Here is a 72089-nt window from a genome sequence, read left to right as displayed (position 1 = left end):
CGGTATATTGCCTGGGCTTATGCCCCGAGTGTTCGTCGATGCATTTGTGCGAAGTTCACGTGTTTTTGTATTCCCCGTGTGGCGATATATCGCCCCTAGAGCTGTGATATATCGGCATACGCTAAAATATTATACACGTAATTGCACTTTTTCAGCTTAATTTGAATTGGGTAAATTGCTTTGACTGGGTCATAATACGATTTTAAAGCAGCTGGCAGGTTCTGGGGTTTTCAAATATTTCTTTTATTAAACTATTCATAAAAAATGCTTAATTTCTCAATAAACATGCACACGACAAGTGTCATGATCTTATTAGTTCTATCTAAACCTTATAGTATAATAAATAACATCTTTATAATCAGCTATATTAATCAAACCTTATGTTATAATTAATATTCTTAAACTATAGGTTAAACTTATAAAATCTATAAGTGTTGCTATGGGTGTTCAACTAAGTCCCGACTTGAACCAAAATCCACAGTATTAAACATACTATAACTACTACCATCTATTACTACCACTACTACTATCTAACTAGCTAAGTAAAATTCTGGGACTCTACAATGTGCAAGTCTAACATATCATAATAGTAATAGAATTTGAGTCAAGCATATAACAAGAAGAAATAGAAACTTTATTATTCAAATCATCAATTGAGGTACAAAGTTTAAACATTTCATCACAAGCATATTCCTTCCCCACAAAAACATTCCCCTTTGAAAAAGTAAGCTTGTCAGAATCTATCACTACCTTGATTCCAGATTTTCCAAGAAAATTGCCACTGACAAGGATTCTACTCATATCCATTACGTACAAAATTTTAGTGTGTAGAGCCCTCTTATAGAAAGTAAGGAAAAGATCAATAGTTTCCTTTCCTTCAGCCTTGGACATTTTCTCGTTCCCCATTTGGATTTCATGCCCTTCAACCAAAGAAGGTTGGAGGGAATCATGTTATTTTTGGGTGTACCAGAAGTGATACTTTCAAGTTCGTACGCAACTTAGCACGTATAGGCGCTACCTCTCGAGTAAGTCTTCTTATCATTTATCTATTGTTTCTCTTACGACTCTTTGGGAATTTCTGAGTTTCTGTTCAGGCTAGTAAAATGGTTAGGACTTAGAGGTCGTTTAACCTCTTTTAACCTTATTTTGGGCCCTTGTTGGTGTCAAAAGTAGCTGTAAGTGACATTTTTTGTATTATTTTCACTTTTTTAACATTATTTGATAATCAACTAGCTTCTGGCAAACTTTTCAGATTCCAGCGATGTTCTTGAGCTTCCGATGGTGTCCCCAGGGGGCCATTTAAGGGGCTCCGGGCATACTCCTTGTTTAGAAAATTGTCACATTCCTTGTCTCCGAGCAGTGTTCTAAGGGTACTCTCCTATTTTGTTGGTAACTGGTTTACCATATGCACAACGTAAAGCATGAGGTGGTGGGCCCAGAGATTTCAAAAAAATTATTTAAACAATCTTTCAATAACGTGATCCATTAATATGTAAAACATTAATCAAAGAGATAGAAAAAGATGAGGATTTACCAGTTGTAGAACAATCAAGAATTCTCGCTATCTTTTAGTAACTCCAACATACATCCAATCCAAAACATCATTTTGAATACTTTAACCAAGATCTTCCAAGATCTATCTCTACACCTGAAGACGTGTGTGGGCACGTAGAGTAATGGCGGGAAGTTTTCTGACTCACAAGAAGTTATCAACTCATGAGATCTTAAAATATAAGGTCTAAGACAGTTTTCAAGGATAGAAAAATATTACAATATATTTTTCTCAATCTGTGAAAAGCTTAGAATTTTCTCTCTAGAATATTCTCTCACTTAAGTGTATCTTGAAACTATTTTTATCTGATATATTTATAAAATAATTAAATAAATTCAAAATTCAAATTATAAACTAATTATTAAATAAATAAAAGAAATATCAAGATTCATTATTGGATCTCTATTACACATGCACTGTAGTTGGCGGGTAACACATCACTGATTTCAAGGATTTGTTCCAACCACTTTTATTTAATTATTATTTATTAAAAAATATCTAAACTAGATAACTTATCTTATCACATTAATTAAAGAATAAATATTGTTGTCTGTGTTTTCACCATAGGACACGTGGCAATCAGAAACCAATGTGGGTAGGGCACGTGGCAAAGACGTGTGTCTTTTCAAGTGAGGCCCCGCTCTGGGGGTCAGTCCTCAAAGGGTGGATATCTCGAATAAAGGCTACATCCCTCAGATAAAGGTAGGGCAAGGAACTCTCTCTCTGAGGCCCTGTCCTGAGGACTAGTTAGTAGTCCTCGAATTCTTTACAAGTACTTGTCTTCCAGGTCAAGGACCTTGTCCTCAGAACCTAGAAGGATAGCTAGGTGTAGAGTCCAAGAATTTTACTTAGCTAGTTAGATAGTAGTAGTAGTAGTAGTAGTAGTAGTAGTAGTATGTTTATTATTGTGGATTTTGGTTCAAGCCGGGACTCAGTTGAACACTCGTAGCAACACTTATAGATTTTATGAGTTTAACCTATAGTTTAAGAATATTAATTATAACATAAGGTTTGATTAATCTAGCTGAATATAAAGATCTTATTTATTATACTATAAGATTTAGATAGAACTAATAAGATCATGACACTTGTCATATGCATGTATGTTGGGAAATTAAGTATTTTTTATGAATAGTTTTATAAAAGAAATATTGGAAAACCCCAGAACCTGCCAGCAAATTTAAAAATGTTTTATGACTTAGTCAAAGTTGTTTACCCAATTCAAAGTAAGCTGAAAAAGTGCAATTACGTGTATAATATTTCAGCGTATGTCGATATATCGCAACTTTAGGGGCGATAAATCGCCACACGGGGAATACAAAAACACGTGAACTTTGCACAAACGCATTGACTAACACTCGGGGCATAAGCCCAAGCTATATATCACCTACAATGGGCGATATATCGGCCCCTTGGAAAAGTTTTCAAACATCTTTGAAACCGAGCTCAATTCAACACTTAACCTCTTAGCAAGCCTCTGAACGTTTTGACCGAGTCTTAAGCCTCTGCTAAATGAATATTCAAGTGTTTTTCAATTAAATATTCATTATTTTATTGAAGCTAAAAGAAGATCTTTTCACTCCTTTAACTCTATAAATAGGACCTAGTACCCAGCCATTTCTCTCATTCTTCAAGCTGTGTTCAGAGCGTTCAAGCTGCTAGGTTTACTATAGAGTGATAAAAACTTGGGTTGGGTTATAAGCTTTATCATCTTAAGCTTATTAAACACTTGGGAAGTAAGATAAATAGTGTGTTTTTCTATATCGAGATGTAGTTCGGTTCTAATACATTCAAAGGTATTCCTAATCTTGAGATTATTTCAGTTTAATTCTTTAAGTTTTCTTTAGTTTTCATTCAGATCCTAACTCATTGTTTTTCTATTCTTGGTTAGGTATTTAAGTTCTCTGAACTTAAGGTTTCCTTTCGGTAAGCTCTTATTCTCGGTGGTTTAGTTCATTTCTTTATCATCTCTTTCTTTTAGAAATACTCACCTTCTCATTGTTGGTTTTTAGGAGTGTTCCAAATCTCATCCTTGTTCTCATATCCCGATTTTGGTAAGGAAAATAGGATAGAAATATATATGTTTTTTATATGTTATATTATCTTATGTTATGTTATCTTATGATATGTAATCTTATGTTTACGTTATGCATAGTATGTTTGTAGACCTTGGGCATATGACTTGTATAGCTAACAAGCCCCAGTAAATTATGGGTATATGACTTGCTTGACTAGCAAGCCCCCCCCCCCCCCAATCGATTGGGCATATGACTTGTTTAGTTTACAAGCCCCAAGTAGTATAATAGCCATAGTAGTAGTATATGACATACGTTATAGTATATGTTTATGTTTTATGTTATTAGCAGATTTTCCTTGCTGGGCATTAGGCTCATTCATTTTTTTTATGTATGTAGGAAAATAGTTATGGCGGCGGAAGGATTCATGGCAGCTTGGGGTTGTGTATTGAGGAAGAATGGATTCGGTGGAGTGCGTGAACGATTCGAGGATGATGTTATTTTTAGTTTTTTTTATGTTTCTATGTATTTTCTGCACTTGGTTTTGTAAACAATAATAATTAAGTTAAAGTTATGTTTTATTTTTCAAACAATGGGATCCCATACCCTGAATTTATGTATTTCAACATTTACTTAGAGTTTTTAATAAAGTTTGTAAATGTTTCTTATGTATGTTTTCGTGAAAGTAGTGTCTATGTAGAGTAGTTTTAATGGTCCAAAGTCTTAGAATTAATTGGGTCATTACAGTTGGTATCAATGCAACGGTTCATTCGCATAAAGATCTCCTTGATACACACGCTCAAGCTCTGAATCTAATCGCCAAGTAAGTGTTTATGTTATAGTTATTATTTTTATATGTATAGCTAACGATTTTAGCCTTTATGTTTTTAGTTATGAATAAATGGAGCATTAACTTATGAGGATATCCGAGCCATTAAGGCCTTAAAAAGAATTAGAGAACCAAGAAACACCGTTGGAGTGCTAGAAAGAATCACTCGGAGACTACTTTTGTTCCACAGGGAGATAGGTCACCTCCAAGAAACTAAGCAGATCATGATGAGATCCACGGAGCAATATGTTTTAGTAATTTGACTTTTTAAAGATTATCCAACTGTGATTGCAGCCTTAGAAGATATTTGGGAGACGATAGATGATGAAGATGAACTACTCGTAGCTATGAGATATTATTTTCTCATACTTAGGTTCACTTCTAAAATGGAATTCCAATTTACAAATGAGCAAAAACATAGAATTTTTACGAATCTTCCTTAAGGGCATTTTGAGGCACAAGACAATGATGACTATGAAGAGATAGATTATGATATGTTAGATGAAGGATCAGATGTAGAAGATCTCGATTTTTAGAATAGATTAGTTTTCTTGTTTATTTTATTTATTTGCATTTATGATTATAAATAGTGAAAACCTTTTTCCAAATTAATATCATTGTTATTTTGTTAACATGTATGAGTTTGATTTTCTTTTGCAATCATAATAAATAATAAATCTAATAAATAATGACTAAGTTCAGTAAGGGTGGATACAAATCAATGCACCGGGATCTCAATATTGAGAGTTAGGGGGCCATAGTAGTGGGAACGATTTTACTGATCCCAACCCTCCCTCAATATGGTTAACTTTGGAACAACGATGAGTTTCGAGCCTGAGAATTTTGTCATATAGGATGATTAGAAATAGGCTTATAAAATATTAAAGATGGCTTATTTTTCTAAGTATAGCAACCCACTCTAATGATAAAGAAGGCTTATATAATTTTCATAAGAAATCATAATTAATAGGTCAGAGTTATGTTTGTTTAGATTAAGTTTTTTAGAGCCAATTAGGGTAAAGTTCTAACATATTTTCTCAATTGTTAGAACTCTGCTGAAGATGTCACTTCGAAGGTCCACTCGAAACAATGCTAATGTCTCCAACGCTGCTCTAGAGAGTTATGAAGCCCCTCCAGTTCGTAGAAGGGGAGTGCGTTCTACTGCCAACGGAAATGCATCGCCGTCGCTGGTTGACAACACTGCAAAAATTTCCATACTACGACAGCAAGTTGAGGAGTTACTACAGAAACAGCGGCAATAGGCTCAGCCTCAGACTCAGCCTCCGCCGCGGTCTCAGCAAATGGCCCCAGCACCCCAACAAGTTGGTTCTTATGAGAGATGGTCAATGGTGAACTATGCGCCATACCTAGCTCAAAACATGGAGCCAGTTTATGAGTAGTTTCGTAAGCAACACACTCTGAACTTTGAAGGGACAATAGACCCCTTCTAGGCTGAAGAATGGCTCAGAAATGTGGAGCCAATCCTGAAACACATGAACCTCGGCAACGCGAACTGCATATCCTGCATTTCGTCTCTACTCAAGAAAGATGCCAGAATATGGTGGGACATAGTTCAGAATACTCATGATGTCGCCACAATGACTTGGACTAGATTTGTGGAGTTGTTCCACAAAAAGTACTATAAATCGACAGTCATCGCTTCAAGAGTTGATGAGTTCACTGGTCTAAAGCAAGGGAGTTTATCAGTAGCAGAATAAGCCCGACAGTTTGACCGATTAGCCATGTTTGCACCGAAAATGGTTCCAACTGACTTTCTGAGGGTGACCAAGTTCGTTAGAGGACTACGACCAATGATCGAGCTAGGGGTTAAGCTAGCAAACCCGGGAAATACTACCTATGCCGATGTTCTAGAAACAGCAATAAAAGTAGAAAGGCTTCAGGCAAATGTTAGTAAAGAAGAAGCCAGTAAGCTTGAGCCTAAACAGTAGAGTCAACCTCAGACTAGTCGGAACAACAACCACAACAACAACAACAATCAGTCCAGCAACAACAATAACGGTCAGAAAAGAAGGCATCCTGACAATAAGCAGTCCGATAGCGATAAAAGGGCACGGACGAATAATGGAAGTAATAGGCCTGGTTATGTAGAATACCCGCAATGTGCTAAGTGCCAGAAGAAACATCCTTGTGAATGTTGGGAAAACACCAAGGGATGCTACAACTGTTGTCAAGAAGGACACCGAAAGAGAGACTATCCTCAGCTCAAGCCAGAGGGGAAAAAGGAAGACAAGATGGTTCCTGCCAGGGTATTTGCCTTAACCCAAGGAGAAGTTGATGCTAGCAATAAAGTGGTCACAGGTCAGGTTTCTATCTTCAATAATATCTGTATTATTTGATTCGGGAGACACTCATTCGTATATCTCGTTAGGAATGATAAAATAACTAGACAAACCTTGTGAAAGATTTAGAACAAGTTTTGTAACTGAGTTGCCCTCGGGCAAAGTAGTTCTATCATCACGGATAGTACGAAGCGTATCGATCAAGATTGAGGACGTAGAACTAGAAGGAGACCTAATAGAACTGGAGATCAAAGACTTCGATGTGATACAAGGCATGGACTGGTTAGCAAGGCATGGTGCAACCATCAATTGCAAACACAAGAAAGTGACGTTTGAAACTGCTGACGGCCAGAGACTGTGCTTCATGGGACAAGTTTCAGGACTACGCACCCCACTAATATCATCTCTCAAAGCTCAAAGGATGATAGAAAATGGATGTCAAGCATTCTTAGCCAGCATCACAGATGGGGTAAAGGAAACACCACTTAAAGTTGAAGACATCCACAATTCCCAGAAGTATTTCCCGATGACTTACCAGGGTTGCCACCGACTCGGGAAATTGACTTCACAATCGAATTATTACCGGGCACCGAGCCTATCTCCAAGGAACCATACCGAATGGCACCTACCGAACTCAAGGAATTAAATATGCAACTGCAAGAACTCCTAGACTTGGGTTTCATCAGACCAAGCCATTCGCCATGGGGAGCATCGGTCCTATTTGTGAAGAAAAAGGACAGAAGCATGCAGATGTGCATAGATTACCGTGAGCTGAATAAGGTAACGATTAATAATAAGTACCTGCTACCCCGGATTGACAACTTGTTTGATCAACTTCGAGGTGCGACCATGTTTTCAAAGATTGATTTACGGTTCGGGTACCATCAGCTCAAGGTACGGGAAGAAGATATTCCTAAGACTGCTTTTAGAACTCATTTTGGGCATTACGATTTCTTAGTTATATCTTTTTGTCTTACCAAAGCTCCAGCTGCGTTTATGGATTTAATGAATAAGGTCTTTAAGGACTACTTGGATAAATTTGTCGTAGTGTTCATCGACGACATCTTAGTATACTCAAAGGACGAAGTCGAGCACAAGGAAGGTTGAACTTATTACGACTAAAGGAGTATTAACTTTACGCCAAGTTCAAGAAGTGAGAGTTTTGGCTTTCGCAAGTAGCATTCCTCGGGCACATTATATCCAAGGACCAAGTTGCAGTAGACCCATCTAAGGTAGAGGTTGTGAAGGATTGGCCAAGACCAAAGAACGCATCAGAGGTAAGAAGCTTTATGGGATTAGTAGGTTATTATCGGAAGTTTGTAGAGGGATTTTCTAAGATAGACACTCCGCTCACCAACCTGACCCGGAAACAGCAGAGGTTCAACTGGATTGATAACTGTGAAGAGAGCTTCCAGTTGCTGAAGGACAAGTTGTGCTCAGCACCAGTACTCTGTGTACCGACACCCAACGACAAGTTTATAGTCTATTGTGATGTGTCGAAGTAAGGGTTGGGTTGTGTGCTGATGCAAAATGACAAGGTGATAGCCTACACATCGAGGCAGCTGAAGGAGTACGAGCAACGATATCCAACACACGATATGGAGTTGGCAGCAGTGGTCTTTGCGTTAAAAATCTGGCGCCATTATCTTTACAGAGAACGGTGTGAGATTTATACGGACCACAAAAGTTTAAAGTACTTATTCACTCAAAAGGATCTCAACATGAGGCAGAGCAGGTGGTTAGAGCTAGTGAAGGATTACAACTGCGAAATCCTATACCACCCCCAAAAGGAAAACGTAGTTGCTGATGCGCTAAGTAGGAAAAGTTATGGATGTCTAGCAGCACTAGCCGAAATAGAAAAGTCGCTACAGTAGGAGCTGATCAGTGCCGGAATAGAAGTAGTCATCGGTAAGCTGGCTAACTTGTCTACCGAGTCAAATCTGTTAGAAGAAATACAGATCGGGCAAGGGCATGATGACACATTAGTGGCACATATGGATGTAATTAGAGAAGGCAAGACCACAAATTTCTAAATATCAGGTCAAGGATTATTGAGATAAAAGGATCGGGTATGCGTGCCAAATGATCAAATAATTAAGATGACAATTTTAGAAGAAGCACTCAGTACCCCATACTCAGTTCACCCAGGGTCGACCAAGATGACTCACAATATCGAGGCAATATATTGGTGGCCAGGAATGAAGAAGGATATAGTAGAATTTGTATCTAAATGTTTAGTATGCCAGCAAGTGAAAGCAGAACATCAATGGCCTGCAGGTTTGTTGCAACCACTTAGCATACCAGAATGGAAATGGGATGATATAGCCATGGATTTCGTGACGGGTTTCCCACGAGCAAGTAAGCAGCATGATTCAGCTTGGATAGTAATAGATAGACTAATCAAGTCAGCTCATTTCCTGCCTGTTAAGACTTCATACAAAGCAGATCAATACGCAGACATCTATGTCCAAGAAATATTACGGTTGCATGGAATCCCTAAGACAATAGTATCTGATAGAGGATCGGTGTTTACATCGAGATTTTGGGGAAGTTTACAGCAAGCCATGGGTACTAAGTTAAGTCTTACTACAACATTTCATCCTCAGACAGACAGTCAGTCCGAGTGCACCATACAGATTTTAGAAGATATGTTGCGCGCTTGTGTACTTGATTTCAGAGGATCGTGGAATAAGTACTTACCACTGATCTAATTCTCCTACAACAATAGATACCAGTCAATGATCGGGATGGGACCTTATGAGTTACTTTATGGAAGAAGATGGAAATCGCCGTTACATTGGGACCAGGTAGGAGAAAGGCAGCTTCTTGGTCCCGAAGCTGTTAGAAAAGCCCAGGAAGTAGTAGCGCTGATTAGAAAACGTAAGCTCGCTGCTCAAAGTCATCAGAAAAGTTATGGGGATGCCAAGCGGCGTGATGTGGAATTCAAATTCAGAGATCAAGTCTTCCTAAAGATATCTCCTATGAAAGGCGTGAAGCGGTTTGGGAAGAAAGGCAAGCTTTGTCCCCAGTTTATAGGTCATTTTTAGATATTGGACAAAGTGGGAGCAGTTGCATATAGATTAGCCCTACTGCCAGCTTTAGTAGACAGCCCTATTGTGTTCCACATCTCGATGCTGCATAAATATGTGTCAGATCCATCTCACGTCCTCAAGTACGATACAATAGCACTCCAGAAAGACTTGAGTTATGAGGAACGACCGGTTAGCATCCAAGATAGAGGGATGAAGCAGATACGATCCAAGAGTATTCTGATAGTCAAAGACCTATGGAGTAATAGTTCTGAACGGGAGGCAACGTGGGAGTTGGAGGAAGACATGATAGCTCGGTATCCAGAATTTTTTGTTAAGTAAATTTCGAGGATGAAATTCTTTTTAGTAGGGGAGAATTGTAGAGTCGAAGAATTTTACTTAACTAGTTAGATAGTAGTAGTAGTAATAGCTAGTAGTAAGTTATAGTATGTTTATTAGTGTGGATTTTGGTTCAAGCTGAGACTTAGTTGAACACTCGTAGCAACACTTATAGATTTTATAAGTTTAACCTATAGTTTAAGAATATTAATTATAACATAAGGTTGATTAATGTAGCTGATTATAAAGATGTTATTTATTATACTATAAGTTTTAGATAGAACTAATAAGATCATGACACTTTTCATATGCATGTTTGTTGGGAAATTAAGTATTTTTGATGAATAGTTTTATAAAAGAAATATTTGAAAACCCCAGAACCTGCCAGCAACTTTAAAAATGTTTTATGACTCAGTCAAAGGTGTTTACCTAATTCAAATTAAGCTGAAAAAATGCAATTACGTGTATAATATTTCAGCGTATGCCGATATATCGCAACTTTAGGGGTGATATATCGCCACACGGGGAATACGAAAACACTTGAACTTCGCACAAATGCATTGACGAACACTCGTGGCATAAGCCCAGGCGATATATCGCCTACAATGGGTGATATATTGACCCTTTGGCAAAGTTTTCAAACATCTTTGAAACCAAGCTCAACTCAACTCTCAGCCTCTTAGCAAGCCTTTACTGAACGAATATTCAAGTGTTTTTCAATTAAATATTCATTATTTTATTCAAGCTAAAAGAAGATCTTTTCACTCCTTTAACTCTATAAATAGGACCTAATATCCAGCCATTTCTTTCATTCTTCAAGATGTGTTCAGAGCCTTCAAGCTGCTAGGTTTACTATAGAGTGATAAACACTTGGGTTGGGTTATAAGCTTTATCATCTTAAGCTTATTAAACACTTGGGAAGTAAGATAAATAGTCTGTTTTCTATATCGAGCTATAGTTCGGTTCTAATACATTCAAAGGTATTCCTAATCTTGTTTTCATTCAGATCCTAACTCATTATTTTTCATTCTTGGTTAGGTATTTAAGTTCTTTGAACTTAAGGTTTCCTTTCGGTAAGCTCTTCTTCTCGGTGGTTTAGTTAATTTCTTTATCATCTCTTTCTTTTAGAAATATTCACCTTCTCATTGTTGGTTTTTAGGAGTGTTCCAAAACCCGTCCTTGTTCTCATATGCTGGTTTTGGTAAGGAAAATAGGATAGAAATATATATGTTTTTTTTATAAGTTATATTATCTTATGTTATGATTTGTTATGATATATGATCTTATGCTTACATTATGTATAGTATGTTTGTAGACCTTGGGCATATGACTTGTATAACTAACAAGCCCCAGTAAATTATGGGCATATGACTTGCTTGACTAGCAAGCCCAACTAATCTATTGGGCATATGACTTATTTGGTTCATAAGCCCCAAGTAGTATAATGGCCATTGTAGTAGTATATGACATATGTTTAGTTCAGATCCTAACTCATTTTTTTCAATTCTTGGTTAGGTATTTAAGTTCTTTGAACTTAAGGTTTCTTTTTAGTAAGTTTCATCTTGGTGGTTTAGTTCTCTTCTTTATCATCTCTTTTCTTTAGAAATACTCACATTCTTATTGTCGGTTTTAGGAGTGTTCCAAATCTCGTCTTTGTTCTCAAATATCCCGGTGTTGGTAAGGAAAATAGGATAGATTTTATATGTTTATATGATATGTTATGCTTATGTTATGTTTACATTATGTATAGTATGTTTATAGTCCTTCGGCATATGACTTGTCTAGCTAGCAAGCCCCAATAATTTATGGGCATATGACTTGCTTAGCTAGCAAGCCCCACAAATCTATTGAGCATATGACTTGTTTAGTTAACGAGCCCCAAGAAGTATGATGGCCATTGTAGTATTATATGACATATGTTTATAGTATATGTTTATGATATAGTTTATGTATATGTTTTATGTTATTAGTAGATTTTCCTTGCTGGGCATTAGGCTCATTCTTTTATTTTTATATGATGCAGGAAAATAGTTTTGGCGGCGGAAGGATTCGTGGTAACTTGGCTTGTGTATTGAGGAAGAAGGGATTCGATGGATTGCTTGACAATTCGAGGACGACGTTATTTTTAGTATTTTTATTATGTCTTTATGTATTTTTCGCATTTAGCTTTGTAAACAATTTTATCTAGTTTAAAGTTATGTTTTATTTTAAAACAATGGGATCCCATGCCGCTCATTTATATATTTCAATATTTACTTTAGCGTTTTTGATAAAGTTGTGAATGTTTCTTATGTATGTTTTCTCAAAAATAGTGTCTATGTATAGTAGTTTTAATGGTCTAAGGTCTTATAAATAGTTGGGTTATTACAATTGGTATCAGAGCATGGTTCATTCGCATGAAGTTCTCCTTGATACACATGCTCAAACTCCGGATCTAACCGCCAATGTAAGTATTTATGCTATAGCTATTATGTTTATATGTATAGCTAATGTTTAAGCCTTATGTTTTCAGTTAAGAATGAGTGGAGCATTAACTTATGAGGATATCTGAGCCATTAAGGCCGTGAAAAGAATTAGAGAGCCAAGAAATATCGTAGGAGTGCTAGAAAGAATCACTCGAAGACTACTCTTATTCCACAGGGAGATAGGTCACCTCCAAGCTACCAAGCATATCATGATGAGAGCTACGGAGCAATATGTTTTAGTGATTAGACTTTTTGGGGATTATCCTACTGTAATTGCAGCCTTAGAAGATATATGGGAGACTATAGATGACGAAGATGAATTATCGGTAGCTATGAGATATTATTTTCTCATACTTAGGTTCACTTCTAAAATGGAATTCCAATTTACAAATGAGAAAAAACATAGAATAATTACGAATCTTCCTCGAGGGAATTTTGAAGCTCAGGATAATGATGACTATGAGGAGATAGATGATGATATGTTAGATGAAGGTTCAGATGTAGAAGATCCCTTTTTTGTTAAGAATAGATTAGTTTCTTTATTTATTTTTATTTATGATTGTAATTAGTGAAAAACCTTTTTCCAAAAAAATATCATTGTTATTTTGTTGACATGTATGAGTTTGATTTTCTTTTGCAATCATAATAAATAATAAATTTAATAAATAATGACCAAGTTCGGTGAGGGTGGATACAAATCAATGAATCGGGTTCTCTATATTGAGAGTTAGGGGCCATAGTAGTGGGAACGATTTTACTGATCCCAACCCTCCCTCAATATGGTTATCTTTGGAACACTGACAAGTTTCGAGCCTGAGAATTTAGTCATATAGGATGATTAGAAACAAACTTGGAAAAATAATAAAGATGGCCTATTTTTCTAAGTATAGAAACACACCCTAATTAAAAGACGGCTTATATAATTATTTTCATAAAAAGTCATAATTAATAGGTCTGAGTTATGTTTGCTTAGATTAAGTTTTTTGCTTTAGAAGCCTATTAGAGTAAGTTCTAACCAGTTTTTCTCAACTGTTAGAACTCCGCCGAAGATGTCGCTTAGAAGGTCTGCTTGCACCAATTCCAATGCCTCCAACGTCGCTCCTGTCGCTCAGGAGTGCATGCTACTGCCAACCGAAATGCACTGACAGCAAGTTGAGGAATTACTACAGCAACAACGACAACAGGCTCAGCCTCAGACTTAGCCTCCGCCTCTGCCGCAACCACAGCCTCAACAAATTTCTCAAGCACCCCATCAAGTAGGTTCTTATGGGGGATGGCCAATGGTGAACTATACGCCATACCCAGCTCAACACATGGAGTCAATTTATGAGCAGTTTCGTAAGCAATACGCTCCAAACTTTGAAGGGACAATAGACCCCTTCGAGGCGGAAGAATGTCTCAGAAATGTGGAGCCAATTCTAACGCACATGAATCTCGGCAACGCAGACCGCATATCTTGCATTTTGTCTCTACTCAAGAAAGATGCTAGAATATGGTGGGACTTAATTCAGCAGACTCATGATGTCTCCACCATGACTTTCACCAGATTTGTGGAGCTATTCCACAAAACGTACTACAATTCGGTAGTTATCGCTACAAGGGTTGAGGAGTTTGCTGGTTTGAAGGAATGGATCTTATCAGTAGCAGAATATGCTTGGCAGTTCGACCAATTAGCCAAGTTTGCACCAGAAGTTGTTCCAACTGACTTTCTAAGGGTGACCAAGTTCGTTAGAGTACTTCGACCAAAGATTGATTTAGGGGTTAAGCTAGCAAACCCGGGAAATACTACCTATGTCGATGTTCTAGAAACGGCAATAGAAGTAGAAAGACTACATGCGAATGTTAGCAAAGAGGAGGCCAGTAAGCTTGAGCCTAAACAGCAGAGTCAACCTCAGAATGGTCACAACAAAAATCACAACAACAACAGTAATCAGTCCAGCAACAATAGTAATGCTCAGAAGAGACGGCATCCTGACAACAAGCAGTCTGATAACGATAAAAGGGCACGGACGAATAATGGAAGTAATAGGTCGGTTTTTGTAGAATACCCGCAATGTGCTAAGTGCCAAAAGAAACATCATGGTGAATGTCGTGCAAACACCAAGGGATGCTACAACTGTGGTGTAATGACCCAACTATTCTAAGGTCTTGGACCATTAGAACTACTAAACATAACTATTACTTTGAAGAACATATACATAAGAAATAATAATAACTTTATTAAAACTTCAACATAATATTGTGAAAATACGAAGTAAAATAGAATTTTGGTATGGGTACCCATTGTTTAAAACATAAAACATAATTTTAAACTAAATAAAATTGTTTACAAAACTAAATGTGGAAAACACATAGAAACATAATTTTAAAAACTAAAAATAACGTCATCCTAGATCGACTTGCAGCCCATTCATTCCATTCATCCTCAATACACAAGTCAATCCACCAAGAATCCTCCCGCCTCCGTATCTAGTTTCCTGCATCACACTAAAAGAAAAAGGAATGAGCCTAATGCCAAACAAGGAAAATGTACAAACATATATATAACATAAAACATAAACATAAGATCATAACAAAACATACACTATAAAACATATATCTCAACTATAACCCATGTACATGGTAAACATTGGGGTTTGTTAGCTAAGCTACTATAAGCCCCAAGAACATAAAAGTGTTGGGGTTTGCTATTTAAGCAACTATAAGCCCCAAAAACATATATATCATAACACATAATAACATAACATATTAGAGCATAATCATAACATATAAGCATATAATAAGTATCCTATTTTCCTTACCAAAACCGGGATATTTGAAAACAAATGCGGGATTTGGAACACTCCTAAAACCAACAATAAGAATGGTGAGTATTCTAAAGAGTAAAGAATAAATGTGGAAACTAAACATTCAACAAGAAACTTACCAAGAAAGATCTTTAAGTTTCAAGAACCTAATCAAGAACCAATATCAAAAGTTAGGATCTGAATAAAAAGGAATTAAGGAAAAGAATTTTAAAGAACTGGACTTAGAGAATAGGAATACCTTAGTTGACCTTATGGTTTGGTCTAACATCAATACCGAAGTACACTAAACCTCACTTCCCAAGTATTCTATAAAGCTTAAGAATGGCAAAGCTTTTTCCCAACCCAAGTGATTATCACTCTATGGTAGCACTAGCACATTGGAGTCTCTGATCATAGCTTGAAGAGTGAGAGGAAGGGCTTGGTACTAGGTCCTATTTATAGAGGTAAGGAGTGAAACTAACCCAATTTTGATTTGAATAAAAATAATGAATAATAATTGAAAATATTTGAATATTCATCAATCAGAGGCTGAACACTCGGTCAAAACGTTCAGAGGTAGGACTAAGTGGTTAAGGTTTAATTTTAAAATTAAAAACAAAAATAAAAATAAAAATATGTTACTAAGGGTGATATATCGCCCCGTTCGTATGTTACTAAGGGTGATATATCTGGCCTAATCCCGAGCCTCCGCTCGTATGTTCGTGTAATGCCAACGTGTTTTCCGTATCCTTCGTCAGGCGATATATCAGCTCCATGTTGCGATATATCGACATACGTGAATATTTTAAACACGTAATTGCACTTTTTCAGCATAATTTGAATGGGATAACTACTTTGACTAAGTCATACTACGACCCTAACAGTTTCTGGTGAATACTAAAGCTTATATTTCTTTATTTTATCATCAAAATACTTAAGTCCTTAATAATCATGCTTATGACAAGTGTCACATTCCTATTGGTTTTATCTAAACCTTAGGCTATAATAAATATAATATTTAGGACCACCAATATTAATCAAACCTTATGTTATAATTAATATTCTTAAACTATAGGTTAAACTTATACAATTCATAATTGTTGCTATGAGTTTCCAACTAAGTCTCGATTTGAACCAAAATCCACAAAATCTAAAATACTACAACTACTACTAGCTAGCTAACTAAGTAAACATTTTGGGACTCTACAATTCTCCCCTACTACAATGAATTATGTCCTCGAAATTTACTTACCAAACAATTCCGAATACCGAGCTTGCATGCCCTCCTCCAACTCCCATGTTGCCTCTCCTTCAGAACTATTTCTCCATAGGACTTTGACTATCGGAATACTCTCACACCGTAATTCCTTCATCCCTCTATCTAGGATGCTAACCGGCTGTTCCTCATTACTCAAGTCTTTCTGGAGTGCTATCGTATCATACTTGAGGACGTGAGATGGGTCTGACACATATCTATGCAGAATCGAGATGTGGAACACATTGTGTCTATCTGCTAAAGTTGTCAGTAGGGATAATCTATATCCAACTACTCCCACTTTGTCCAATATCTTAAAAGGACCTATAAACCTGGGACTAAGCTTTCCTTTCTTCTCGAATTGCTTTACACCTTTCATAGGAGATATCCTTAAGAAGACTTGATCTCCAACTTTGAATTCCACATCACGCCGCTTGGCATCCGCATAACTTTTCTGACGACTCTGAGCAGCGAGCATATGCTTTCTTATCAGGGCTATTGTATCTTGAGCTTCTCTAACAGCTTCGGGTCCTAGTATTTTCCTTTCTCCTACTTCGTTCCAATGTAGCGGCGATCGACACCTTCTTTCATAAAGCAACTCATAGGGTGCCATCATGATCGTTGACTGGTAGCTATTGTTGTAGGAAAATTCTATCAGCGGCAAATACTTACTCCATGATCCTCCGAAATCAAGTACACAAGCGCGCAACATATCTTCTAAAATCTGTATGGTACACTCGGATTGACCGTCTATTTGAGGATGAAATGTTGTACTAAGACTTAACTTGGTACCCATGGCTTGCTGGAAGCTTCCCCAAAATCTCGATGTAAACATCGATCCACTATCGGACACTATTGTCTTAGGGATTCCATGCAGTCTTACTATTTCTTGAACATAAATGCCTGCGTATTGTTCTGTTTCATATGAAGTCTTGATAGGCAGAAAATGAGCTAACTTGGTTAATCTATCTATTACTACCCTAGCCGAGTCATGCTGCCTATTCGTTCGAGGCAAACCTGTCACGAAATCCATGGCTATGTTGTCCCATTTCCATTCTGGAATGCTAAGTGGTTGTAATAAGCTTGTAGGTCGCTGATGTTCTGCTCTCACTTGCTGGCATACCAAACATTTAGACACGTACTCCGCTATATCCTTCTTCATTTCTGGCAACCAACACATTGCCTTAAGATCTTGAGTCATCTTGGTTGACCTTGGGTGAACTGAGTATGGGGTATTGTGTGCTTCTTTAAAATCTTCACCTTAATCCTTTGATCATTTGGCACGCATACCTGATCCTTATATCTCAATAAACCTTGACCTGATATTGAGAAATATGTGGCCTTCCCTTCTCTAACTGTATCGATATGTGCTACTAACGTGTCATCATGCCCTTTCCCAATCCGTATATCTTCTAACAGACTTAACTGGATGGACAAGTTAGCCAATTTACCAATGACTACTTTTATTCCAGCATTGATCAGCTCCTGCTGTAGTAGCTTTTCTATTCTTGCTAATGCTGCTAGACTTCCATAATTCTTCCTACTTAGCGCATCAACAACTACCTTTTCCTTTCTCAGGTGGTATAAAATTTCGCAGTCATAATCCTTTACTAGTTCTAACCACATGCGCTGCCTCATGTTGAGCTCCTCTTGCATGAAGAAATACTTTAGGCTTTTATGGTCCGTATAAATCTCACACCGCTCTCCATAAAGATAATGGCGCCAGATTTTTAATGCAAAGTCCACTGCTGCCAACTCCATATCGTGTGTTGGATAGTGTTGCTCGTATTCCTTCAATTGCCTTGAGGCGTAGGCTATCACCTTGTCATTCTGCATCAGCACACAACCCAATCCTTGCTTCGACGCATCATAGTAGACTACAAGCTTGTCATTGGGTGCCGGTACACAAAGTACTGGTACTGAGCATAACTTATCCTTAAGCAACTGGAAGCTCTCTTCACACTTATCTGTCCAGTTGAACCTTTGCTTCTTCCAGGTCAGGTTGGTAAGTGGAGTGGCTATGTTAGAAAACCCTCTTCAAACCTTCGATAATAACCTGCAAGTCCCATAAAACTTCTTACTTTTGATGCATTCTTTGGTCTTGGCCAATCCTTCACAACCTCTACTTTAGATGGGTCTACAGCAATTTCATCCTTGGATACTATGTGGCCGAGAAATTCTACCTGTGAAAACCAAAATTTGCACTTCTTGAATTTGGTGTATAGTCGATGCTCCTTTAGTCGCAACAAGATTAACCTTAAATGTTTCTCATGCTCGACTTTATCCTTTGAGTACACCAAGATATTGTCGATGAATACTACGACGAATTTATCCAAGTTGTCCTTAAAGACCCTATTCATTAAATCCATAAATGCGGCTGGAGCGTTGGTAAGACCGAAAGACATGACTAGATACTGTAATGCCCATAACGAGTTCTAAAATCTGTCTTAGGAATGTCTTCTTCCCGTACATTGAGTTCATGATACCCGGACCGTAAATCAATCTTTGAGAACACGGTCGCTCCTTATTCATCAAACAAGTCATCAATCGAGGGTAGTGGGTACTTGTTCTTAATCGTCACCTTATTCATCTCGCGGTAATCTATGCACATCCGCATACTTCTTTCCTTCTTCTTTACAAATAGAACTGGTGCTCCCCATGGAAAATGGCTCGATCTATTGAATCCCAAGTATAAGAGTTCTTCTAGTTGTGTCTTTAACAACTTGAGTTCAGTAGGTGCCATCCGGTATGGTGCCTTGGAGATAGGCTCGGTGTCCGATATGTCCGATTGTGAAGTCAATTTCCCGAGCTGGCGGCAACCCTGGTAAGTCGTCAGGAAATACTTTTGGAAATTCCTTTACGATATGAACGTCTCCAACTTTTAGCGGTGTTTCTTTTACCACATCCGTAATGCTGGCTAAGAATGCTTGACATCCTTTTTCTATCATCTTCTGAGCTTTGAGTGATGAAATAAGCAGAGGTCTCCTTCTAATTCTATGCCTTCAATCTTGATCGGTAAGCCTCGTACTACCCGTGATGATAGGACTATTTCACCCGAAGGTAATTCTATTTCAAACCTAGTTTTAAATCTTTCACAAGGTTTGTCTAATTTTTCTATCATTCCTAACGAGATATACGAATGAGTGGCTCTCGAATAAAATAATACAGAACATACATTATTGAGATAAAAACCTAACTTGTAACCACTTTATTGCTAGCATCAGCTTCTCCTTGAGTTAAGGCAAATACCCTGGCAGGAACCATCTTATCGTCTCTTTTTCCCTCTGGCTTGAGCTGGGGACACTCTTTCTTCCGATGACCTTCCTGACCACAGTTGTAGCATCCCTTAGTGTTTGTGCAGCACTCACCAGGATGTTTCTTTTGGCATTTAGCACATTGCGGGTATTCTACATAACCCGACCTATTACCTCCATTGTTCGTCCATGCCCTTTAATTTTGTTGGAATGCTTATTGTCAGGATGCCGTCTCTTCTGACCATTACTATTGCTGGACTACTGGTTGTTGTTATTGTGGTTATTCCAACCATTCTAAGTTTGACTTTGCTGTCTAGGCTCAAGCTTACTGGCCTCCTCTTTACTAATATTTTCCTGAAGCCTTTCCACTTCTATTGTCGTTTCTATAACATCGGCAGAAGTAGTATTTCTCGAGTTTGCTAGCTTAACCCCTAGCTTAATCTTTGGTCGAAGTCCTCTAACAAACTTGGTCACCCTTAGAAAGTCAGTTGGAACCATTTCTGATGCAAACTTTTCTAATCGGTCGAATTGCCGAGCATATTCAGCTACTGATAAATTTCCTTGCTTCAGACCAGCGAACTCCTCAACCTTTGTAGTGATGACAGCTGAGTTATAGTACTTTTTGTGGAACAGCTCCACAAATCTGGTCCAAGTCATGGTGGCGACATCGTGAGTCTGTTGTACTAGGTCCCACCATATTCTAGCATCCTTCTTGAGCAGAGACGAAACGCAGGTATGCGGTCCGCGTTGCCGAGATTCATATGTGATAGGATCGGCTCTACATTTCTTAGCCATTCTTCTGCCTCGAAGGGGTCTATTGTCCCTTCAATGTTTGGAGTGTGTTGCTAATTAAACCGCTCATAGATGAGCTCCATGTGCAGAACTAGGTATGGCGCATAGTTTTCCATTGGCCATCCCCCATAAGGACCTACTTGATGGGGTGCTTGAGCCATTTGCTGAGGCTGAGGTTGCGACTGAGGCTGAGTCTGAGCCTGTTGTCGCTGTTGTTGCAGTAATTCCTCAACTTGTTGCCATAGCCTGTAAATTTCTGTAGTGTTGTCAACCGGCGGCAGCAGCGGCGGCGGTGCATTTCGGTTGGCATTAGCACACACTCTGTTATAGAATAAATTTTATTGCTCAATGGAAAAGTGGAAAAACCAAAAATACAACTCTATGCAAATAATACAATGGACTAGATGATAGATAAATAGGTTTACAACTCAATAACCAACAATACAAGTGAGATACCAATAAATATGTAAATAGAAATAAAGGAAGAGGATTACAAACTCAATACAATAATAAAACAAGAAGAACAATTGAATGAAAAATCAATGGAAAACACAAACTCACACTCAACCAAAGTGTAGAGTAGTGGGGATCACAAACTTGAACAAGGTTCAAAACCTTTGTCCAAAAGCTTATTTCCCCCTATTCTCTAAGCACTAAGGGATCTCTCAATGAAATATCTCTCTTGAATAATCAAGCCTCAAGGTGAATTTTTTAGCCAAGTGTTTTGTGGATGAAAAATGATGTGTCATACAAGTGAGCATTAGGCTCCTATTTATAGAGTTTGAGATACCCTTTGGATTTCAAATTCCACCAACCCCCATGGCTATTACCAATGTTTAATTGGATTAATATGGAATTAAAATTGAGATTCGGGAGTTATTTGGGTTTTTAGAACCGTTCAACTCATTTGGAAAAAACTGAAAATTTGGCCTGAAATGCACCTGTGGCCGCGGCCAGGGACATCAGTGGCCGCAGCCACTGCTCTCTGTCCCCCAGGCCGCGGCCACCATCATTCAGTGGCTGCGGCCACAACCCATTTTCAGCACTTGTAACTCCCAAATGATTTTGTAACTCCCAAAACACATTATTGGGGTTAAAATCATATCTCCAACAGCCATATTTCATAATGGATTTATGAAATCCAATCTCAAATGTGTAACATATAATATACACATTATTGGGTAATATTTGGGAGTTACAAATTTGTAACTGATTTTGTAACTCCAAAATATGCACATTTGGGCACACACATGTGTCCAATTTTGTGACTCTCAATAATATGTTACAAGGTGTGACAAATCACATTTTTGTGATAAATCACATTTTGTCACATTATTTAATCTAATATTATATTATATGAAATAATATAACACACTCCCCTTCTGCGAAGGGGCTTCATTGCTCTCAAGAGCGGCGTTGGAGACATTGACATTGTTGCGAGCAGATCTTCTGAGTGACATCTTCAGCAGAGTTCTAATAGTTGAGAAAAACATGTTAGAACTTACCTTAATAGGATCTAAAACTTAATCTAAGCAAACATAGCTCGAACCTATTAATTATGACTTCTTATGAAAAGAATTGTATAAGCCTTTGTTATAATTAGGGTGTGTTTCTAAACTTGGAAAAATAAGCCATCTTTATTATTTTCTAAGTATGTTTCTAATAATCCTATATGACTTAATTCTCATGCTTGGAACTCATCGTTGTTCCAAAGTTATCCAAATTGAGGGAGGGCTGGGATTAGTAAAATCATTCCCACTACTATGGCCCCCTAACTCTCAATATAGAACCCTAGTTTATTGATTTGTATCCACCCTCACCGAACTTAGTCATTAGTTTTTAAATTTATTATTTATTATGATTGCAAAATCAAATCAAACTCATACATGTCATTAAAATAACAATGATATTAATTTGGAAAAATATTTTTCGCTAAGTACAATCATAAAGGCAAAATAATAAATAAAATAAATAAAGAAACTAATCTATTCTAAAAATTAGGATCTTCTACATCAGATCCTTCATCTAACATGTCATCATCTATTTCTTCATAATCATCATTTTCGTGAGCCTCAAAAATTCATCGGGGAAGATTCATAAAGATTCTATTCTTTTGTTCTCTTGTGAATTGGAATTCCATCATAGAGGTAAACCTAATTATAAGAAAATAATATCTCATTGCCATTGGTATTTCATCTTCATCATCTGTTGTCTCCCATATTTCTTCCAAAGCAGCAATTACAAAAGGAAAATCTTTAAAAAGCTTAATTACTAAAATATATTGTTCCGTAGCTCTCATCATTATTTGCTTAGTCGTTTGGAGATGAACTATCTGATTATGGAATAAAAGCAATCTCTGAGTGATTCTTTTCAATATTCCTACTGTATTTCTTGGTTCTCGAATCCTTATTAAGGCCTTAATGGCCCGGATATCGTTATATGTTAAAGCTCCTCCATATCTTTAATTGAAAACATAAGACTAAAACGTTAGCTAAAACATACGGACAAATGTTATAATAAATGAAAATGTTATCGCATCATGCAATCTTTTACACCGCAAGCATCACTGCTTGGATGTAACTGTTCAAATAAAAGAAAAGGTTTACTGCCCGTGCAGCAAAGTTTAAAATAAAGAATATTGTCTTTACATCACGACCCGTGGGTCGTGTAATCAAAAGAAAAAGAAAAAAATAAAAAAACTCAAGAGGTGTTGGGAGCAGAAGGGTCCTTATCAGCATTCCGATTGGTCGCGTCCTCAACAACCCCTTCTTCTTCAGCACCGGCCAAGCTTGGGGAAGCAGGAATCCTTGCTCTTGCCTCCTCTTCAGCCAGTTGAGCAGTGCAGCGAGCCAGCTCAGCAGTCCTGACATCTTCTAAAAGATAGCTGAAATCAGCGCCCTGATTGTGTTTCCAGAAGTTATAAAAACACCGAAGCGTCATCTTCTTATACCTTTCCAAATTCTTGGAGTTGTCGAGCTTCAGCTGCTCCACTTTGCCCTCAAGAGTAGCGATGGCATCGTCCTTGGACTTAAGCACCCCTTCCAATCTCTTTACTTCGCGAAGATGGGTTCGGCTGGCATCTTGATACTCCTGCCTCTGCTTTATTATAGCTGCCTTCGAAGCTTCAGCCTCCGACAGCTTTGTTACCGCGGCATCCCTCTGCTGAGCCATCGCCTTCAACTCCTTTGCATGCCTGGCCTCTGCAGCCGAAAGTTCCTCGGCCGCTTTCACCTGGTGCCTCTCGATAGCCTTTCCCCGAGCCTGTTCAATGGTGGCTTGGGTGCGGGTACGAGCAGCAGTTGCAGACAGCAAAGCCTGAGGACAGAAGATAAAGTTAGAACCTATTACAAAGAATAAAAGACTAAGGCTTAAGAGATAAAGAGGCACTTACGCTGGCTATTTCGCTCAGAGTCTTGTTCAGGATTTGGTCGACTGCCATACTCTCTGCCTCGACCAGTGCATTTTTGACGCGGTCGTTCTTCGCGATGTGTGCGAGGCGGTCTTTAGCTGCTGGTAAGGCATGGCTCGAGAGTTTGGCCCCAAGAGCTTCTTCCCGCTTGTCTTGTTCCCTGGTGGGCGCAGCCGGAGGGTTCGACGAGGCAGGGGGAGTCTGCTTCTCAGCAGGAGCCGGAGGATGAGTAGAAGTTTGCCCAGCTTGCACGTCCATGGGAGGGTCTTCTGTTCGACTCTTCTTGGCCCATCTCTGGCTTGTTTCGCCGGTCTGTCTCCTCGACGACTTTCTCCGGAGCTGAGGAACTTCTTCTTCCTCCTCAGCATTGTATAGATCGAAGACGTTGGGAGTGGCCATATCTGCATACAAGTAAAAACATACCAAGGGTAAGATGAAGGAAGATGAAAACTCTCTATTCAATGGAAAAGAAGGTCACAAAGTTAATACCTGAGCTACAACTACTGGTCGCTATACTATTGACTCTATTAGTCACACACTCACTATCTGGCACGAAGAAGTCTGGCCCTAGATTTGGAGTATATGTAAAGTTTCCCTCCCCGTCAAACAAGTGACAGGGAATTGGCAAGCTATTTAAAAGCAAAATAATTTTACCGTTCTCATCAGAGGATTCCCCCAAGTCCACAACCGGCTCTTTGGCCTTTTGTTTCCCTTTGCCTTGGGGGCCAGAAGGCCTTTCTGCGGAAGGATTGCCCGTGGGCTCCCTGATTGTAACCCCCGTCGGCCTCCTTCGAGGAGGGGACACAGGGGGTTGCTGCTCGGGAACCCCCTCGGCAGTGGCATCAGCTACCACGGACCCTCTTGTTTCATGGCGAGGAGCCAGGGGGCCAGACAGCCTCAAGTTTTCATCAGTAACCAGGGACTTGACGCTTTTTTCCACGTCTGTTATCCTGGCCAACGTATTGGACCTCAACACCATGTCTGGTGTTTGGGTCGGACGTAACCATGGGCCTGAAAGACAAAGTACAGTTTGAGAAGAATGAAAGGAGACTCTTTGATTAAAAGTATCGACCAGTAAAAGATAGCACTTACCTCCTCGAGCGAAGTCCAGGTTGTTGCTGGTTATGTCCGGTGTAAGGAAGTACTCCTTATTGTACTGCCCCACGTTGGATATGTGCGTAGTGTCACTCAGGAACGTCCAGTTTGTCTTCTGCTGACAAAGATGGAAGAAACCCGTTCCATATTGTTACGGGTTGGATTTAAGGTCGAAAAGATAATTGACCTCATGGGGAGTAGGTTCTGGCCATTTTTTAAGTTTGTACAGGATATAGAGTGCGACCAACATTCTATATCCGTTTGGAGTAATTTGGAAAGGGGCGACGTCGAAATAATTAGCCACCCCCTGATAAAAAGGATGTAGGGGGAGGAAGGCCCCCGCCTCTATGTGATACCGAGACCAGGCGGTGTATATACCTCCGGGGAGGTTAGCCCTTTGGTCTGCGGTAGGAATTTTAATGGAAACCCCTGTGAGAGGGTACTTCCTGAAATAGTTAGCAACCATCCGAAGGGTCACTACGCTGGTCGGGGAAATATACCATTCGACATCAGGCAGATTCTGATGGCGAGGGCGGGCTCTAATTTGGATGTTAGGGTCAGGAACAGGACTATCTCGACCGCTGGTCGAGGGAGCCCTAGCCTGCGAATCAGGCTGGGCAGGAAGGTTTGGACTATCGTCAGATTCAGGTCTTTTCTTGCCTACGGATTTGGAACGAGCCATTTGAGGAGGAGAAGGACGAGGTCTGGGTGAGGATCGAGAGAAAGGAATCTCGTGGATTCGGTCAGCCGGTTGTTCTTCGCCTTCAAGCAGCTGGGCGAGAAGATCGTCGTCGATGGGTCGTTCACCTCCCCAAAAATCTGGCATCAAGGTCTGCAAACAGAAGAATGGGGAGGTGAGGATAAAGAATTTTTAAAGGCTTTTTACAATAACGCTGGTCGAGTATAAAAGCCAAGCCTTTATACAACAGCATTCTAACAGAAAGCTAAATTTTTCCGCACGAACAGTTTGAAAAACGGATCAAAGGGTGAAAGTAAAAAGTTTTTCAAAAAATCTTTTTCAACTCCCCTTAGGGCGGGAAAAACCTATTTTCCAACTAGCCTAAAGATCGAACTTTTACTTCGATTTTACGTCCTAAAAGTATGATCCTGACTATTAAACTAACTCATAACCCTTTTTCGCCTACAAGGCATTCTACTCACAGGCATCTCAAACCAGAAACAGATGAACTCAAACAGTTGACATACAGAAGAATGCATTGCGAAAATATAAAACATAAAAATTCGAAGACTTACCAGAAAAAAGATCGTTGAGAAGGGTAAAGAGTCTTCGGAAGTCGAGGTGCTTTCAAGATGAACTTGGAAAGTGCAGAAGAACGGTCTCCGGAGAAGATTAAAGCTCTGGTTTTTAGGGTTTCTTGAGAAGTCAATGGCGTGCGTAAAAAGAAAAGGAAGATTTCGGAGGTATTATATAAGTTTGTCTGCGGCATTAAAAAGGTGTAATCATTAGTTTCCCTTTTTCGAAGTATGGGGAAGCGGAACAGCCGTCGAATTATTACTGGGGAACCGAAAAGTCATGATTAGACAGGAGTAGGTTGCTTTCTCCAAGAACACATGAAGGGTTCTGACACGTATAGTGGGGTTACCGAAGAGTCGTTCGCTCAAAAGTTTATTTATTGCTCGTAATAAATAAACTTGGGGGGAAAATGTTATCCAAAAAATTGGCATTGATGACGTGGTAGGTGATCCCTGGACACGTGGCAGACACCTGGAGGAACTCTGCTAGTGTATCGACCAGAAGACGTATTAGAAGCGGTAAGCAGCCTAGTCATACCTGCGACCAGTCTGGTCGATAGTTCCGCATGCAATGTCATATTACTGTAAAAATCTTTGTGGATCCTGAATTTAACTCACACAATCTCCTGAATATCCGATTATTTAGGAGAGAATATTGGCAACTAAATCATGTAATCCCCCTTGAGCCTATAAATAGAAAAAGATAGCTCAAGGAAGGGGGACTTTTTGGCTTTTGAATTATTTGAGATTAGAGTAATTCTCCTTGGAATATTGTATTGTTCTTCAGAGGTTAGTGAAACTCATTGAACCCCTGTTCTTTGATCACTCCTTCGATTCTTATATCAATAACAGTCTAAGTGGACGTAGGTTATTACCAGATCCTGGGGCCGAACCACTATAAAAATATCGTGTTCTTATTACTTTTTGTCATTACGTTCTTCTCAACACATTAATTCATATCAAGCATATTCTGACTCCGTGTCAGTTGACCAAAATCCGTGTCAACACTAAGTTTAACCTATAGTTTAAGAATATTAATTTTAACCTAAGGTTTGATTAATATGACTGATATTGAGGATAATATTTATTATACTATACGGATTAAATAAGAACCAATAGGATTTTAAACACATGTTATGTATGGGTGATTAAGGATTAAGTATTTTGAGGATTAAATTTAATAAAGGTAAAGTTTGAATGCTCTAAGGTCAGTCAGCAGCTTTGAATACGTTTGAGGGCTTAGTCAAGGCTGTTTACTCAATTTGAATTAAGCTAAAAATGTGTAATTTCATGTTTAAATAATCAGCGAATGCCGATATATCGCAGCTATAGGGGGCGATATATCGCAGCACGTAGATACGGAAAACACGAAACGATGCACGTTTCCCTCGGGCATAATGGTCCAGGCGATATATTGCCTCCTTCAGCATAATTTGAATGTTTTTGAATTCGTTTTCCATTCAACCATTCAACCTCTTGATAAGTCCAGCTCCTTTCTGAACGAGTCTTCAGCCTCTGCTGAACAACAATTCAAACTATTTTCACCTAAAAAGCCATTATTTTTATTCAAGTAAAAATAAGATCCTTTCATTCCTAAACTCTATATATAGGACCTAGTACCCATCCATTATTCATCTTTTGCTCTAAGTTCAGAGGCTGCAAGTTGTTAGGTGAGTGTGAGAGTGTAAACACTTGGGTGGGGAAATCATAAGCTTGATCATCATAAGCTTATCAAACACTTGGGAAAGTAAGGATTTATAGTATTTCGGTTCGAGGTTTAGATTGGTCTTACAAGTCTTCAAGGTAACCCAAACTCTAGTTCATTTCTGTACCTTTTCTTTAAAAGTTCTCATAGTCTTCTACTTATTCTAACCTTATTCTTATTTTGGTTAGGAAATCTAAGATCTCGCACATAAGTTTTGTAAGTATTTTTCTCAATGGTTTTGTCCTTCCATTCCATTCATTTCTCTTCTTCACTATACTCACTCTTTTTCAAATGGTTCTTAGGAGTGTTCCAAGTCCCAACTCGGTTCTCTTATCCCGGTAATTTTGGAAAGGAAAATAGGATAGAAATTCATATGTTATATGTTTTATATGTTATCTTATGTTTCTTATGTTATGATAAGTGTTATGATATGTATGTTTGTAGGCTTGGGCATATGACCCATATGACTAACAATCCCCAAATCGATTATGGGCATATGACCTGCTTAGCTAGTAGGACCCCACTAATCTCATGGGCATATGACTTGTTTAGTCTATGGGACCCCATGTAATAATGGCCATTATAGTATGTGTATGATATAAGTGTAATGCTATGTTTTTTTTATGTTTCTTATGAAATTTATGTATATGAACTATGTGTTAGATTTTTCCTTGCTGGGTATTAGGCTCATTCCTTTTTGTTTATATGTACAGGAAAATAGCTATAGTGGCGGTAAGGTTCGTGGATGCTTGGGGAATGTGTATCGGTGATGAATGGATTCAAGGAGTCGAGAGTTCGATTTCGAGGATGTAGTCTTTTATTTATGGTTTATGTGTATTTTCCGCACCTATTTATGTAATCTCTTTTCATTTCAATTAAGCTATGTTTTCTTTTTAAAACAATGGGATCCCATATCCTGCTTTGAATTATGTAAGTTTAAACATTGGTTTTTACAAGTATTTAATAAAGTATGATCTTTTTCACTTGTAAGTTCTATTAAAGATTAGAGTCCATGTATAGTTTTCGTTAATGGTGCAAAGTCTAGAGTAGTTGGGTCATTACAAAGGAAAATCTACCAACATATATATAACATAAAACGTAAACATAAGATCATAACAAAACATACACTATAAAACTTATATCTCAACTATAACCCATGTACATGGTAAACATTGGGGTTTGCTAGCTAAGCAACTATAAGCCTCAAAATACAATGAGGTTTGCTAGCTAAGCAAATATAAGCCCCAAGAACATAAAAGTGTTGGGGTTTGCTATTTAAGCAACTATAAGTCCCAAAAACATATATATATCATAACACATAATAACATATCATAACATAACATATTATAGCATAATCATAACATATAAGCATATAATGACTATCATATTTTCCTTACCATAACTGGGATATTTGAGAACAAATGCGAGACTTGGAACACTCCTAAAACAAACAATAAGAATGGTGAGTATTCTAAAGAGTAAAGAATAAATGTTGAAACTAAACCTTCAAGAAGAAACTTACCAAGAATGATCTTTAAGTATCAAGAACCAATATCAAAAGTTAGGATCTTAATAAAAAGGAACTAAGGAAAAGAATTTTAAAGAACTGGACTTAGAGAATAGGAATACCTTAGTTGACCTTATGGATTTGTCTAACTTCAATACCGAAATACCCTAAACCTCACTTCCCAAGTATTTTATAAAGCTTAAGAATGGCAAAGCTTTTTCCCAACCCAAGTGATTATCACTCTATGGTAGCACTAGCCCCTTGGAGTCTCTGATCGTAGCTTGAAGAGCGAGAGGAAGGGCTGGGTGCTAGGTCCTATTTATCGAGGTAAGGAGTGAAACTAACCTCATTTTTATTTGAATAAAATTAATGAATAATAATTGAAAATATTTGAATATCCGTCAATCAGAGGCTGAAGACTCGGTCGAAACGTTCAGCGGTAGGTCTAAGTGGTTAAGGTTTAATTTTAAAATTAAAAAAAAAAATATGTTACTAAGGGCGATATATCGCCTCTGCCCTAATCCTGAGCCTCCGTTCGTACGTTCGTGCAATGCCAACGTGTTTTTCGTATCCTTCGTCAGGCGATATATCGACTCCATGCTGCGATATATTGGCATACGTGAATATTTTAAACAAGTAATTGCACTTTTTCAGCAAAATTTGATTGGGATAACTACTTTGACTGAGTCATACTACGACCCTAACACTTTCTGGTGAATACTAAAGCTTATATTTCTTTATTTTATCATTAAAATACTTAATTCCTTAATAATCATGCTTATGACAAGTGTCACATTCCTATTGGCTTTAGCTAAACCTTAGGCTATAATAAATATCATATTTAGGACCAGCAATATTAATCAAAACTTATGTTATAATTAATATTCTTAAACTGTAGGTTAAACTTATAAAATTCATAATTTTTGCTATGTGTTTCCAACTAAGTCCCGGTTTGAACCAAAATCCAAGAAATCTAAAATACTACAACTACTACTAGCTAGCTAGCTAAGTAAACATTCTGGGACTCTACATGTGGTCAGGAAGGACAATGGAAGAGAGAATTTTCCTAGCTCAAGACAGAGGAGAAAAGGGACAACAAGATGGTTCCTGCCAAGGTATATGCCTTAACCCAAGGAGAAGCTGATGCTACCAATAAAGTGGTTACAGGTTAGGTTTCTATCCTCAATAATGTGTGTTCTGTATTATTTGATTCGGGAGCCACCCATTTGTATATCTCGTTAGAAATGATAGAAAAACTAGACAAACCTTGTGAAAGATTTAGAACTAGGTCTATAACAGAGTTGCCTTCGGGCGAAGTAGTTCTATCATCACGGATAGTACGAGGCGTACCGATCAAGACTGAGGATGTAGAATTAGAAGGAGACCTGATAGAACTGGAGATCAAAGACTTTGACGTGATACTAGGAATGGACTAGCTAGCAAGGCATGGCGCAACCATCAACTGCAAATGCAAGAAAGTGACGTTCGAGACTCTTGACGGCCACAGACTATGCTTTATGGGACAAGTATCAAGATTACGCACACCACTTATATCATCTCTCAAAGCTCAAAGGATGTCAAGCATTCTTAGCCAGCATCACGGATATGGTAAAGGAAACACTACTAAAGGTTGGTGACGACCACATTGTAAAGGAATTTCAAGAAGTATATCCTGATGAATTACCAGGGTTGCCATCGACTCAGGAAATTGAGTTCACAATCAAATTAGTATTGGGCACCGAGCCTATCTCCAAGGCACCATACCGGATGGCACCTACCGAACTCAAGGAGTTAAAGACGCAGCTACAAGAACTCCTAGACTTGGGTTTCATTAGACCGAGCTATTCTCCATGGGGAGCATCGGTTCTATCTGTGAAGAAAAAGGACGGAAGCATGCGGATGCGTATAGATTACCGCGAGCTGAATAAGGTGACGATTAAGAATAGGTACCTACTACCCCGAATTGACGACTTGTTTGATTAATTATGAGGTGCGACCGTATTTTCAAAGATTAATCTACGGTCTGGGTATCACCAGCTCAAAGTACAGGAAGAGGACATTTCTAAGACAACTTTTAGAACTCGTTATGGGCATTACAAGTTTTTAGTTATGTCTTTCAGTCTTACCAACGCTCCAGCCGCGTTTATGGGTTTAATTAATAGGGTCTTTAAGGACTACTTGGATAAATTCATCATAGTATTCATTGACGATATCTTGGTGTACTCAAAGGACAAAGTCGAGCATGAGGAACATTTAAGGTTGATCTTGTTACGACTAAAGGAGCATCAACTTTACGCTAAGTTCGAGAAGTGCAAATTTTGGCTTTTGCAAGTAGCATTTCTCGGCAACATAGTATCCAAGAATGGAATTGCAGTAGACCTATCCAAGGTAGAGGCTGTGGAGGATTGGCCAAGACCAAAGAACGCGTCACAAGTAAGAAGCTTTCTGGGATTAGGAGGTTATTATCGGAGATTTGTAGAGGGCTTTTCTAAGATAGCCACTCTGCTTACCAACCTGACCCGGAAATAGCAAAGGTTCAACTAGACTGATAAGTGTGAAGAGAGCTTCCAGTTGCTTAAGGATAATTTATGCTCAGCACCAGTACTTTGTGTACCGACACCCAACGACCAGTTTGTAGTCTACTGTGATGCATCAAAGTAAGGGTTGGGTTGTGTGCTGATGCAGAATGACAAGGTGATAGCCTACGCCTCAAGGCAGCTGAAGAAGTACGAGCAACGCAATCCAATAAATGATATGGAGTTGGCAGTGGTGGTCTTTGCGTTGAAAATATGGTGCCATTATCTTTACGGGGAACGGTGCGAGATTTATATGGACCACAAAAGTTAAAATATTTCTTCACCTAGAAGGAGCTCAACATGACGCAGCGCAGGTGGTTAGAACTAGTGAAGGATTATGACCGTGAAATCCTATACCACCCTGGAAAGGAAAACGTAGTTGCTGATGCGCTAAGTAGGAAGAGTTATGGAAGTCTAGCAGCATTAGCTTGAATAGAAAAGTTGTTGATCAATGCCGGAATAGAAGTAATCATCGGGAAGCTAGTTAACTTGTCAATCCTGTTAAGTCTGTTAGAAGATATACGGATTGGGAAAGGGCATGATGACACATTAGTAGTACATACGGATGCCGTTAAAGAAGGAAAGGCCACTGATTTCTCAATATCAGGATCGGGGTTATTAAGATATAAGGATCGGATATGCGTGCCAAATGATCAAGGGATTAAGATGAAGATTTTAGAAGTAGCGCACAATATCCCATACTCAGTTCTCCTAGGGTCGACTAAGATAACTCACAACATTAAGGCAATATATTGGTTGCCAGGATTGAAGAAAGATATAGCGGAATATGTGTCTAAATGTATAGTATGCCAGCAAGTGAAAGCAGAACATCAGCGACCTGCAGGTTTATTGCAACCGCTTAGCATTCCATAATGGAAATGGGATGATATAGCCATGGATTTTGTGACGAGTTTGCCACGGACAAATAAGCAGCACTATTTGGCTTGGGTAGTAATAGATAGACTAACCAAGTCAGCTCATTTCCTGCCTGTTAAGACTTCATATTCAGTAGATCAATACTCAAACATTTATGTCCAAGAAATAGTACGATTGCATGTAATCCCTAAAACAATAGTATCCAATAGAGAATCGGTGTTTACATTGAGATTTTGAGGAAGTTTGCAGCAAGCCATGGGTACTAAGTTAAGTCTTAGTACGGTCTTTCATCCTCAGATTGATGGACAGTCTGTGTGTACCATACAGATTTTAGAAGATATGTTGCACGCTTGTGTACTTGATTTTGGAGGATCATGGAGTAAGTACTTGCCACTGATAGAATTCTCCTACAACAATAGCTACCAGTCAATAATCAGGATGGTGCCTTACGAACTACTTTATCGAAGAAGGTGTCGATCGTCGTTACATTGGGACGAAGTAGGAGAAAGGCAACTTCTCGGACCCGAAGCTGTTAGAGAAGCTCAGGATGCAGTAGCGCTGATTAGAAAGCGTTTGCTCGTTACTCAAAGCGGTCAGAAAATTTATGTGGATGCCCAGCGGCGTGATGTGGAATTCAATGTCGTAGATCAAGACTTCCTAAAGATATCTCCTATGAAAGGTGTAAAGCGGTTTGGGAAGAAAGGCAAGCTTAGTCCTCAGTTTATAGGTCCTTTTGAGATATTGGACAAAGTGGGAACAATTGCATATAGATTGGCCACCGCCAGCTCTAGCAGATAGCAACAATGTGTTCCACATCTCGATTCTGCGTAGATATGTGTCAGACCCATCTCACGTCCTCAAGTACGATAAGATAGCACTCCAGAAAAACTTGAGTTATGAGGAACGACCAGTTAGCATCCTAGATAGAGGGATGAAGGATTTATGGTCCAAGAGTATTCCAATAGTAAATGTCCTATGGAGTAATAAAACTTAACAGGAGGCAATGTGGGAGTTGGAGGAGGACATGTTAGAACGGTATCCGATATTGTTTGGTAATTAAATTTTGAGGATGAAATTCTTTTTAGTAGGGGAGAATGGTAGAGTCCCAGAATTTTACTTAGTAGTAGTAGTAGTAGTAGTAGTAGTAGTAGTAGTAGTAGTAGCAATAGTAGTAGTAGTAGTAGTAGTAGTAGTAGTAGTAGTAGTAGTAGTAGTAGTAGTAGTAGTAGTGGTAGTGGTGGTGGTGGTGGTGGTGGTGGTGGTGGTGGTGGTAGTACTAGTAGTTTGGTTCAAGCCGGGACATAGTTGAACACTCGTAGCAACACTTATAGATTTTATAAGTTTAACCTATACTTTAAGAATATTAATTATAACATAAGGTTTGATTAATATAGCTGATTATAAAGATGTCATTTATTATACTATAAGGTTTAGATGCAACTAATAAGATCATGACACTTGTTGTGTGCATGTTTATTAGGGAATTAAGTATTTTTGATGAATAGCTTTTATAAAAGAAATATTTAAAAACTATAGGACCAGCCAGCAGCGTTAAAATCGTATTATGACTCAGTCAAAGTTGTTTATCAAATTCAAATTAAGCTAAAAAAGTGCAATTACGTGTCTAATATTTCAGCGTATGCCGATATATCGCAGTTATAGGGGCGATATATCGCCACTCGGGAAATACGAAAAAACACGTCGACTTTGCACGCATGATCAAACCAGCCTCGGGAATACTGGGAGAGGTGATATATCGCCTATAGGGGGCGATATATTAGCCCCACCTATGTATTTTTGAAAGTTTGGTTTTTTAATTTTAAAAATAGCCTTAACCTCTTGACTATGCCTCTGAACGTTTTTGACCGAGTCTTAAGCCTCTGTTGAAAGAATATTCAAATATTTTTCAATTAATATTGATTATTTTACTCAAGCTAAAAGGTGGTAGTTTCACTCCTTGAACTCTATAAATAGGACCTAGTACATAGTCATTTTTATCATTCTTCAAGCTGTGTTTAGAGCCTTCAAGCTGCTAGGTTTACTATAGAATGATAAACACTTGGGTTGGGATAAAAGCTTTATCATCTTAAGCTTTATAAACACTTGGGAAGTAAGATATAGAGTGTGTTTCCAATATCGAGGTGTAGTTCGGTTCTAGTACATCCAAAGGTATTCCTATTCTTAAGTTCATTTCAGTTTAACTCTTTAGTTTTCATTCATATCCTATCTCATTGTTCTCAATTCTTGGTTAGGTATTTAAGTTCTCTGAACTTAAGATTTCTTTTCGGTAAGTTTCATCTTGGTGGTTTAGTTCTCTTCTTTATCATCTCTTTTCTTTAGAAATACTCACATTCTTATTGTTGGTTTTAGGAGTGTTCCAAATCCCGTCTTTGTTCTCAAATATCTCGGTGTTGGTAAGGAAAATAAGATAGATTTTATATGTTTATATAATATTTTATGCTTATGTTATGTTATCTTATGTTCTATTATGTTATGTTTACATTATGTATAGTATGTTTATAGTCCTTGGGTATATGACTTGTCTAGCTAGCAAGGCCCAATAATTTATGGGCATATGACTTGCTTAGCTAGCAAGCCTCACAAATCTCTTGGGCATATGACTTCTTTAGTTAACAAGCCCCAAGAAGTATGATGGCCATTGTATTATTATATGACATATGTTTATAGTATATGTTTATGACATAGTTTATGTATATGTTTTATGTTATTAGTAGATTTTCCTTGCTGGGCATTAGCCTCATTCCTTTATTTTTATATGATGCAGGAAAATAGTTTTGGCAGCGGAAGGATTTGTGGTAACTTGGCTTGTGTATTGAGGAAGAAGGGATTCGATGGACTGGTTGACAATTCGAGGACGACGTTATTTTTAGTCTTTTTATTATGTCTTTATGTATTTTTCGCATTTATCTTTGTAAACAATTTCATCTAGTTTAAAGTTATGTTTTATTTTCAAATAATGGGATCCCATACCGCTCATTTATGTATTTCAATATTTACTTAGAGTTTTTAATAAAGTTGTGACTGTTTCTTATGTATGTTTTCTCGAAAATAATGTCTATGTATGGTATTTTTAATGGTCCAAAGTCTTAGAAATACTTGGGTCATTATAGCGCCACGGCACCCTATAGGTGGGTCGCAGCGCGCATAGGCTGAAATGGGGAGGCTGGTTTCTAGTTGAGGCGGGCCGTGACAAGGGACCTTGGGGTCGCAACATGGGATTTTGGGACATTATCTTTATGGGGAGAAGTGTGAGATTTATACTGACCACAAGAGTCTGAAGTACTTCTTCACACAAAAAGACTCGAACATAAGGCAACTACGTTGGCTAGAGTTAGTAAAAGATTATGATTGTGAAATCTTGTATCATCCAGGAAAGGTCAATGTGGTAGGAGATGCTTTAAGCCGGAAGGGTCTGGGACATATTTTCAATGTGAGGCTGATATCCAAAGAGTTAGTAGAGGATATGACTAGAGCTGGTATAGAGTTACTGGTGGGCCAGTTGGCCAACATTAGGCTACAGTCTATGCTATTGGAGAGAATAAAGGAAGGTTAGTTAGGTGATCCATAGTTGACCAGGATCAGAGAGAATGTTCTAGCTAGAGTATCCAGAGATTATACAGTGTCAAATATGGGCTTATTGAGATACAAAGGTCGGATATGTGTTCTGATGGACATTGCTATGAGGTGGGAGATTCTGGATGAATACTACTCCTTACTCTTTACATCCAAGCACAACGAAGATGTATCAGGATGTAAGACCACTGTATTGGTGGCATGGGATGAAGATGGATGTAGTAGAGTATGTGGCTAAGTGCTTGACATGTCAACAGGTCAAGGTTGAGCATCAGAGGCCAGCAGGGTTATTACAATCTCTAGACATCCCAGGGTGGAAATGGGAGGACATCACAATGGGTTTCGTGGTGGGGTTACCCAAGACTGTAGGTCAACATGATTTAGAATGGGTTATTGTGGATCAATATACCAAGTCAGCTCACTTCCTATCACTGAGGACTACTTATACAGTTGACCAGTACGCAGATCTCTATGTGAGAGAGATTGTGCACCTTCATGGGGCACCGAGGTCGATCGTGTCAGATCGGGACCCCACTTTCACTTCCAAGTTCTGAGGAAGTTTGTAAAAGGCAATGGGTACACAGTTGAAGTTCAATACTGCTTATCATCCTCTGACAAATGGACAATCTGAGAGGACGATCCAAGCATTAGAGGACATGTTGTGAGCATGTGTACTGGACTTTGGTGGATCCTGGAGTAAGTATCTACCTTTGATAGAGTTTTCCTACGAAAACAACTATCAGTCGACCATTGGGGTGGCACCTTATGAGATGTTGTATGGTAGGAAATGCAGATCTCCCATTCATTGGGATGAGAAAGGGGAAAGGAGATACTTGGGTCCTGAGGCAAATCAGAGGACCAATGAGCCTATTGAGAAGATTAGAGCTCAGATGCTTACTTCTCAAAGCAAACAGAAAAGTTATGCTTACGACCCAAAATTACTAATAAGGCTTAAGGGCCTTGATTAGTGTGTCAGGAGGGCATAATTGGAGGTTATGTGAATTAATGGTGAGAAAGCATGTTTATGAGTATTGGATAAGCATGCGGGCCCTGTTTGGCTGGTAAGGGTATAATTGTAATTTTGGCCCGTTAGGGCATAAACGTGATTATTTGTGACAAACTGTTGAGACCACATTATTAAGTGAATATATGTGTTTGTAGCTTTCGACACGAGGCGATCCTAGGGATCAAGTAGTGGGAAAGTCACAACGGGACCCTATACTTGACTTGGGACAAGTCAAGGGGTACTTCGGGTGTAGGTGGTTATTTGGGTTATCGGGTTATGGAAATAAATAATTGGAGATATATTTGAGGTTAGGAAGCTTAGGTGGGAATACTGAGTAATTTTACCATTTTTCCCTTGGGGACATTTCCGGTACCCCGAGCCTCGGGATTGTCTTAATTGCTTAGGGATAGACTAAGTAAACTTTAGAAAACAGTTGAACAAAAAGCCAAACCGACCCTTCCCTCTCTCTCTCTCTCTCTCTCTCTCTTTCTCTCTCAAGTAAAACTACAAAAAATTAAGGAAACTTGGCTGGAACTCATAGAATTGGAGCTGTGATTTGGGAGATTAGCTCAAGGATTAGCTAAGGATTCATTCCAGAGTTAAGGTAAGCCATAAGTTTTATGCATGGTGGTTAAATTCTGTGATTATGGCTGAGTTTTAAAAGTGTTTATGGGTTTCGGTATTAAACGTTGAATTTGGGCAGAAAGCTTGGGGGTTAGCTCAATGAGTGTCTGGAGGATTGATTCTTCGGTGAAGGTAAGCTCCAATTTGTGATGTAGTGTTTGAATTCTGGGTTTTTTTGACTAGTTTTAGGTTTCTTGAGTGTGTGGGCTTCAGAAATTAAAATGGTGTTTTGATGGGTTTCTAGACTAGATTTTTGTTGGCTTATGTTACTGAAATCATGCTAATGTGTTTGTGATAATTGGAGTATAGTATTGGGATGGTTATGGATGGTTTTGAGTGAGGTTTGGGTGTGAAAAATGGTGATCTTTTTGGGTTCGAAGGGGTCGGGCCGTGGCATAGTTCTTGGTGTGTCGCGGCCTTCTAAGGCTGATGGGTGCTAGAGATGGAGGGCGGGCCGCGGCATAGGGTGTGTAGGGCTGCGACTTGTGTCAATTTCTGGGCGAGGTTGAGCCTTTGTTTGGGGCCATGCTACGGCATAAGGGGGCTTAAGTCGTGGCCCTTAAGGATATTTGTGTTTTTTAAGGTTTTTTAAGCATGGGAACCTAACCTAGGGTGCTTGAGATCGATCCCACTACCGTGTTTCGTGGAATTCGATGTCTTGGAGGCTAGAACTCTATCCGAAAACCCTTATACAATTATTCATGGAATCCTTTATCATGGTTTTGACTAGGTATATGCTTGGGCTCGAGGCAGGATCGTGCTCGGGGGTCGTCTTTCTTCATCAAATCACTTGGAATTAAAGGTAAGAAAACTGCACCTGTATATGTGGATAGGATGGGACTAAGTGTTCCCTAAATTTGTATGCACTGTTATATGATTGTGATAAACCATGTGGGCATGTTGGGACTGAGAGTTCCCTATACTTTTATGAATGAGACGAGGTGGAATTATGCCACGGGGACATGTGATAAATGGCCTAAGAGTGCCAGAATCAATACTTGCGCACAGGGCGCGGCTCAGCCACTGGTAGTTGAGGACAGCTTAATAGTCACTGAGCTCGGCTTAAGCGAGCCAAAGTCAGTTGGGTGAACACTGGACTTGGTCTAAGCGAGCCAAAGACAGTGGGTTAAATAGAGGGTGTGGCCTACGGGCGTTAACCCTAGTTGTTGCTTGACATGTATACTATTGTTAATTATTGTGTATGATATGCTAAATATCTGGAACTAGATCAGTGGTTATTGACTGATGACCTGGATTGAATGAATGCTATGGCTTATTGGGTAATTGATTAATGTCTTGTAAATCATTTGGTTATGCTCCGTGAACTACTTAGTTGTTGATATTGATTGTATTATGATAATATGTTTCTTTCTGGGCCTTGGCTCACGGGTGTTACGTGGTGCACAGAAAGGCAAGGGTAAGATGGTTCAACCATGGATTGGAGAGCTCTGGGGGCGAGGTGTACATTTTTAGCTGCTCAGCCGCCACGGTCGAGGGGATTGTACAGGGACGGAAACCTAAAACGTGTATTTTTCCATTAGAGTGGCTTAATTATTTATTTGATTTGGAAATTCTATAATTACATTATTTAAACCTTGGTTTGGGATCCCATGTACCAAACATTTATTTTAATGAAAATTACTCATTTATAACCAAAATCTTTTAAACTTAACCTGTTTGAATCGTTAGATTCACATTTTTTTTAAATGGCTTGATTAGCAAGTCTCGCACTATTTCAAACACACAGTGTAACGGTCTTGCTTATCCAGGGCGTGACACAAACCCAGGAACATAGAGTTCCAAGTGGGAGACTGTGTCTTCCTTAGAGTCTCTGCATGGAAAGGGGTAATAAGATTTGGGAAGAAGGGCAAGCTAAGCCCTAGATTTGTAGGTCCATTTGAGATCCTGGAGAGGATTAGTCAGGTGGTCTACAAGTTGGCCCTACCACTAGCATTGTCGGTCGTGCATAACGTATTTTATGTCTAACTCTTTAGAGGTATGTATCATATGTGACTCATGTTTTGAGTTACGAGGATCAGGAGATTGAGGCAGATCTCTCCTACAAGAAACAGTTAGTCCAGATACTAGACGGAAAGGACAAGGTCCTGAGGAATAAAACTATACCTTTTGTTAAGGTATTATGGATGAACAACAAGGTCGAGGAAGCGACCAGAGAGTTGGAGTCAGATATGCAGAATCAGTATCCTGAGCTATTCAGGTAAATTTTGAGGAGGAAATTTATGTAAGGAGGGGATAGATGTAATGTCCCGAATTCCCTAATGTGGCTTAATCCTTGGATTTGGGGGCCATGAGGGCCATAATTGATTTAATATGAAATTATATGATTATATGCATGATTATGTGAGTTATACACTACAAGAAAAAATAGTATTCATAACACTTAAAAACTGCTAACCGGGACTATTGATGACGCTTCTGAAAATGCTAACATAGCCCCTGTTATTAAAAGTCCAGTCTTTTCTATAACAGTATTTGAATGTTATGTTCGGTGTTATCTTAAACTATTCAATAACACATTTTTAGTTGCTATAATATTCAAATAATAACATTTAGATAGAGTTTTTGGTTATAAATTTGAAGTTTAATCTTATACTTTTTTCATAACACTTTTCAACTGTTACATTTGATTATTTTGATAACATTTTTCGTTTGTTATATTATATAAACCATAACGATTTTTTACGCTTATAATATGTTTTTAAATCATAACATATAGTAATAAAATTGTTACTTTAGTGTGGATAATATATTTTAAATTATTTTTTGATAAGTATACTTATATGGTTTTTTTTAATTAAAAGATTTTCATTATTGTATTTTGATTACATTAAACAATAACTAATTCAAACCATGAATGTGTCTACTTCATGAGATCCTAGTTCTAACTTAAATTTGAAAGCTTAACATAATAAAGTTTTATAATCTTGAACATTTTTTACTTCAAACTATAGTTTGGATGATGTTATTGTTGTTGCTGCTGTTGCTGATGTTGTAGCTGTTCTTCAGCTTGTTGTGCTTGACTGTGAACCCCAGATGGTGTACTAGTCCTTCGAGGGAACTTGTTCAAACTCTCTGAAAAATAAATAGAGAAAGATAAGCAGCAAATATAAAACTGCATGCTAACAAGAATGAAACTATTCTCATAAGAAATATAATCCAAGGTCAATAAGTCTTGGAACCCCTTGTAATCTGGTTTTGGTATCAATAAAGATTAATTCTAGTTATTCAACATACTAGTGTGCATCAGCAATACAAAGACCCACGAACAGATTAATGGTGTATTCAAGAGACCACTGACACTCTTTAACCACAAAATATAACTCTCCTTCAAGAAAATCTTTTACACTACCCACAACTTCATTTATTCATTTTTTTTACCTTTTATTGGGTGCCTAACATCTAGCAGAATTTATCAAAAATTTGAGGCTTTCCAAGCCATCATCCTATAATAGCATGAAGAATTTAGTCGAAATCAGCATCATTATGAAGTGATAAACCAGATATTTCTAGACAAGTTTAGATCTATTTTGTTCCTTTGTTTACTTTTTAGTTTTAGGATATACACAAATAAGATTTAACAATAAATATATCTTAAACAAAGAAAGAAAAGAATTTAAATGTTATAAATTCTATAGATATAGGTGCATCTGTAATTAAACAAAGAAAACTTACAGTAAAAGTAGTTACAGTTCTTTTGGTGCACAGATCCAGCCTCAAGTCCAGATTCTTTTCATGGAAAGATATGTCTCTGAGCATGTGACGAGTATATACATGTTCAATCTAAAAGAATAATTAATTGGAGAAAAACACAAACCTCAGAACTTGATGATGGAAGTTAAATATCATCAACCTGTTTTCTTGTTACAAAATCTACTCTGATCAAGTATAGACTGCTCAACCTCGACTAAACTGAAGCAACAAAATAAAAGATTAATCAAATAACCTATATCAAAAGTTAACATTACAAAACAATGGTAGATTTCCCTTTTTTTGCTAGAATAAACATCATAGGTATGCAAACACTAAGACTAAATCCCTCTAGAAGACTTCGATTAGCAGAGAGAATTAAAACTGGAAACAACATATTCCATCATAAAAAGATCTATTTAAACTATCGAGAATAGTCACATTCACACAAAACCAATATATATAAACTATGTTCCTCAAGCTATACAAAAGCTAAAAATATGCGTCCTCATATCTTACAGGTTGAAAAAATTACACTCAAACATCAGAATCCTGTCGTACCAAAAAGTAATTTTAGTGTCCACATCATTATGTCAACATCACATGTTTAATTTATCTCAGTTTCTCCAAACATTTACTCATCAAAATAATTTGAAGCCCTGCATGGATTCTATGCTACATTACCCCCAATTAAATATGTGGAATTTCTAATAATAGGCACATCCTAGGTCAAAAATACATAGATAGAAAGATGTATAAATTACATAAGTGAAAGAGGGAGAAAGCGAGAGAATACATTGTAGGCAAAGGAAGCTCTGGTTTGACTCTTGGTGCCATAGTTACAATGTTTGTCTCAGGACGAGTGGCTTTCCCTGTTGCTCCCGTTGCCTTGTCTTTTTTCAGCTTTTTAACTGATGAGCCCTGCTTTCCTCCTTCTGCTGATCTTTTCTGAACACACGACTTAATATTAAGCATCACAAGAGTGGATGCCAGATAAATATCCTATAACTAGACAGTCACAAACACAGTCTAAACAGAGGTTACACAGATATGGATAAAAATATGGAAACTACTTAAATTTCCAATTACTAACAAACATATATGGGAAACTGTCATATAGAAAGAAAAAAAAAACCTCTTTTAGGCTACTAAATAACTCTCTGTAGGTTGACCAAGTTTTAAATAATTAATTTAGAAAAGAAGAATGATGCTTATCATTTCTAAATAATTTTGAATGAAAATGAAAAAGGGAAAAACATGTGATAAATACTGAGATCAGAAGACAAATGAAAAAGGAATGAATAAAAGACATTTAGATTCCATTTTTACTTCAACATACCAACATGAATCAATGGATCATAAGTGTAATACTCAGAGCACAAAGAGGGGGTAACATAAAAAAGCAAACCCGATTGAAACAAGATAACTTTGTTGACTCACCCCCCAATGTATTTCCTTCCAATTAATCTGACTGACTGCATCCTGGCTGCTGCCAGTCAATGTAACAGCCTCCGCATCATCAGAAATTGAGTTGGGTTATCCAGGAGAAACTGCAAACCAGTACACATGCATACATTACACGTCATATAAAAATAAAGGAAGCATTTTTACATAAGCGGTAAAAGAAGAAACGTGTACCTTGAAAGTTGATATGCTCATTGATAATACCAAGTACAGTGGTAGATTGAGACTTATGCAGAAATTGCAAAAGAAGCTCATAAGAATACTGAGAAGACAACAAGTCATGAGTTTTTTTATACTGCTGACTCACTGATTCAAGTATACGTATGTTACTAGCAATCATAAGCAACGATTTTGACATCCTTCCACAAGACTGTGCATAATACCAACACACTAATACAGTGCATAGGTTATTCATATCTCAGCAATAAATAAATAAATTACAAGAAGCAGTAGGCACACCAAAAAGAAGCAGTAGGCACCCCGTCCTGTAAGTCACACTAATAACTTTTTTAAGCTATAAACGAAACTACTATATAGGATTTGGGCCACAACTTTCCTATCAGTAAGAGGGTTAAAGCTTATGGAAGGTAGTTGTTTCAGTTGAGGCATCTAGCCAACTTGCATAGGCCTCATCTCTAAAGAAAGCAATGAAAAAGATTTCCCTATAAATTGCTGAAGGTTTTCCTTTCATCTCTAAAGGGAACCACAAGCGAGTTTGGCAAATAGGTTCCTGATCTAAAGGTCTCAGGTATACATATCCTATAACTATAATAATGGGGTATTCTTTCCCTTTTAAGTACTTTCTGCTCCCTATTTATCAAAACGAAAGTTAAGATTGCTATCATCCTGTGGTGCTAGTAATTATTAATAAAGTTGGTGTACCAAATAAATAAAATAGTTCATTTCGTTTTGGCAGCACTACAAATGACAAAATCCACGCTACCCTCTAAGTCAATAAAACAAAAGTTAATGAATTTAACGTTCAAAATGTATTGAGAATAGAACTTAAGCTTAGGCATACTATCTTTCATCGTGTAGGTGGCCAACTTAATGCAATGCTTACTGAGCCATAAAAATTAAGAATCTCAATATTAACATTAAAATTGCTGAAAATGCAAAAGTAAAAGATCAGAAAAAACAAACATGTTTCTTCAGCATCTGAACTCCATTCAATTAATAAGTGATCTGGGCATCAAGACGTGTACGCATAGCTGCTATCTCTTCAGGCGTCGAGTTAGCCATCTTACAGTAGGATTTGAACCTTTCCTCCCACACAAACTCACACATCCAACCACTTGAGTTAGCCAAGTGACTATAATTAATTTTATTTAAAATATTATTTTTGCAATTTTGTTAAACTAAACTATTTTGAATTTATTAATCTAATTTATTGATCAAAACAAAAATAAATATAAAAATTTCCCACAACTTGACAACCCAGCTCAACCTAATAAAGCATGTGCAAAATCCACAAATTTCCAATGCGCCAAAATGACAGATTAGAATTCGATCTTTAAAGTTATCATTGTCATTTCATAATATTTTTTCCACGTGATGAAATTGGGAAAAAGAAAAATGACAATTTAAAATTACATCTAAGAGACAGAATTAGAGGGAAGTACCACTCTAATTAATGATTTTTGGAAACAATAAAAATTTAACTAGTGTATCATGCTAAAAAAACATTATGAATATAGTATTATTATTGAGGGAAATGCTTTGTAAAGATAAATTTAATGAAAAAGATGGTGAAATAATTATCAAAAGAACTATTTGCAAGTTAGCTTCTATTTTAAGGATGTTTCAAGGATTTATGCTGATCAAAGTAGTCTTCTCAACAACACTCGTACATACTTCTCAGGGTGTCAAGTGTATTGAGAAGATTATTTCGAAAACAATATTTTAACATAAGCTATTTTGGCAAGGTAATGTTTTAAGTTCCTTTTTCTATGACAAGTTTATTATAATTCAGATTTCTAAAGTTCCAATAAAGATTTCACGAGATATCTATTTATATTAAAAAAAAAAAGAGGAAAAAGATAATGCTAGTAATTCTAACTCCAAGATTTTAATATCAATCGATGTAGCATATTAGTTGCAACATTTTCAGTTGGTGAATTTATAACATTCATATGATACATCAAATGAATGTATGACTGTAATGACCCAACTACTCTAGACTTTTGGACCATTAACGAAAACTATACATAAACACTAATTCTTAATAACACTTAAAAGTGACAAGATCATAACTTTATTAAAACTTAAAAATAACAAAAGTCAAACTTACATAAAATTGAAGTTAGGATATGGGATCCCATTGTTTTAAAGTCAAAACATGACATAATGATAATTAAAAAAAGATTACATAACAAAATGCAGAAAAATACATATAAAAATCATAAGAAACAAAAACTACATCCTCAAATCAAAACTCTCGGTTCTTTGAATCCATTCAGCCTCAATACACATTCCCCAAGCTTCCAAGAATCTTTCCCGCCACTAAGACTATTTTCCTGCACATATAAACAAAAAGGAGTGAGCCTAATGCCCAGCAAGGAAAATCTAACATATAACCATACATATAAAATTCATAAGGTAACATAAAACATACTATAACACTTATGTCACATACATACTATAATGGCCATTATTACTTGGGGTCCCATAAAATAAACAAGTCATAGGCCCAATAGATTAGTGGGGTCTTGCTAGCTAAGCAAGTCATATGCCCATAATCTATTTGAGGCTTGTTAGTCATATAGGTCATATGCCCAAGTCTACAATCATACTTAACATAACATATTTCATAACATAAAATCATAAGATAACATATAAAAGCATATAACATATAAATTCTATCCTATTTTCCTTACCAAAATAACTGGGATATGAGAACTGATTTGGGACCTTAAAACCATTTAAAATATGGTGAGTATATTGAAGAAAAGGGATGAAAGTAAAGAAGGATCTATGCTATATACTTACCAAAAATCTTGTGCTTAAGAACTTGGATTTCCTAACCAAGAATAAGAATAAGGTTAGAATGAGTAGAAGACTATGAGAACTTAAAGAACATAATACAGAAATGGACTAGAGTTTTGAAATACCTTGAAGACTTATATGATCAATCTAAACCTTGAACTGAAATGTGAATAAACCTTACTTCCCCAAGTGTTTGATAAGCTTATAATGATCAAGCTTATAATTCCCAACCCAAGTGTTTACACTCTCACACTCACCTAGCAACTTGCAGCCTCTGAACTTAGAGTAATAGATGAATAAATGGTTGGGTACTAGGTCCTATTTATAGAGTTTAGGAATGAAAAGATCTCATTTAACTTGAATAAAAATAATGGCTTTTTAAGTAAAAAACATTTGAATTATCGTTCAGCAGAGGCTGAAGACTCGTTCAAAAAGATGCTAGACTTATCAAGAGGTTGAAGGTTTGAATGGAGAACGATTTTGAAAACTTTCAAAATATGCTGAGAGGGGCAATATATTTCCCCCTGTAGGCGATATATCGCCTGGGCCAGTATGCCCGAGGCAATCGTGCATCGTTTCGGGTTTTTCGTATCTTCGTGTTGCGATATATCGCCCCCTATAGTTGCGATATATCGGCATACGCAGATTATTTAAACACGAAATTACACATTTTTAGCTTAATTTGAATTGAGTAAACAGCCTTGACTAAGCCCTTTAACGTTTTCAAAGCTGCTGACTGACCTTAGAGTATTCAAATTTTACCCTTAATAAATTTAATCCTCAAAATACTTAATCATTAATAAACCTATACATAACATGTGCTATCATCTTATTGGTTCTTATCTAAACCTTATAGTATAATAAATATTATCCTCAATATCAGTCATATTAATCAAACCTTAAGTTAAAATTAATATTCTTAAACTATAGGTTAAACTTAGAAAATCTACTAGTACTACTATGAGTGTCCAAATAAATCCCGGTCTGAACCAAAAATCCACAGTCATAAAGATAATACTATTATTACTATTATACTACTATCTAACTTAGCTAAGTAAAGTTCTTGGACTCTACAATGACAAACTCACCTACCACATCAATTGGTATCAAAATTCAGGATCCTCAGCATTGTTAGCAGTTAAAAAAACATCCAAACATTGAGTATTTTTTTTACTATTGTAAGTGATCTAATGCTTGAATCAATGGATTCATATATGATATATCATGTCCCCATTTTCTGCTCCTCTATATCTCACCACTCACCAGCAAACAACTCAATTAAATGACAATCAATGCACATGTAAGGATAAATATCATTTTGTGGTGGGACATAGAACAAACAGAGAAAAATGGGAACAAGAGATTTGAATCCTAAATCAATGCAATTTGAGTCAAAGCACAAAAATCGAGGTATACCCAAAAATGAGCACCAAACAAATTAAATTTGGCACCATAGTTATTTACCTTCCATATGAACATGTAAAACGATGTTATTGCAACTTTGCTGCTCAAATCAACCGACTTGGCATTAGTCTAAAGTATTGAAGCCAAAATTGTGTGTCCCAATACCTAATCAAGGAAATACATATAAAAAAATCAACATTCACAGTACTAATCATCGTTGAGCCCTTGACATCGTAGCAAGAGGAAAAAACAACAAAGATAGTAATATTTGTGACAATACACCCAATCATTTTAAAGAGCTTTACTTTCTACAAAATTAGTATCTCAAACATTACCGTAATGACTTTGCTCCACAAGAAGCCAGATGATGCTCCTACTAAAAGTGCAACTGTATAAGCAATTTCAAGTAGTGAAATGCATATCCAAAACACCTACACAATGTGATTTAGTATGGGAACAAAATAAGGTGTTCAAAAAGTGGTAACAAAATAGGCTAAACATTTAATACTAACCCGCTTTTGACCCAAGCGCACTGTAAAAGATCGGATGCCATAAATCCTGTCTCCATCAATATCAGGTATATCCTACACATTATTCAACAACAGAAAAAAATAAATTATTTCAACTATGTCTGAGTTTGGTGTGCCCAACCAAGCAGAAAGAGAAAGCACACAACATAGTTCCATGGAAAAAAAAAACAAAAGTTGATACCTTAAATAATGCTATAACAACTGAGAAGAAGCTCATAAATGCAGTTGCAAAGATGAGAGGCCTTGAGAAGGCAGTTGGCCTTTTAAAGACATGGGTCTGAAAATCAATGCATATTTCAGTACTTGGAATCATTGAAATCTTTTCAATTTAAAAAAAAAATTATTGAAATCTGAAACGCATTACTATTATAATTTACATGATCATAGTAACAAATGGCTAAAATATGCAACTATTTGGTAAAACAGATACCCAAATAAACATTATTCCTTCCCCTTCTTTTTATATGATACATGTTCCTTTTCATTTACATTCTTAATATCTATGTCATGCATGATTTAGTTATTTTAGTTTATATCCATACAATAAATGGCATAATGAAAACTTATTTTTATTAAAAGACAATCAGCTTTGGGCACAAGAAATAAGAATGTTTGGATCATGCATAGTATGAGTAGAAAGAGACATCCAAAGTTCAACTTGGCTTGCAACAAGAGGAATAGATATAAAATACTGTGTCCGACTCTAAGATGGGTCTCTCTGAAAATAGTGTTTATGAAAACATAGATGGGGATTTGAATCACAATAACGAACAACCAAATCGAATAGATTCGACAAAAGTTTCTTAAAAGGATAAGACACTAAGAAAAAGACAAGCTAAAGATAAAGCAGTGAAATATTTTAACTTCAAAGTTACTGAAATCAATTTGATGATGATAAATTCATTCAATCAAATATGTAATGGCACACAACAATGAATCAAACACTAACAGGCTCGTGGGATGTGTGTTTTTCTAAGTTAATTGCTATACAGAATAAACCCTTTTCTTTTCCAATATGGAACCTTTTTTTTGTTAAAGTCAAACCAAACTTTCTATGCATGTACATGATATACAACAAGATACCTCAAAGCTGCTTCCTCTAGATATGCTTGATCTCAAAAGATTTAGAGACTCGTCTTCTCCTCTGGATATACAACATGATTATTGTCTTGCAGCTGTTCGTGAGGTTCCGAGGGTGAAAAAGATAAGATCTTCATCCTATAGACATAACAAAAACAAACAGGGCGATTATCAATACAAGAATCAATTTTTTTCAGAAAATTGATGAATTACGTTTTTCTGTGACCCAAATATACAGTTAATATCACAATTACATACAAATTTAAAGCCTTTACGATATAACCAGACCAGACATGAAAACCCAGGTGAATGAAACCAACCCTCTTTTTTCATAAATTAGAATACATTACTAAATACAGTAAAATTCACATCAGCCAACAATCTGTATTATCAAATATAGCAGCCACAAGGAAGATAATGACATTCTACCAAAAGCAATGTCAAGTTAAGAAATTCAATCAATCTTTTATTCTCCTAAAAGAAATATCGTTGAAAAGGGACTGAGAGAGAGACCTAACAGAACCTTGAAAAGGAATGCTTGAAACAGATATGGCTATAGTAATATCAGATATGCCTGAAGCAAATTCAGTCAAGAAAAGACAAAACTCCCACCATCAGAACTTGGGACCAAATTGTTTGAAATATAATCTTCTCAACTAAATCACAACCAAACTAACAATGAAAGAAACAGAGTTACCAATCCTAATAACCCAATACCCAACATCAAATTATGTAGTAAACACTCTGAAATAACTATCCGAGCAAACAGTTTCAAATTTTCAATCTCCCCCAAATATAAATATAAGTCCCAAAGCTTTCATTTTTAGCAATACAACAGAGCCAAATCAATAAGAAACGAAAACCCAGCAAATCAAATGAAAGTACCTCATGGAAGTTGCAAACAGGAACTTTCTCAGTTGTTCTCTTGCCCGGAGAGCAATCAATATCAGCTATTGTATTAATAATACATTACTAAACTACAGTAAAATATGATGAAAAAGAAAGTAATGGTATCATACCTTAAAAAGACGTGAGCAGAGGAGAATACGAGTCGTGGTAAGTTGAAGAACTTCAGATAGTCGGCGTGATGTACAGCCTGCGATACAACCGTTGTGTGCTCCGGAAGCTCGTACCGACGTCGTGAGGTAGAGATAGATGAGACGAGATGATAGTGAGAGAGGATAAGTGTGTGAGAGAGTGTGAATGGAGGAGAATATAGAGTGCAAGAAAGAGAGGCAGAGAGGCGGCAATGGAGGCTAAGAGAAATTGTTTGGGTATCTTAGGTTTAGGGATTAAATTATGGCTGAGAGAAATTAGACCTAATTTTTTCATTCGGCGCCTGGGTATATTTCATATGGCGCCAAAATATTTGTTCCGTGTTTTTTTTTAATCATCTATCAATAGCACTTTTAAATATATGTTATTTTTTAATGTAATATATACTAAAAATTGTTGTAGTGATATTATGATATGATGATAATTGTGTGCATGTGGGCCTACTACTTATTAGAAGGGCATTTTCGTAATTTTGGCCTGTTGAGGGCATATTTGTATATTTATGTGCATGTTTGCGATTTATGGGTGAGACCACATTATTATGTGGATATGTTCGAGCTATTCGGCATAAGACGTTCTTAGGATGCAAGTTGGCGGTTTAGTCATAACGGGGTTAATTACTGGGTTCGAAGTGAGCATGGGGGTAATTTGGTAACTAGTACATTGCCACGAATGAGCGGGTAAATGGATATGATTTAATAAATATTTGAGGATAATTGGAGTAACGGGAATCAGAGGATGTTAATTATGATTAATGGGATAGGTGGGAAATGACAGTTTTTCCCTTGGTGGTTTTAAAGGCTTAGGATGACCTTAGGGGCAATTTTGTCATTTGGGCTATTAGATATACTTAAGTTAGTAGGCTGTAGAAAGGTTAAAGTGGGCAAAAACAAAGTTTTCCTCTCATCACTCTCGATTATCTCTCTCTCTCTCTCTCTTCCCGTTGGAGTTTTGAAGCAAGTTAGGATTGAAGCTTGAGGATTTAAGGCTTGGGAGTCTAGGATCGTATTGCAACAACTGAAGGGTTCTATTCTAGGATTAAGGTTAGGTTTTTAGCTCGAATTTTTAAGGTGTTTGCTCTGTTTTTAAGGTTATGTTTAACTTTGAGATTTTGATTTTAGAAGTGGATATGTGGTGATGTTTTAGGTGTTGAGAGGCTTGGGTTTTGTTGTTTAAATGGTGGATGTAGAGTCCTATAATGTTTACTTAGTTAGCTAGTTAGTAGTAGTTGTAGTCTTCTAGATTTCGTGGATTTTGGTTCAAACCGGGACATAGTTGGAAACTCATGGATTTTATAAGTTTAACATATAGTTTAAGAATATTAATTATAACATAAGGTTTGATTAATATTGCTAGTCCTAAATATATTATTTATTATAACCTAAGGTTTAGATAGAGCCAATAGGAATATGACACTTGTCATAAGCATGATTATTAAGGAATTAAGTATTTTGATGATAAAATAAAGAAATATAAGCTTTAGTATTCACCAGAAACTGTTAGGGTCGTATTTTGACTCAGTCAAAGCAGTTATCCAACTTAAATTATGCTGAAAAAGTGCAATTCTGTCTTTAAAATATTCACGTATGCCGATATATCGCAGCATGGAGCCGATATATCGCCTGACGAAGGATACGGAAAACACGTTGGCGTTGCACGAACGTACGAATGGAGGCTCGGGATTAGGGCAAAGCCGATATATCGCAACATAGGGACGATATATCGCCCTTAGTGGGTTATTTTTTTAATTTCTTTGTTTTTTTAATTTAAAAATAAACCTTAACTACTTAGACCTACCTCTGAACGTTTTGACCGAGTCTTCAACCTCTGATTGACGAATATTCAAATATTTTCAATTATATTCATTATTTTTATTCAAATCAAAAAGGGGTTAGTTTCACTCCTTACCTCTATAAATAGGACTTAGTACCCAGCCCTTCCTCTCATTCTTCAAGCTGTGATCAGAGACTCCAAGGTGCTAGTGCTATCATAGAGTGATAAACACTTGGGTTGGGAAAAAGTTTTGCCATTCTTAAGCTTTATAAAATACTTGGGAAGTGAGGTTTAGTGTATTTTGGTATTGAAGTTAGACCAATCCATAAGGTCAACTAAGGTACTCTTATTCTTTAAGTCCAGTTCTTCTTTTGTTCCTTTTATTCAGATCCTAACTTTTGATATTGGTTTTTGATTAGGTTCTTGAAACTAAACGATCTTTCTGGGTAAGTTTCTTCTTGAAGGATTAGTTTCCACGTTTACTCTTTAGAAATACTCACCATTCTTATTGTTTGTTTTAGGAGTGTTCCAAGTCCCGCATTTGTTCTCAAATATCTCGGTTTGGGTAAGGAAAATAGGATAGCTATTATATGCTTATATGTAATGATTATGCTATAATATGTTATGTTATGATATGTTATTATTGTTAGAAAAACTTATACACGATCATTATTTATTTTCATGTATATCTAATATTAAACAAATTAATATGAGATAGCCTAAAACATGTTTCTAAAATTGAAGTCAAAGAGAAACAAAGAATAGAATACTTACAGTATACGCTGTGGGATGAAAGAGTCCTTCCTTCAGTTTCTCTAACTGTTGTATCCTCTATGTCGCAGAGTATTATCAAGAAACTGAACTGATCTTCTATTTTCTTCACAGCCTTCCAATGTATCCTTAGAATCACCTAGACTTATGTGGGCAATTCTCAACACATGAGATAGATATAGAGAGAAGAAGATAAAATAACAAAGAGGCTTAGAAAAGGATTTGTGTTTAGAGAGAATCTAAAACTATCAGAAAACCAGTGATTAAACTTAAGCTTTGACTTCTCTCTAAGCACTCCTTTTATAGACTCAATTAGGCCATTTAATTTAATTAAAAAATCAATAAAATAATAGCCATTTTAAATCCCTAGGTCAAAATTATCATGGGCTTTAGGCCTGTGAAATTTCCCATTTGATTATAAGCCCATTGGACTTAAAATCAAGGTCTGTATTATTTTTTATTGATTTAATTAATGAAATAATTATTTAAATCCTTTATCAAATTAATTATTTATAATTTGAACCTTGATTTAAACTTATTTATTAATTTAGATACTAATTTATCTTAATTAATAAACTTTCCATAATTTATCTTTTCTCCTCAAAAATACATAACTCTGTGAAACTATCCAAAATTGACCTGGTCAACTTTGATAGTTCTAATTGATAATTAAATCAATTAATTTAGACTATCTAGATGATTTATCCAAGGTACAATGGGGACCATGGGCCTATGAAATCAAGCTCCAATAAGTTATCATAAATCTATCAAATAAATTTACTAACTTATTAATTCCTCGTGACTCCACTATAGACTCGGAATTGCACTCTTGAATTCATAGAACGCTCTATAACAAATATAGATATGCTATAAATTATCCATTGTTACAACCATAATTGTCACTCAATCCTCTATAGACGGTCTACAATGAGATAGGACTAAAATACTGTTTTACCCCTCATTGTAATTTATCCTTAAAACACTTAGTTCCTTGTAAATGATATTTCAGTAAACTAATTTAATTACTGAAATGAGATCTCTATCATTTAACACCTTGAACCAAACTAAATGGAAACCGTCATTTCACTTCTTCATCAGAAACTATAGATGTTCATATCTATGAATAACACTCCCACTCAATTATACTACCGAGTTCCCAAGATGTAAGTATGGGCTAGTCCGTAGGGTATCACTACAAGAAAAATGCTTTTAATAACACCGAAAATGTGTTATCAAAACATACGATAACACTTTCTGATGTGTTAAGACCGACTATGTTATCGTAGGTCAGGGTACTTTACATAACACTTTATCAGTGTTATACAGATGTGTTATTGTACTGTCAACGATAACACAATTTCTGTGTTATTTTAATATATAGATAAGTGTTTAATTATGTTATTTATAGTCGATTATATAACACTTTTTTTGTGTTATACTACACTTTAGTATAACACATGTGTTATATAAGCTTAGAAAAGCATAATCTTTTTTTACTTACACAAAACTAGGAAAACAAATATGAAAGTTGAAGCCAAATAAGGTAACATAAATAGATTTTTATTAATTACTCAAATGTAATTACAATATTTAGTCTACTAGTCTAGGCTTAAGAAATCATATTACAACATAATTTATGCCCAATTCAGATTCCTTTATCACTAAATACAAAACAAGAAATGTATACAAAAATTAGTGAAATACATTCTTCCATTCTAAAGGCCTCAACTACAAATGTTGTCAAGAATTGCTCCAAAGAAATCATCTCAATATACCTACACATTGTAAAAAAAAAAGTCCTTTTATTATTAAGAACAAAAGTTCTTGCCACCACAACAACAAACTTACAGTCTTTTCTTAAATGATACATTGAAAACTTCAAAAGAAGAAAATGGAAAACTAAGATAAATACTTATCTGTTTTAGTTCAATAAAATAAGAGAGCTATTAAGAAAGAGCTAGAGAATTTTCAGATGAACAATAAAATAAGAGAGAATCAGTAGAAAATTTCTCTATGGTGATGAGTCTGATGACTCAAAACAGTCAGTTGGGACATAAACTGTATAACTAACTAACAAAAACACATACCCTAATACACACTCATGCCCTCACTTCACACGAGATAAATAACTACAATTCTAACAGGAAAATGTATTCAGAATTATATAATATCTATAGCAAAAAATAGTAAATCCAAGATTCCAAATACAGAGTACTTCAAGTATTTATCTCTCTAAGCATGCTGTGTGATTGTTTACTTTTTCCAAGTAAATCCAAGATTCCAAATACGCACTCATGCCTCTAAGCATACTGTGTGATTGTTTACTTTTTCCAAGTAATGAGACCTTATTAACAAAATAAAGACAAACAAAGCAATAACAAATTAAGACAAAGCTGTTACTAACAGACTTTTGGATTATCAACACGAATACAATCTAATCTAAAGGAAAATTTTGTTAATTTAAGAGATGAACTCTATCTCTAAACAGAGAGATACACCACAAAATGTAAGAAACCTATCATAACTTAAAAAATATTCAAAAAGATCACTCATGCAACTAAGAAGTTTATGCTTAGTCTAATATAAATTAAAATACTAAATAAGAGGAACACCTCATGTAGTTAATGACCATTAAACAAATAAGCTCCAAAGCTTTTTCAGAAGTTCAATAATGGTATCATGAATCAATATGCTTGGATTTACAAAAAAAAAGAATTTAATAACTATAACTGCTCTGTGAATATTGGGCTAACAATTCAGAGAAAGCAGGATGAATTTTAAGCTGCAAATGGAATTAAAAAAAACAGAGATATTATGCTACCTAAAATTTATGAAAAACTGAAAGAAAGTGAACAAGTTCCAGTTAATATTTTAGTTAAAATGAGCCCTCAAAGAGCTCAATACTTCCCAATTAATTTAGGACAACATGCTTGAACTATTTATCTAAACTAACTATACCAATCTTAAAAGGGAAGCAGCAAACCTTTTTAGACATGGTGCTCATCTTCTGAAGTATTGATACAGATAAACTTCCAGTATCACCAGCAGCTAATTTCTCAATCAAATGCACCATGACTAAACTGGCAGAAACCTGCATATATTACAATATAAATTAACTTAAAATGCCAATAATCAGTAATCACATCAAAGAAGCCATCTAAAACTATATGGTCTGCAAACATTTTGTTAGGCATCAGATATTGAATAAAGCTATATAGGATTAGTGTGTTGACTTGTAAATTTACTCAAGTTCTATTGGCTGGCTAGTAAGTGTTATTGTTAGTCTATAAATAGTATAAGAGAATACTTGGAAGGGATATATAGAAGAATTTGGTTACTGTTTAAAGTTTTGAATTTCTACTCTGGGAGTTTTTGCTAGGTTTTCTCAATTTAACCTAGACTTTGTGCAAGATTTGGTTCTTTTCAGTACAATTCGTTTATTCTTAGAATAAACCTTACAGAATCTTTCAAATCAGCAACCTAGACGGTGTATTAGTTAAAATATATTAAATGAGAAACAATGGGTCAGTTGTTCAAATAAAAAAATTAATGATCAGGAAAGAAAATGCATTAACTCGAACACGCTAAAACAGCAAACGTATGGTGTTGACTTTAAAATGACTAACTAAAATTCACCCCAAACTTCATGCAAGAAAGAGCCATATATAAGTTTATACCCAAAAGTAGAAAAAAAAATGCAATATGGATTAGTGCTAGACTTGAACGCTGAAAATGGAGACAGCTAACCTCATTTTGGCATGTTGAAGTTAATATGTTAGATACTGATACAAGGCAGTACTTATAAACTGGATCCAAGGCTTTTTTTACTTTCCTGAGAAACAAAAAACAGGGCAATACTCATATATTTCAGTTGAGGAAACAAAACTGAGTAGACTAGCAAAAACAGAGGAAAAATACAATTTTAAATTAGCAGAGCTTATAGAAAAAGTTTTATTGTTATATTAGCACTGCCTTTAAGACTTCCATTGAATGAGATGTTACTTACACTGCCATTTATCATAACATGAAGTTTCTGCCCTGTGCTAGAAGTTCTAAATTGTCCTAGTTCCAACCCAGTTCATATATCTATTCATACAACAGAAGAATCCTTTAGAAATTATCCTGTCTAAATCAAACTATGACACAATTAGTAAAGCAAAATTCTAGTTATGTTGCTCACAATCAAGATCTCACTACTACAACCTTTCCAATAACAGTTTTACACAGATGGATAAGAAAGGAAGAAACATTGCTCCTTTTTATATTTTTATAAAGCAAACCTTTTTTTTTTACTTGGCAAACTTGGAAATATCTTAAGAGTAATTAATTTAAAAAACAAAATGGACCTCGCAACACTGTCACAGATCAATGGGACACAGTTTTGGGCACAAAAAAAGCATAGCACTAAGGAATGCAACAGCAACATTACAGGGCTATTTTATATTCTTATAAGGAGAGGACCAAAATACTAGTTACAAAGACCCGTTACCAATTAGAAATAATATGAGCATCCTATGCAAACATAAGTGCTAAAGTCCAAAGATAAGAAAATTAAGAACCTCATTTCTGAAAGCCTGGCCAATTTTAGCAGCAGCAAAAGGAAGCTTGTTCCCATTGTAATAGTACAAGTCTTTGAAGTTAACAAATATGCCCTGTGCAGTTTCTGGCCGCATGAACCTACAGCAGAGGAGATTTAATTACATATCATTACTGACCAAACAGGAGTCTTAATAAAAAATAATCGCTAAGAAAGAAACAGTACCTCACTTGCCGCTGCCTTGAAACGAACATATATAACAGATGCCTCTACACCCTCAGCAAGAGATGCCTTGCTGCTACTATTGCTCCGGATTGCTGACTGAACTTGATGAAGAAACAATAACCATATAGAACCAGAACGTTTTCTTTTTTAGGTAACAAACAGAGCACTTGATTTAAGACCAAAAGGAGAAAGAAACAGAGGTCTACCAACCCAACAAAACAGCACAAAACAATGGAGCGCATTAATTCAACCCGTACATTATTTTACCTGAGAAGACGCACTTTTGAGTACAGAAAGTACATGAGAGCGAATCATACCCAATGCTCGAGACTGTCATAACAAAAAAATTACTCAATTATTGGAAATGGAAACAAATTTTAGTGGAAGAATGTGCAAAAATGTAACGTTATCTAATCAGCTATCTGCATAAATTTGTTTCTACCTGCAGTTGTCAAAATTTGAGTAAGTAAACGCCGGATTCAACATACTGTGGATTGTTTTCTACATACCTAATATAAAGTAGATAATGTTTAAGGTCATCAAGTTGATTGAGAAAATAAATGTCTCAACAAAATATGCTAGTAATTCATTAAATCAACATATAAATTAATGGTATGACACAAGTAATATTTAATGAATGCAACTAAAGCAGCAAAAATAGATACATAAATATATATGATGTAAATAGCATCCCCTTACGCTATGCAGTCATCAAGGCGTTTGAGCAGAGGGAGGAAGTTCTCATTGACAACATTCATATTTGGAGAATAAAAATTTGTAGAGATCTGCACAAGGATAGACAACAGCAAATCATTTTGTAATGATAAGAACCGAATAGTTTAGTATAATACACTGTCCAAGTTTTGAATCCAACAAATTGCAGTTCAGTTTATATTTCAATAATCAGCTCTCCAATTAAACTTTAAAGACTGGACACTAAGACTAATCTGACAAATTAAACTTTTACACTAAAAAAATTCAAGCAAAGAAAATGTTAGATAGTTCAAATGCATTACTAAATTATATTCATATTTCATTACATGCATTTAAAAAAATCCAAACAGAAAAAATTACAAGTGGTATCATTATCAAAGCCTACCAACCTGTTAAAATGAGCTTAATTTATAACGTTTTAAGAATGGTCTATTTTTCCCAACCCAACAACCAAAAAAAAAATAGGGGGAGAAAAAAAAAAGATAGTGATGAACCCATATGAAAGAAATTTAAAAGAATAAATGACAAACACGAGATCACTTCACATGAGTATATGTAGAAAGCATAAGCTTAGATATGACCACGAACTATGACTTTAGAACATTAAGAAAACATGTAAACAAAACCAGAGAACTATATAAATTATATTAGAATGTCAAACTAGGAATGCATTGCAAGAGAAGTGAAGCTTATAGATTACCCCTAACAATGTAACCAAGATACGAGCTCCACTGCATCCTAATGGGTGTCCCAATGATACAGCCCCACCATGTACGTTAAGGCTTTCATGCAGTTGTAAGTATAATAAATATTTTAAACCATTCATTCATAACAACTATGAACAAGTGCAACAAGAAAAAGAGCGAGAGAAACTGCTGCAATAATGAATAAAATATTTCTTAAAATATACTTCAAGCAGCAGTATGTTTAAAAAATCAGATTTACAACTAAGAAAAAGATATTGTAAAGTGCTATACCAATAAGAAAATTAAGTTGCCCTCAATTCATATAGCAATACAAGGATCCGTGTATGCACCTCAAGGTAGTAAGATGTTTGAAAATCTGGGGAAAAAATGACAAGCACAAATATTCTTTAGTGTATAAGGTCATTTTTTGTATGTAAAAAATAAATAAAAAAGAGAAAATGAAATCCCTTGAAATTCTTTTTTTTTTCTTTCCCCTTCTTAAAATACAATTTCCAAACAGAAATGTAAATAAAAGTGTTCAAATGTTAGTAAAGCTCCCTACGAATAGTTCGTTTTCCAAAGCTCCCTATATATAGAAAATTTACAGTTACATAAAGGTTGAAAATTTTAATGAAAGCCCAAGAGCCTAATTAGTCTACAGATTTAATACCAGATTTAATTCAAAGAAGAAAAATTCAAAATCGAAACTTTGAACCAAAAACTGAGATAAGTCTACAGATTAGTGCTCGAAGTATCATACAAAAATAAAACTGTAAAACCCACATAGCTCTTACCATTTTCTGAAAGTTTTTTTCCTGAAAGAGCCTCATTGTTTGATCCACAAAGTCCAATCTTTCAAATATCTGCAGTAGTAACAACAATGGCAGAGCATTAATCAATTAACAGCTCAATCACAGAACACTAATCGAACGGTTAAGCATAAATATTCATAGAAGTGATCTAACCTTCTCAGTAGATCCAAACTGTACTAGTCCTCGTGGTTCAACCGGTACTACCACAATGGTCTGCAAAGTGAGTTTGATTGTTAATAATTCTGAGTTGTGAGCTAGAATTGAACAACTTTCACAACATATGAGAAGAAACCATAAAATTTATAACACAAGTTTCTACCATACTAATCTCAATTAAAGTACTCAAAAAGAAAAAAAAAAATTGTACCTTTATTCCAGAGGAAAACTGATAGCAAACCTCAGAATCATCCTGTAGAGTGAAAGAAAATTCACAAAATAAGCAAAAGGAGTGTGGTGTAAAAAAAGTTATAGAATTGATTAAGAAAAGAACAAAAGGAGTGTGGTGTAAAGAAGAAAAGACAAAACGAACAAAAAGAAAAATCTTACATGGGATTTCTTTGGTCGAAACACCAGAAAACGCCATAAGACCAACCATTACTAACACAAAGACTCTTGAGTGTTCTTCTAAGCACTGAACTATTCTCATCTTCACCCATTTCACCAACTATGAAATTGTCTTTGTTCAACTCTGTTGCTGCTAACCGTGTTGTTATTGCTGCCCGAAATCGTTCCAGTGTTTATAAAGTCCTTACTTTTGTGAGTATACAATCTTTATTCGAGAGCTTTAATTATTAATGTATAATATCTGATTAAGGGCAAAGGGTGAAAATTCAAGAGAGTATGAAAATATGGGAGAACATATAATATAAATAGAAGAATAGGTAGGAAAAAAAATTAAAGAATTAGAGAGAGAGAACCTTTATAATTTCATAAATAATGTATAAAATAATGAGAATAGCTTCTCTCAAAATAGATTGAGAAAAGTTTCCTCGTTGAATTAGGATTTGGTAATTTTTCTAGGAAAGTAACTCTAGGAATATAAAACACACTCAAACTTCTAGGCATATCCAATTAAATTAATAATATAACTCCTAATTATTTAATATGTTGTTCTGTATCTTTTTTAACTAACAGAGACTTTTGAGAAGAAAATGGGGAATAAGTTTAACAACTGTTTCTCATTCGTGCAAAATGGGGAAGAGGATTGTCCTATAATTTAGCATTTTTTTTGGTCAGGTCTATGTTTGAAATATTTTATTATTAATCAAAATGTCTTTTATATTATGGGTTAGTTATGCTAACACAAACATCTTCACCAAGCCTTCACTGTCAGTTTAGGTTGTAGTTTACTCATTTACCACGTATTAAAATTAGCTTCTTATCTATGGATATCATAATAATATGTGATGTCTTGCAGGCACAAGATACAATTTTTGCTATGGAAGCCTCAAAAAAGTCACAGGTAGCTTTTGCAGCTGCTAGCACTGCAAGCTTGGCAGAGGCTAAATCTGGGGAGGCTATCTCTTCCATTAAGAGGGCTCTTGATTTTAATTTCCAAGACGTGGATGGATTACTACGGTTGGTACGGCTTGCAATGGAGGCCATTAGCCGTTAAAGACTTAAAAGTGGTTGTGGACTTCTTAACTCCGGGATTTAAGATAAACTGGTGAAAAGCAAGTACTAAGAGGCTGACCTGATCTCTGTGATGAAGGCTCTCTCTTTGTCCATGTTTATAATTTTTTTATTTGCTGAAGATCAGCTTATTGGCATGCACTGCAATGCCCCAAGGTTGTTTCAAGTTAACCATGGCTGGTTTGTGCTATTAATGATTCAAGGCTTCTGCATAAAAGATTCTGAGCTCATCTCAATTGGTTAATCTGCTTTTTCCACAAGGAGCTAAAGATTTTCAAGAAAATAAAAAAAAAAAAAGTGGAAAATTTTATTATAGGTGTTTGTTTTTTTTTAATCCATACTGGTGGCGACAATCCAAGGATTGGGAGCTGCCTGATGCATAAACCATCTAGCTCTACTTATACGAAGAGAATTCAGAAACTGCCCTACTAACATCACTTGAAGAAGGTAAGAGATGGCAATTTTATGTAGACCAATCCTTTTTGTTTTTCTCTTTCAAACTACTTTTTCTTAATCTTCTTTCAGTTGATATGAGAAGAAACCATAAAATTTATAACACAAGTTTCTATCATACTAATCTCAATTAAAGTACTCAAAAAGAAAAAAATTGTACCTTTATTCCAGAGGAAAACTGATAGCAAACCTCAGAATCATCCTGTAGAGTGAAAGAAAATTCACAAAATAAGCAAAAGGAGTGTGGTGTAAAGAAGAAAAGACAAAAGGAGTGTGGTCAACAGCTCTTACAACTTCTGAAGCTGTTTCAAATTGCCAAACTCAGGCATCCTTCCTATGAAGTAGTTACTACTGATCCTTCTGCAATGAGAGAACATGAGTCAAGATTCAAGTGACATTAAACTTGGTTCATTTTGGTCATGGAGTTACATTACAGATTGACACTTACAGTTCTTTTAACTTGGTGAGACTAGTGAGATCAGGGAACTCTCCAGTAAAATTGTTTGCAGCAAGAGTCCTGCAGCCACACCATTTCAATTACTTAAGACTAAATTAATAAATGTCATTTTACTTTATTATTAAAATGCAATTTAAACATTCTTCCACATACTTTATAACATAGTTTGCCTTGACCATATTAAAGTAGAGAAGAATCATTTTAGCAACTTTAGACCAAAAAAAATCACCACATTCAACAACATACTATTAACACAACAAGAAATCAAGCAAGCATGGCACAAAAACTTGACTTAAGTCATATCATTATACATTATGAAGCAAACATCTAACCAGGTTGTAAGCAAAGACATGTCAACCAAATATTATGCTCAATGCAGTCTTACAAACATAACAAAACTTTTTTGCATCATCTGAGTAGTGCCATTTTAATTTATAAATTATAATGACTATTCATGAGCATAGCAACAACATTGGCAGCTGAAATCCATCAAGTTGCAGCTAGCTTGACATCCTTACCATGTATTTAGCATCAATAAAAGGATCACTCACTGCCACCACGTCAATATCATCCCTGAATATTGCTACTCGTAAAACCAATCTTCCAATCCGACCAAAACCTATATGAGCCAAGCATTGAAAAAGTAAGGAATTAATCAACTTTACCATTCTTCTTTCAAAGAGAATCACTTGGCTCACAAAGTTCTTTAAACCCTGAGGTCCTTCATTTAATAAAACACATATTAAATATAAATATATATATATCTAGCATCCAAGAACAATATTGATACATGAAGCTATACTCTTTTACAAGTCAGAATATTAAACTTGCCCAAACTAAGAGGGATTAAAAAAGTGACATAAAGGAAACAGAATCCAAACTATAGACTACTTCTAATTCGAAAGCAACAAATAAACATAAATATATAAATGTAACATAGAAACTAAGTTGAATAAAAGTAAATAATTTTCCAGTATGAAAACACACACCAACTCTTGCAAGATTTTCAACTGTACCTTGACCTATTAAAACAAAAACTATTGAAGGCCAAAACTAATCAAACATTGACCAATGCACAAAAGTTTGCATCTCTAAAAAGAATGATAAAAACATTAACCACACCAAACAATGGAATGTACAATCATTATTAAGTCCTCATTTCAAACTAGGAGCTATGATGAACTTACCATTGATCCCAACCTTTGACTTCACACCAGTCTTCAATTCTAAACAAAATAAATTATGAGTGAGCATCAAATATTAGAATTTCAAAATTCACACTACAATGTATGAAGTGTCTAGTCCTTACTCTGAACAGTTGGTGGCAATTCAGTGGTCGGTGCTTTAATGGGTTGGACTCTCTTGACATTGCATCCCCTGAACAATGTGTCATCTTCTTGGGTCAATTATAAGAACAGAAAATATGCTTAAACCCATAAAAATTTCTATACTACGTTACTCAACTGTAAAACAGATGATCCGCTTGGAACAGCAGAGCCAAATACACTTGACTGAAATCTTGCAGAGTTTGGGCTGCGATTGAAACTAATGCACGATGTCTGAAAACAGAAGGAAAATATTAACAATATATATTTATATGTATGAGTGTATATGTGTGTGAGATAAAAAGATCTTATAAAGTCAAAACAAATAAATGTTGAAAACATTAAATATGGAAATCAAGCAAACCCCAAATATAAACAAACTAATAAAAAGGTTTATCTAATATACTCACTCCGCAGAAAAGAACAAAAACATTTTAATGAGAGAAATTATACCAAATGCAAAATTTATGTGTTGAAAAAAAATTGACTCTTTTGTGCAGCCATTCCTCGCTTAAAGCTTTGTATAGCATAGCCATCCTACAGTTAAAAAGTCCCGTGAGCATGAAAATAATTAAATAAGCTAATGTGTTATGGTGAAACATATTGAATGAAACTGAATATTGGAAATGTATAGTTTCTTGTTGTTTTCCAATTTACATCTCTCTTCCAGCTATTTAGATGCATGGTTTTTGGGAATGGTTACTAAACTAGCACATGCAGAAAAATGAATCAGTTAAGAGAATTCATATTAGTTTGAAGGAGTTCATTTGATTTCAGAACTGAGTAGACTAGAGATCATTATACTCTCGACCTGACATTCAAACAAATCTTTCCAGAACAATACATGCTCTTCTCTCGAGATAGTATATCGTTCACCACTCCCCAGAACCTGAATCATCTTGTAGAGTTAAAATACTCTGCTTGGCTACTCGGAATGATTGGGAAAACTTGAAAGAAATTCCCACAATTTGTGTCAGTTGGGATGCTTAAAATCACAAAGCTTTTTTCAAACGAGTTCCATATAAGTGTATGCTCAATTAGATAAGCTCCCAATATTTTGCTAGCCAAAATAAACTAACAAAAAACCCTCCACACATTTTACAATTCCTTCACTTTCTAAGTAACCAAACACAAATCTTTATTGACAAATCATCCAAAAAAACGAAACCCAGAAAGAAGTATCAGATCCACGAGGCAAGCCACCACACTTTCCAACACCGAAGATTTACCAGAACTCTATTTACCAATTTAAAAAAAAAAACGAAAAAGATTTAAAATCCCAGAAACTGAATAGAAAATAAAATGAAAACCATTATAAACAAATGAAGAGGAAAAGAAGAAAAACCTGGCCTTTGAAGGTCTCGGGTCTCAGAAATGTTGAAGGAATTGAATGAAAGGAATTTTCAGGTCTCTCGGGTGACTCACCTTTGGCTTTCGTCTCGGTAGGTGTATTATTCTACATTTTCCAAAAAGAACATTCATTCATTTCTTTCTTCCCCGTCGACCACGAAAAATCTAGACCCGGTGGTGGACATTTGGGAAAGTCAGGCCGATCGGGTGTCTTCATTCAAGCGACGATACAGAAGAAGAACGAAACGAAGTGAGAGGCCGGGGGGCAGAGAAAAGAGTCGAGTCGATCAGGCTCGATGACCGGGAGAAGAAAAACAAAATTAGGATTTGGCCGAAGGGTCTCTCGGGTCTGACAAATTTTCTGGTCTCAGGAATAAAAAAAAGGCTAAGGGGCGGGTCTTACAAATTTTCAATTCTCAGTAATGAAAAAAAAAGGCTAAGTGGCGGGATGGTGTATATTACCGCCCTTTTTTCATGCCCAATATAATACTCTAGCATAACACTTTTTTATTAGTATTATATTCATGTGTTATGGAAATGGGTATTTGGTGTAGTGGTAAGTTGGTAACGAAAAAGTAAAAGAACTCAAATAATACATTCAGTTAGAATACTAACCACTCAGAATTGAGATTGAATTGACCTACGGTCAACTATATGATATGACTAGAATAGATAATAACGGTATGTTTACTTATCTTATCAACTGTAACGTCCTGCATTTTCGGGTACCATTAAACGACTCGGGTCGGGATTTTTTTTCCCCTGGGTTAAGAATATTATTTTAAATAATATTATATTTTTTTTGTAAGTATTCCATGAGTTATTGCTAGCCAAAATATGAATTTTGTATTTTTAAAAGTCAAGATAAGACTTTCGGTCCTAGACCGACACAAAAACCCTAATCGGGTAAAAATCTCAGAAAATAAAACGAAAAATCATGGCAATTATATTTTGGGCATAAAATACATTCATAAAAGTTAAATTTTGGTCAAAAATAATAAACCTAAAAGAAAATGGAAACTTTAAGGCATTTTGTGGTAAATGCCTAATTTTGCCGAAATGGGGAATTTTATTCCTTGAATGGACCTTAGGTTAAATTTTATTATGTGATTAATTAAATTAAATTTGAGAGACATTTAATTTAATTAATTAATGTTAAGTTTGGTGATTAAAACTTAATAAGAGTGAAAAATGTGTCAAAAGTCAATTTGGACTTTTCTTCTTATGAAACATTTATTAACCTTTATAAAAAAAAAATGAAATGATCATATATATAGCAAGGGTTGGCCGGCCAAGTGATGTTTTGAAACCCCATTTATTAACTAATTTAGTTTAAATCCCATTTATTTAAAGGTTTGAGATATTGTCAAGTGGGCAAGTGGGAGTAAAACACTTGAGTGTTTTTAGGGTAAATTAGATAGTATAAACTCTTCCAACCCTCCCCAACCGACCACACCACTCTCTCTCATTCACTCATCTGATTTTTGACGACCTCTCAAAGTGTTCTCTCCATTATTCAACCTCAAGAACACCAAGGAAACTTGGAGGCTAAGTCTTGGTCTAGGAAGTATTTTTCCCTAAGGTAAAGTTCACTAATCTAGGCTTTTGTAAAGTTTTAAGCATAGAGTTTCAAATAGCTAATTAACTATGTTGTTGGGGGAAGTTGGTTAGGGTTTTTGAAAGGTTTTGGTGGAGTCAAAGCTTATAGGAAGGTCCAAACCTTAAGCAAGAACACCAAAGAGGTAAAAAGTTTACTTTTGATGATTTTGTTGTAGGGTTTTTAGTTTAAAGCATTATTTTGTATATCTAATGCTTAAAGTTTCTTGTTGGTGATGTAATAAGGTTATGGTAGTTGTTTAATAATTTTTATGATGCATGTGTATTGATTTTTGAAAATGGGAACCAAAACCCCCAAGGGCTTTGTAGGATACCCTAAAACAAAACATGTTTTGAGCTGTGACTTCCAAGGGGTCAAGCAGCCACTGTATATTGGTTTTGTAAAATTAAATTGTACTGTGATGTTGTTGAGATTGAGTACATAAAATTGAGCATTTGAAACACTAAAAAATGTTTAGAAATGAGTAAGTTATGCTATTTCAAAGTTTAGGTAAAAAACTGTTTTTCGTATTCTTATTTTCGGAACCAAGTTTGGACAGCCACTGTGTAGGGCAAATGAACCCAGTTTTTTCTAAAATTTTGTGGACATATTTCTGGCATAACCTATTAGTCCACTGTAAAATTTGGTAAGAAAATATTAAACGGTTTGAAAGTTATTAACTGTCAAAGTTTGGAAAAAATAAGGACTTGAAAATAAGGTCATTTTTACCTCATTGTTGGAAAATGATTTCACCAATCAAAAATGCTCATTTTGACCTAAGATTTTACAAAGACCTAAATGGCATAACAAAAATGGAATTGGGAAATTTTGGTAACAATTGGGTAAGTAAATTTCAAGTTATGAACTAACGAAGTATGTAGTTAAAAATGTGAAAAATAGGCTTTTCACACTTAGTGTAAAAATGAGATTTTGGAACATAAGGTAAAAAGTAAAATTTTGCTTATTTCAAGATATAAATTGGTAAGTCTTGAAATCATATTTTCACTAAAATTACCCCTTTGAGTTTAAATGAATTATTTTTATTAAAGAGTTTTTATTCTTTCTAAAAATAAGAGATTTAATTTATTAATAGTTAATAAATTAAAAGAGGGTTTAAAACCCTATATTTTGATAAAATAATTAAATGAATTATTTTTCTAGTAAGTAAAATTGATTAATTGATTTTGGAAAATTAATTAGTCAAGATGGGAGATTTTTAACGGTTTTCCTAATTAAGACAAATTAGGCAATTTTCTTAAAACAGTTTTTAGATATTAAAACCTTAATAAAAATAAAAGGAAAATTTAAGAGTTTATTTTCTTTAAAAATAATTAAGGAATTTATTAGTATTTTCTGGATATAATACCGGCTAAAATCTTACATATTTTAACCGACTAGTCGAAAGTGCGGGTTAATAGCGATATCTTGAAAGAATAAGATTTTTAGCAGATAGTGGGAAAATACCATTGTGATACCCGAGCCTAGGTATCGAGACCTTAGGATAGGCCTCCCTGAGACTTAGGGTTTAGTCTCGAATATTTTGTATGACTTTCCTTAATAGGATTAAAACCAAATAAGGATTATAAATCCTTACAAAAGACTTTTATTAAAATGATCAAACTGCCCAAAATAATAATAATGAATTATGAGTGCCATAATTAATCCGAGTATACTGTATGGATAACTACAGTATTGGCTAAGCGTAACTGGACTGAACGTTGGAGGGTGAAAACATGCTGAGCGCTAAGGACTCCAAGTAAGTCAACTTATATTGTATGGCTGCAACATGAAATGATTATTGTCTTGTATGTTAGCATAGGGATACATGCACATATATAGACTGTCATAAAAAGTTGCTTAGAGACGTTAGTCTAGTGAGTGCTGATTTAGAAAATATGAACGGTAGATGTCCGTCATATCCTAGACGGTTGATCCTCGTCACATTGCTTGATTTTATTTATGTCCGGCTCATTACCGCGACGAGTGGCCATGAGATGAGGATAAGCTGGTTAAACCTAGGGGCGCCAAGATAAATGGGACCTAGGGGCCCTCATGCTTACTTAATCATTGGACGGTTAGAATCCGAGCAAGTGCTCTGATAAGTTATTCCCGGATAGCAGCCGTGAATATTGGCCATTCAGTGAGAGTGCCTAGAGATACTAGGGGTTGCCAAGATAGAGTGAGGCTGAACACCCTAGGGGCAACTGCTCACCAGCACCACTGATTAACATAGATGTCTCCGTAAAACCGTGTAAATTGGATTACACTCTTGGATAAGTAGCAATGCCCTAGGTAACACGATAGTTACCCTTGATGAGAATATTTATTGGCTAGATCTTAGTGTGGAGACTCGGTTCTCTTTTACAGATTAGTAATTATGTTGGAGGGCGTGTTACGCCTGAATTGTTGGAAATTGTCGAGCGTTGGTCTCGAATTATATTGTGATATAATATATCTGCTTGCTCTGGGATTTTCTGAGTGCAGGGATATAATTGTTGGTAAGATATAGTTGTGATATAATATATCTGCTTGTTCTGGGATTTTCTGAGTGCAGGATTTTTATCTAGATATGAATTAAATTGTCCTTGGTTATCAAGCATGACCATAAGTTTGCCAGGACACTTTAGCGTTCTTGAAATTGATTGTGTAGGGTCCGGATGGGTCAGGATCCCTATTTATCTATCTGTATTTTTTGAAAGTTGATCTTACTAAGCATTTTCGCTTACCTAGTTGTTTCATGTTGTAGGTAAGGGCAAGGGCAGGGCAGAGCAGTGAGCGCTGGAGTCTTCCTTGCAAATGTACATGTGGACCGACCTTTTGGGAAGCCTTTTTATTTTTGGAAATGTTGTGTAATTTTCCTAAACTAGGCTCACTCTAATCTTTATAAAACATGTTTGTAACTAAATGTTAAGTATGGCCATACGACTTTTTAAAAAGTTTTTTTTTCTATGGGTTTTTGAGACATTTTGTTAAATGAAAACATTTATATTTCCGCATTATCGAGTCTTGAAAATCCGGGTCGTTACAGTTGGTATCAGAGCTCGAGTTGAGCCGGTTCTGTAGACAACCCACATGTACATTTCGCAAAGATAGACCGACACTCACTGTAAGTACTGTTTCTTCCTTTAGTGTGTTGTTTTCTTTTTATTCACCTCAATTCTATAAATTGTAGGTTATGGTTGATATACCTGAGATAGGTGACCCTGTGATAGGAAAACTACTCATGAGCTCTTCGCCTAGAATCGATATTCTATAGACTCTTTAACGATGAGAATTCCTTGCCACTTCGAGTACGAATGACGACATTGGCGTGCCATTTGGAAATGTACGCAGTACATGACAGAAGTCTTCAGTAGAGCCAGATGAGGATCTTAAGCAGTCTGACGAGGATACCGACATAGAGCTGGATATGTTGATGGACAGCTTAGATTAGGTTATGCTGTGAGGGTCTTGTTGATACTTTTTGTAAAGACCTTGCAAGCCAACTAGGTTGTAGGACTTTGGTGTAGTTGTAGCTGAGAACCTGCCAGTGGAGGAAGTGGCTAATGAAGAACTCGGCGACGGGGAAATTTCTTATGAGGAGCTGATGGACCAGACTGAGGAAGATCTTGAGGAGGATCCAGATGGAGGTCCTGATATGGCCGCTGACAGCGACACCAACTAGGTGTTAGGCGCTGCATAGGTGTTAGAAACCCACCTAGTTTTGAAATATATACCTACCTTGTATATGATTAAGGAAATTAGTAACTGGTCTAGAAGGGTTATAAGTCCATTTTTTTTAGGGCTAATTTTGTAAATCCCTTAGACTGGTCGACCCAAACTTGAAACGTTGTTGTATATGGTATAGGTTATGAAATGAAGTTGCTAACTTTCGTTAAAAAGTGTTGATTTCTTGTTGTGCCTGATATGCTTGGCATGTTTAATTAGGTTGATTAACTATCTGTGTCAATATTAACTTCTCGTCCTAATGCACTTAGGAGCTTTTGTTTTGAAAGCAAACAAATGGCAAGGACAAGAGCTCAAAGAGGAAGGGGTGTTGCTGGCCGAGGCCAGGCCACACCTGCTGATAGAGCTCAGAACGCGCCTGCCGCTAGAGCTCCAAACCAAGCTGATAGAGTTCATGAGATAGCCGAGCAGATGAACAATCTGCAAAGGCTAGTGGAGACGCAGGGAGCTCAAATAGAAAGAGGGCAAAAGAGATAGGAGGACGCTGATGCCCTCCAAGCTGAAAGATTTAACACCCTTCTGGGAAGACTCCCCATGCCACCCAACAATTCTCAGAACTACGAAGTACCACCTGCAACCAATGAAGAACAAAACCTTGGCCCGCAGGTTATCATTGAGCAACATGTACAGCCAGTAGAAGCGCCAAGAGCTACCCGAGCAAAACCTATATCAGAAAGGTTCGACAACCAAAATAAACCTATATTCGAGGGGAGCAGCGACCCTTCAATGGCAGAGGAATGGATTAGTATTTTGGAAAGAATCTTCGACTTCATTGGAACTACTGAGAGAGAGAAGGTAGTCTGCGCGACCTATATGCTGAGAAAAGATGCCCGCATCTGGTGGGACGCAGCCAAGAAAGGGCATAACGTTGCCGAGATGGAATGGCTAGAGTTCTTGACCTTGTTCAATGGCAAGTACTTTAGTAAGGCGGTGATTGAGCACAAAGTGAATGAGTTCACTAATCTGAAGCAGGGAACATCAAGCGTGCAGGACTATGTTCAGAAATTTGACCAACTGTCTAGGTTTGCGAAGAACCAGGTGAGCACTGAAGAGAATAAGACCTGGAGTTTTATGAAGGGCCTACGCAGAGACATTGCCAGGTGTGTAGACACTGGTAGAACTGGCCCAGAGACGTATGCTGAAGCTGTGGAACGGGCTCTTCGCCAAGAGTCTTGGGCCGTGTCAGACAAGCCAGATCCACAGAAGAACGAAGATAGGAGGTACACTCCCAACAACCCCAGACAGTTTCAGGCCAATCAGAATGGCCCAAGGGGAAGGTTCAACCCGAGGTTCGGCCAGAACTCGAGGCGAACAAACAATCCAAGAGGCACAAGACCGATTTTTGGAGGAAATAACAAAAGAAAAGGGGGACCTCCCAATTAGGCAATGGCTAGTCACAACAAACAGCCGAGACGTGAGTTTGAACAATGGCCACTGTGCAACAAGTGTAACCGCCGCCATCGGGGCGAGTGCGGGGTCTGTTTTAACTGTGGAAAGCCAGGGCACTTTGCTAAGGATTGTCAAATTCCAGCCAAGGGCAAT

General features: G+C 36.4%; 2 protein-coding genes and 2 long non-coding RNA genes across 5 annotated transcripts; all 4 read right to left on the bottom strand.

Annotated features, from left to right (window-relative positions):
- Positions 1–47952: 47952 nt before the first annotated feature.
- LOC133814805 (homogentisate phytyltransferase 1, chloroplastic-like) lies at positions 47953–48787 on the bottom strand. Its single transcript, XM_062247719.1, has 4 exons — positions 48535–48787; positions 48336–48407; positions 48159–48254; positions 47953–47988 (listed from the first exon to the last, which is right to left on the bottom strand). Exons 1-4 carry the CDS (start codon positions 48664–48666, stop codon positions 47953–47955), a joined length of 336 nt encoding a protein of 111 aa, XP_062103703.1. The 5' UTR covers positions 48667–48787.
- A 5790-nt stretch (positions 48788–54577) lies between these two features.
- On the bottom strand, positions 54578–56844 carry LOC133816338 (uncharacterized). The gene is made up of 3 exons (XR_009885171.1): positions 56781–56844; positions 56017–56124; positions 54578–54808 (listed from the first exon to the last, which is right to left on the bottom strand). It is a non-coding gene; the product is annotated as an uncharacterized LOC133816338 (long non-coding RNA).
- A 1159-nt stretch (positions 56845–58003) lies between these two features.
- LOC133816337 (uncharacterized) lies at positions 58004–60678 on the bottom strand. 2 transcript variants are annotated; one of them, XM_062248886.1, is made up of 5 exons: positions 60375–60678; positions 60161–60220; positions 59990–60058; positions 58461–59291; positions 58004–58304 (listed from the first exon to the last, which is right to left on the bottom strand). In XM_062248886.1, exons 1-4 carry the CDS (start codon positions 60651–60653, stop codon positions 59286–59288), a joined length of 414 nt encoding a protein of 137 aa, XP_062104870.1. In that variant the 5' UTR covers positions 60654–60678; the 3' UTR covers positions 58004–58304; positions 58461–59285. The 2 variants fall into 2 exon arrangements, 1 of the variants encoding a protein (XP_062104870.1); XR_009885170.1 differs by lacking the exons at positions 59990–60058; positions 60161–60220; positions 60375–60678 and adding an exon at positions 59487–59572 and having other exon boundaries at positions 58010–58304; positions 58495–59291.
- Positions 60679–63858: 3180 nt separating this feature from the next.
- Positions 63859–64658, bottom strand: LOC133816336 (uncharacterized). Its single transcript, XR_009885169.1, has 3 exons — positions 64328–64658; positions 64014–64108; positions 63859–63926 (listed from the first exon to the last, which is right to left on the bottom strand). It is a non-coding gene; the product is annotated as an uncharacterized LOC133816336 (long non-coding RNA).
- Between the last annotated feature and the right edge of the window lie 7431 nt (positions 64659–72089).

This window comes from Humulus lupulus, chromosome 2 (genome assembly GCF_963169125.1).
Source record: "Humulus lupulus chromosome 2, drHumLupu1.1, whole genome shotgun sequence".
Classification (NCBI taxonomy): Eukaryota; Viridiplantae; Streptophyta; class Magnoliopsida; order Rosales; family Cannabaceae; genus Humulus; species Humulus lupulus.
This window is presented reverse-complemented; position numbering and strand designations above follow the sequence as displayed.

What these genes read in the sequence shown, in the direction of transcription:
- LOC133814805 (XM_062247719.1), bottom strand. Translation starts at nt 48,666, where the DNA reads ATGATTCCAAGTACTGAAATATGCATTGATTTTCAGACCCATGTCTTT. An exon ending in TTGTTATAGCATTATTTAAG is followed by an intron (nt 48,408 to 48,534) that starts GTATCAACTTTT and finishes AATAATGTGTAG; the next exon opens with GATATACCTGATATTGATGG. An exon ending in TGTGGAGCAAAGTCATTACG is followed by an intron (nt 47,989 to 48,158) that starts GTAATGTTTGAG and finishes TTCCTTGATTAG; the next exon opens with GTATTGGGACACACAATTTT.
- LOC133816337 (XM_062248886.1), bottom strand. Translation starts at nt 60,653, where the DNA reads ATGAGAATAGTTCAGTGCTTAGAAGAACACTCAAGAGTCTTTGTGTTA. An exon ending in AGTTTTCCTCTGGAATAAAG is followed by an intron (nt 60,221 to 60,374) that starts GTACAATTTTTT and finishes CTCACTTTGCAG; the next exon opens with ACCATTGTGGTAGTACCGGT. An exon ending in AGTTTGGATCTACTGAGAAG is followed by an intron (nt 60,059 to 60,160) that starts GTTAGATCACTT and finishes TTACTACTGCAG; the next exon opens with ATATTTGAAAGATTGGACTT.